This window comes from Pleurodeles waltl, chromosome 4_2, assembly GCF_031143425.1.
Source record: "Pleurodeles waltl isolate 20211129_DDA chromosome 4_2, aPleWal1.hap1.20221129, whole genome shotgun sequence".
NCBI classification, from domain to species: Eukaryota; Metazoa; Chordata; class Amphibia; order Caudata; family Salamandridae; genus Pleurodeles; species Pleurodeles waltl.
Window position 1 is genome coordinate 274,004,937 of NC_090443.1, and position 72,089 is coordinate 274,077,025.

Genomic DNA, 72,089 nt, shown 5'->3' on the forward strand with positions numbered 1-72,089 from the left:
GCCATATTGCATAGATGTGGTGCCCTGCCCTTTCCTTTTGACGCAGGGCAGCGCAGCAAGGTGACTTGCTGCAGTGCCCTGTGTCAAAAGCCCATAAATACGAGCCTAGGTATTGTAAGCAACCTTGAGTTATTAGACAGAATTGCCTAAGCATGACAATTTCTACTTAACATGGAAGTCTGTGTGCACCAGATACTAATCTATGTACATGTGCTTGGTTTGCTTCAGAAGATCGGCTATCTGTAAAGTTTTTACCACAGCATGAAGGCTGTAGGTAGTATGATCTTTAGCACCTTTAGACCTTGGTTATTTTAAGGAAATTGTGGTATGTTTCACAATTGTTACCTAGCATGTATATTTTTCTTAGTAGATACTTTTTTAACACTCTCTGGTGTATTTCTCATAAGAGTTTCACTGTTTACAAATAGTGTGGTATAGAGTAAACTCTCTCTGTATACCCACTTCTCTACTCATATCAACTTAATTTCTCAATGTAGGTTTAGTGAGTGTCAGGGGTTTGATATAGATAAATAAAATCTATCCATGGTAGGGCATTTCTTTTGGTAAAGACATTCAGGCCCATATTTACAAGGAGCTTTCGCAGTCACTGCGTCATTTTGTTTATGCAGCGGCAGCACATTCTTTGTTCCTTATTTACAAAGTGATGCATTCAGTGAAATGCATCACCTTTCTCTCCCATGCATAATTTTTTACCGTGCTACAACCGGCAGCTTCAGATGCATACATATTTATACATTTTCACGAAACGGACGGATTTTTGGCAAATGTCCAAAATGCATCATGTTTAACCCCGGCATAAAAATGATGCATTGACTTTCCAATAATGATCTGACCAGCTGAAGTCACTTGAGACACTGGAATAAGTCCGTATTTCACTTCCCCTCCACTAGTACTGGGTCCACACATGTGCCACTCATGGTATAGGACTCCTCGACCGAACTGGGACCATGGCACCTAGGTTCTGTCATCCTCTGCAGCAAGACTTTGTGATACTGTGTATTGGTTTCAAGGGACAGGCCAGGATTGTCACTTATCCATGAAGGAAGGGGTCCTCAAGTCCAGGTCTGCGTACTGCGAAATGACAACAGGTAGGTACACACATAAGTTAAATAATACATGTATTTCCACTGCGCATTCCATGTCACACATACTCAGGTCTGCACATACACATATGTACACTATGCCAACTGTAATGTGACACGTAGGCATACTGCATGCTTACCCTCTTACATCCAGGATCAATGTAAAAGTGTAGGTGGTGATATTCCCCAGTTTTACAGTCTTTTACATTAGTCCTATAACATTAGGGGCCAGATGTAGGAAGCAGTTTGCACGTCGCAAACAGTGAATTTTGCTGTTTGCGACGTGTAAACTGCACTTTGCAATGGAAAAAAAAACATTTTGCGATTCGGTAACCTGGTTACCGAATCGCAAAACGGGTTTGCGAGTCGCATTTAGGAAGGGGTGTCCCCTTCCTAATTGCGAGTCGCAGTTTAATTCAGGATTGCTATGTGACCGCGAACGCGGTCGCAAACCAATCCAGTTAGCACCCATTTAAATGTGAATTTGTGAATGGCATTACAAATATTTTTCCAGAGCGGGCAGTGGTCCTGCTCTGAAAAAATGAAACAAAAACATTTCATTTTTTTAAGTTTTGTAATGCATCTCGTTTTCCTTTAAGAAAAACGGGCTGCATTACAAAAAAAAAAATACTGCTTTATTTAAAAGCAGTGACAGACATGGTGGTCTGCTGTATCCAGCAGTCCACCAGCCCTGTGAGTGCCGCGAGTCTCAACGGGGTCGCAAACAGTGTCAGGGACACTGTTGTGCATAAGGTTTTGCGAGTTGCAAATTGCAAGTCGCTCTGGCTCGCAATTTGCGAGTCGCAAAACCCAACATACCTACATCTGGCCCCAGGCTACTTACATCATTTAAAATTGATGCACCACATTCTAAATTTTGATACATCGCTGAGGTTACATCAGTTATGAGGCCAACTTCAGCGATGCACCACTTATTGGGCAGAATCGCTATCTTAAAGTTCACACATATGCATCCGAATTTCTGACGCACCTTGGGTCCTTGCGCCATGGTGCCCCATATTCTAGATATGGCACATCCATAGTGTCATAACAGATCCCTGCACATCGCTGTCGTTTAGCCATTGCTGGCGCAACGCAGCAATACGTAATTTCTTGTAAATATGGCCCTCAGTATTTTTAGGAAATTGACTTTCTCTGAACAGCTGTATACAGATTGAACACCACACTCCATGATGATTTCCCATATATTTTTGATTGATGGTTAATGTGAACTATGCTACCTCTAAAATGTATGCAATAGGGTCAGTGTTGCACATTATGCATGCTTTCTACCACTAAGAGAGGTGTATCTGTGAAGGCACTAATAATGCCTCTTATTCTTCTGAGCTATTTTGTACCTATGCTCAGGCCTCTAAAGCATTACCAATTTATAGAGCAATATGTGAAAAAGCAAAGCCTGGATGATGCCATCAGTGATGTCATAAATGAGGTCATAGAACATGTCATGTGTGATTTAATATGTGAAGTTATAAGCAGTGCATGGCTGTGGCACAACTTATAGTCAATGCAGGTGAATTTCTGTGTTTTTTAAGTTCAAAACGTTACTGTTGTCATTGACATATTCACCTAACTATAATGTTGCTTGTAAGGGGTATTTTAAACAAAAGTGTTTAATATATAATTACTTTAACCTTTGTTTTTTCAGTGGAAATGTATATTTATGTATGTATATTTGTGTGTGGGTGTGTGTACATATATATATATATATATAACTTACAACACAAACATAAATACAAAGCAACAGAGTGCATAATTTGATGGTAATATTACATAGCAGTATGGGCATGCAGGTGAGCGCAGGGCACACAGGGAAGGAAGAAATGGGATGGTATTTTGGTAATGGTTAGTGAGGGGTTCAGGGGATTAACTGTAAGCCAGGGTGGTATGTTAAAGGATACAATGGGCTTTGATAGAGTGGAATGGGGAATGGAATGAGTAAAAGAGGTAAAGAAAAATTAAGCACTGCTGGATTTGATCTGGGATTGAGTTTCAAACCTTTTGCAGGTCACTGTTTCCTACTGCTTCCAACTTTCACTGTTTTCTACTAGCCTATTTGTATTTCCATCCTAACAGTGTGTGACTTGGACAGTAAATAGACCCCGAACTATAGAAGTGACCCTTTTTCATTATTGCGCTAGAAAAAAGTGTCCCTAAGTATCAAATCATGACAACTCTGTACCTATTGTGCCATGCTGGCTTGGTGGTCTTTGAGAGTTGGCCGAGCTGCAAACATTTATGCCTCCTTAAAGGTATGCAGTCTTTTTCTTAATACTGGAGGAAGTCCAATGGGAAATTGATTATATTCTATCACTTAAAAAAAATGGTTAAAAATTACATATCCTTGGTCCTCTATCCACTTTTATGCGACTACTCTATTGATGTTGCTTTTGGTAAGATACTAGAACCATAAGGCACCTTCCTTAATCCCTCATACTTGTCCTGCTAACTTTACTGTCTACTGGCCATTCTATTTCTCCTCTCTATTTCTCCCTCCACGATTTGAGTCAACCAAGCCTAAAGTTGGTGTACAGAGATGCACAGACATATTGCATAACATTTGTGATGGGTAACTTAAAGAATGAAAGACCAGACATACATGCAAAATATATTAAATTTTGGACTTGCCAATAATCACAAATAAATGAAGAGGTGCATGATAACTAATTGTTTGGCTGTGTTTAAAGACATTGATACAGTGAGTATACAGCTCCTGTTTAATCTCATTGGAGGGGAATATTTATTTCTGATGGAAATGTTACTTGTTATCCTAGTTCTGCATGATAGGAATCTTCATTGACGTCATGAACGCAGAATTTTCCTATCTGTGTACAGCAACCCAGAAAACTTGATATAAAAACAAGACATATGTATTTATAGTTTATATATAGTAGTCATTTTCACTATACAGGCAATAAAAGCTGTAAGAAATTGGATTATTGTTTGAGGGGGTGGAAGCCCCACTCAGACAAGGTGAACACTCCTTATGTAGGGGAACTACAAAAGTCACTGAATTAACCTGTGCTAAACCCTTTGGTTCTGTGGCACATAAGCAGTCAGGCATAACTTACAGGCAATGTCTAAAGTATTTATGCAGCACACAGACAGTAATAAGGTGAAAATGCAACACAAGAAAACCCCCAAACCAATTTAGAAAAATAATACATTTTAATAAATAAACTGTTACCAGAACAACAGAAATCCAATTAGTAGAACTGGAGATACACAAATGTAAAAATGTTACTGAAAATAGCACCTAAAAGCATAAAACACCCCTCCCGTTCAAATGTTTCTACTAGACTGGGGTGAAAGGCACAAGTTGAAGACCACTGTGACAGAGTGCCTGTCTGATACAGGAACCTGGTTAGTCCTGCTGGAAAAGTTACCTTCACAAGGTCTGGAGCAAAGAGTTTAGTTTTCAATGGAGGAGTCTGCGAGGAGCAGGGATAGCATTGTGGATGGTTGTCGCTGTAGCATGAAGAGCAGGCCAGGTGGCGTGACCTGTCATTGCTGTAGCGGAAAGAGCAAGAGGTCATTGAGGACGGTTGTTGCTGGAGCACAAGGTGGCAGATTTCCCATGCTGTTGCTGCTGTAGTGTGAAGAGCAGGTCTTCACTTGAGCTTTGCTTTAGCAGTCCTCAAGGATGGCAGGGCCTTGGTACAAAGAGGCCCGTTTGCGATCGTGAACATCTTAAACTTCAGGATTTCACCTTTTCATCTAGGGAGGAGCTCAGACTGTGCCAGACAAGAATTCAGGATCTGTGGGCACCTCTCGGGGATCAGGGAGTCACTTCAGCAGAAACCAGCAGTTTTCAGTGAGGTCCAATTGCAGCCGGTAGACAGTTGCAGAGGCCTCTGGAATTTTAAATCCCTATTGTTCAAACAGGAGGTCTGCCAACTGACTCTTGGAGTTACTCAGGTTAGCCTGGGATGAAGATAAACAAGCCCAGTCTTCCTTCTCAGGCATCAAGGCATTCCACAAGCAGTTGGGCAGTCTTCTGTCAGCAAGGCAGTCCTTTTCTGTAATGTCCTCAGAAAGGCACACATGCTGGAGGCAAGGCCTTTGAAGAGCAACTGGGGTAGGACACAGCTCCGCTTCCATCCATCCTGGCAGGATGGCCCATCCTGCCCACTTTTAGTCCCCTTTGTGTCACTGTATGGGAAGAACACACAAACCCTAACAGCAGAGCCATTCACAGGACACTGGCAGAAGGTAAATATGATTAGGACAACAAAAAGCCAACTTTCTAAAAGTGGTATTTTCAGAACTGTGACTTAAAATCTTACTGTACCCTTAAAGAGGATACTATTCACTTGTAAACAACATATCTCTATCTACTCTGAATCTAAAGTTATAAATTAATAAATGTAATAAGGTAACGCAGTGTTAGTCAATGGGAGAGATAGACCTTACAGTATTGAAAATGAAATTGGTAAAATTTAACCCCATATTTCCCACACAAGGTACCCTGCCCTACAGGCCTCTAGAGCCTACTTACGTGTAATAAAGAGAAAGGTTTAGGACTAGCAAAGCTTAATTTTGTTGGGTCAAAATGGCAGTTCAAAACTACAATACAGGCTGTGGTTGCCAGTGACATGATTTAAGGAGCTACTTCGGTGGTTGTCACAATGAGTGCTGACGGCCCACTAGTAACAATTAATTTACAGGCCTTGCGTACATGTAGTACCATATACCAGGGACCCATAAGTAAAATAAATGTGCCAATGAGGTATAGGCTAATTTTGTTATATTTTAGACGGACAGCACAAACTCTTTAGCACTGGTTAGCAGTGGTAAAATGCACAGAGTAAAAAAAAAGCCAACAAAAACCAATTCAGCAAAACAAGAGGGACAAAGAAAAATTTTATGGGGAATACCATGCCAAGGACGTCAGGTCTAACAACAGCCATACACTAAACAGGCAAAACATGTTACCAAATTCTTTTGTTTTTATAGTTTGTGACAAAGCATCAGTGCTGCCTGAGAACTCCAGCTTGGTGCAACAAAGGAAAGCCTCAAACCCCTAGTTAGAAGTATGTACATGGAGGAAAAAAATAACCTGATAGCTGACTGTGATTCTGGGTCCTGAATATCAAGTGGAGAATATTGTTACACCATAAAAATGTCATAGCCGGAAATTGAGGTCCAAAAGGTCAGATTGCAACCCTGATTGAGCAGAGAACTGAAATCATGCACTGTTCATTTGACAGCCAGCAGCCTCCATAGCTAGGACACATTGTACTGGCAGCTGCCTCACAGGCTCAGTTCTTTCTGAGGAAGCAATGCATATTTTTTCATTTAAAAGAGTAAATACCAGTTATTTACAAACTGAGAAGATGGGAAGGTGGGAGGGCTGTTTATGACTTCATGGAAGATTCCTATTATCTTCGGAGATAGTCATAAACGTAGAGCAGAAAAGCAAATTCATCCCTAAAAACAATAATTAAGAAGACTTAAATGATAAGAAAAATCCTCAACCTATGCTATCCCTAGGGTAGCTTGTCCAACTACAGTATTTGCTCTAAAATCTTTGCCTTGACAGTACCGTTTGTGGTAGGTAGGAACAGACTTGTCTGATATGTTCTTCATGCTGACATTGCTCAACCAAGCAGTGGTAGGTGATTTCCCTCAACTAGAATGAGCTTTAGGTTGTCATAGGTCTCCTGTTGTTAGAATAAGACTTCTGGATTAGGGGTGGAAGAATCACCGTTTATGGGTGACTGAGCCAATCCCACATCGAATTGGCAGCTGCCGGCCCAACCCTTTCATCTAGCTAGCAGCACCCCACCAAATCCTGGAAGAAAAGGTGATTTGTGGCAGCCTGAATCATGACACTCTGTGGCTTCTCAGGGGAAGTCATGGTTGACAAGTCTCACCCCTTTCTCTTGTTGGCAAAAGGTCTCATACACACACATAGGCCAAAGAAAGAGATGTAGGATGATTTTCAATACATTTACTGAAAAGACTGCAATCTAGTATAAACTATGGGCCATTTTTCTACTTGTTGACGCAAAACTGCGCCGGCACAGTTTTGCGCTAAAAATATTACCGCCGGCTAACGCCATTTTGGTGCGCTGTGCGGCGTTAAATTTATACTTTGACGCACAGCGGCCCAAACCACAGGTGGGAGTCATTATTTTTGACACACACCGCAGCGTCAAATCGTAAAGCAAAAGGACGTTAACGCAGAGGAAATGACTGTGGGTTGATTTACGACCCGCAAACCGGATATGCGCCATTTTTTGATGCAATATCGTCAAAAAACCCCGCGAACACTGCCATTTCACCAGAGGAGAGCCAAAATGGATCCCAGATGCCACTACATACCCCAGGAAGATGACAACAGACCAGGAACCAGCCCGGAGGACCCACACAAGAACCAGGACACTTATAAGAAGAAAAGAAAGTGTCGCTTCAGTGCAGAGGAGCAGGACATTCTGGTTAAAGAGGTGACAGAACACCAGCACCAACTGTTTGTCACCTCAAAGTTGCCAATCAGTAGGAGAGAGGCTATATGGCAACAAATTGTTGACAAGATTAACAGTGTGGCTGAAGTACGCAGAACAGGCATGCGCAGGACCAAGGAAAAGATGGCCAGGAACAGGAAGGCGTCACTGCAGACTGGAGGTGGGAGTCCAGCACACCAGGAGGCCCTGGACCACATGGAGGAGATGGTCGCAGCCGTCATCCCTGAGGAGATCGTCACAGGGATTCAAGGACAGGACAGCGCAGCCTACCAGGAGACAACACACATGCAAGTCGCATGGGGAATTAAAATGCACTAATGTTAACCGTAAGCAGGGGGGGATACCGACCACAAAATGCACAGAAGTCACGTTATATAAGGAGTGGCATGGGTAAAGGGGTACGGCATGGGGGCATGGCCTGCACAAACAGAAGCTGGGGCACACCATTACACTACACCAACAACAGTCCCATGGGGGCATGCTGCCATGCCAACGATGGAGCAAAGGGAAATCCACGCCACAAGGGAAGGCCACAACATCAAACTGACATCCCGGCACACGTCAGCCACCATACCCCCTACATTAACTAGGGCCCAATTAACAACCTCTAGCCATACCGACAACTGAAATTTAACTGCGACAACAGTTGCCACTACCACTTCCGCTCTGTGTGCAGCTCAAGTAGCCAATGGCAGTAACTTCCCCATGGATCATACACACCTAAATTTAAGGTTTGAGGATGACAACTTCAACAATCCCCTGAAAAAGACAAAGGCCCCAGTACTGTCAAATGTCAATGCCCATAGCTGTTGCAAACATCAGCCAATGTAAACAACAATAGGAGCTACACAGCACTAAGGACATGCCCATGCTGCATATGTCAGGGTCCATCCTGTGCCTGGGTCACAATGTAACATCCCAAATGTCATACTGCTCAGACAACAGCATTGAGGGGGGGGCACATGTAACTGGTCACTGAAATACACCTGCACAGTCAGAGGAGGAAATAGGACACTGCTACGACAATCAGGGCAATCCAATGTACCACACATTCCCCAACATCAGTAGTACACATTACCAATGCCAACATCCATATCGTGTCATAACATTGCTATGCATAGGATATGCCGCATGTCAAATACATTTAAGCGGATGTGAAAGATCAGAGATCGGAGCAGGTCCAGATTGTTAAGTGTGCTGCCAGTGCCATCAGAGCACCCACAGCCAGTGAAAGGTCTCACCATGAGAATGGATGTAGACGGAGGCTTGAGTAGGACACGAAGGTGGCAATTCTCTATTTGGCCAAAGCCAACACCTAGAAGAGATGATGCCGACAAGTCTAATAACTCAATAACATACATGTGACATGCAGGTGGGCCATAGGCCTAGGAGAATGCCCATCTGAAGGACTGGAGCAATGAACACGAAACAAGATCACAATGTGAATTCATCACAAGGCAGGCATGTCACATCACTCATGCCACAACACAGATACACTAATTGTACCCTGTTTCTTTGCAGAGGAAGATGGATCTCCTGCGGATATGCCTGTCCCAGATTACCCTGATGACATGGATGACGAGCCGATAAACATTCCCCAGGAGACTATCCAAAAGGTCCTTGAAACCCTCCAGACCCCACCTTCAGTCACAAGGAGGAGCACAGAACAAGCAGCCATCGCAGAGGATCCACCCACCACCCCAATTGTAAGATCTGCCAGCTCCAATACAGCTGAGGACTCAGACGACACTGGCACCAGCTTTGAGAGAACTGTAGTCGGAGTACAGCGGGAGCTGGCCAAGGAGGTGCGGGTGGGGATGCAAACTATGGCAGCCAGCCTGGAGGCGGTGCGTTCCTGCATGATGTCATCGGCAGATCAGGCAGCAGCTATGCAAGCCCAAACATCTACCCTTGCAGGAACAGCAAAAAACCCAGAAGGAAATCAGCACAGCTGTAATACAGTTGACCCAACACCTACAACAGCAATCCTGTCAACGCGTGCACGAATGCAACATTGAACCCCTCAGGGCCGACCTGGTTGCCTACCATCATGATGTGGCTGCTATTCTCAAAAACCAGCATAACCTCCTTGCTGCAGTACTGCCCTTAAGACCTTCACAGGGAGCAGCGAACGGGATGTCTGACTCCACGTCTTCTAACACTGAGGTGTGTGTTGCCCCTTCACAACCACCAACAACAAGGACAGAGGAGGCAACACACACATCAGAAGAAGAAGACATGGAACAGATCACATTCACAAGGAAAAGTACCCGGAAGCACTAGTCCCTGCCACATGGCCAACTATTACCAAGGTCCTGTGCTTTGTAACATGCCAGTCTTGCAACAACTCTACTTAATGACTGTTCTGCTTACCACTGTATATCTTGTCAGCCAGCCCAGTGATTGTCTCTCTCCTACTCATTGGCAAATCCTGTCCCTCTGCACTGTCTGAAACATCAACCCCAGCATGTCAAAAGTATTTCCGTAACCCCTTGTGTAGGATCACAATGTAAGATGTGACTATAATGGACTCACAATCATGGACAATGTACATATAGCACTATAGCACTTTTCAATAAATAGCACTTACACAACAAATCTGTCTCTGGGTAATGTGACATATCAACTGTGCAGTAGATAACTGAAATGTGCCTACTGTCAAATTACGTAGCTTGTCAATACAACTGTCCTGATATTATATAGTCAGATAAATCTGCACAGTGCCCATGATTGCATCATACTCTGCCGATCCTGAGGGACATATCTGATGAAGTGAGAACCATACACCATCATGCTGTGTTGGACAGAAGAATGCTTCCTCAAGGGATATCTAAGTCATCAAATAGTGGCCGCAAAATGTTGTCACCATGCAATACTAACACATATAACACTGCACACTAATCTAAGCAAACACTACAAACACTGCATAAATGAAGGTGTTTGAGTTTACATACAAATAGGTAATCATGCTGAACTGTGTCACAAAAGACGTATGAGAGTCATGAAGACAAGAATACAAGAGTGCCTTCGAGAACTCATCTTATAAGGGTGTCCTTGATCATCACACTGCAGTCAGACCTAAAACTGTTCCCCCAATACCAAGTCTGGAAGCACTGTTTGTGACGTAGAAAACACACTTCTCAACAGAAGCATTTTGTCATCCATATTAACTGTGATTGGTGGTTGCAACGAAGGGTGGAAACTTTGCAAGGTAGCTCTGGGGTAGCTGCCAATTGTACAGCTCAGTTGGGATTTGTTTGTAGCATAGGGCACAAATGTAATAGTACAAAATTAATGTACACTGATTCCAAAACCAGGATCAAGTACCATTTAACACATACTGTTAAGGGTTAACCAAATATTTATTAAATGCTAAACCCAGAAGAGGAAACTGAGGGAAAAATCGTACCTACCCTAATCTACCCTGACTACTCATTACCCACAACTGTCCCTAACTAACCTAAGCTACACTTACTTATTACATGTAACGAAACGTTCTAAACATCCACCCCCACCCCCCTTATGAGATGGGACACATGGAGGACAACACATACTAACCTAAACACATACTATACTATCCTAAACAAATATATATATATATATATTTTTTTTTTCTTTGTTTTTTATTAAACACACAAGAACCCCAACATAGCCTGCCAACCCACCCACCCACCCACACATGTAATAAAAAAAAAGAGAAACAATCAGAACCCCCCACCCACTAACACTAACTAAACTAACAGCCTATACTAACCTAACACTAAGCCCCCTAAGCCCACTAACTATAAGAACAAGGAAAGAGGAGGGAGGGGAGGGAATCATGTCCATATCAAAAACAGTCTAGAGGTTGGCCCTGCGGAGGGTCCTCTTGATTGACTTCACACGCCGGTTAATGTGGCGCACACCCCGGCTTAACTTGCGCAGCACACGGTCCATCTTCCGTTCCATGTTGTGGAAGGCTGGTCAACAGATGGAGCTGGGGCAGTCTGGGTACCGGTGGAGGAGGTCTGTGTGTGTGTGTGGAGCCAAGGCCAGTGGGCTGTCCTGCACCTGTAGCAATGCTGGGGCATGGAAGTCCTGCAGATGTAGGCACAACAGTCCCAGCTGTGGGTGGGGCCACCTGGCTTAAAGTGGTGGTTGTGCTGGTGGTGGCTGTGGTGGGCAAAGTAGGGCCACTCTGTGGGAAGGCCCTCCATGCCCCAGAGGCCCGTTCATGGCGATATCGATGGGCCATCCTCCTGAACCCCGACTCCACCAGCAGGATGTGCTGGTATCTCATGGCCCGCCACTGGAATTCACAGACCTGGTCTGGAATCATGTTTGCAGCTGTGAAGACAAATGCAAATATTCTAAATTAGTAACTGCATTGAGTGAAATGGCACAAGAGGTTAATAAGAAAATACATCTACTGTACTTGTAACAGCTCATATCACAATACAGATCCTTGAATGTCCCAGAGGAAGTACATGGCAGGCCAGCCTACAAAGGTCACATCACACATAGCACATCCATAACCTACAAGATGGGTAACAACTGGCTTTGACTTGCCATTTGAGTTCTGCCTGTTATGAGCTAACAATCATGCTGCATATCCTCCGCCAAGACTTGGGCTACAGATGTCAGTGTACGGAATGCAAAACTAAAGACACATGGTCTGCAAGTTGTAACTGGACTTGCCAGTATAGTACCAAGTGCCAAACCTGAGTGTGTATACTAGGTTCCAACCAAAAAGTCACTTATTCACATGTATGTGTAACATACTGGTAGCATCAGTAATAGGTACCCCATTCACAAACCCATGCCTGTGTTTGAGGGTGGGGGGGTGGATAAACAACTATCAATTTCCAACAACATGTACACCGAGGAGTGTATAGAAAACTCCACACGTGTTTGGCTGTACACACACACCACAGGTAAGGTCTATCAACAATTAGGAGTCAGCAAACCCCAGACCAATTATAGGGCCACACATGGCAGGAAATGCAGAACTTGGTACACAACATATACTTCCAGTAAGGCCTGACTTACATCAGACACAGAGTTGCAAGAACACCCATGATCATGATTAGCATGCACACCTAGGCCATTGCACTCAAGTTCCACATACTTGTAGCACTACACGTGGAAGTACATGCTGCTAGGAGGTTCTACCTACAGTTTAATAAGTACCTTGGTAAATAGGGAAGCAGAAGTCTATTGGAAAGCAATTTTCTGTACCAATCTTGGGGAATGTGGGTCTGACAGGCTGACTAAATCTGAGCTGACTTCCAGTGCGACTCTTGTTGATACAGGTGTCACCCACATGACTCCCCCCAGTACTCACTGTGGGGCCTACAGGAATGGCCTACAATCCCTAGATAATGCCATAGGATATGCATTGGCCAACTCAAAACATTTGAGAAACTGAAATCCCACTCATGGAACAAGAGAAATGATTGCCCAACGCATCACACCTTGCTATGCATTCAACACACACGAGTCCATAACCAGCAAACACAACACATAACAGACATATCAACACTTACTGGGGTGGTCGGGGTCCTCAAATGTCGCCACCTCTCCCACAGTGTAGGGTACCGGTCCACCTGTAAGACATGGAAGGAAGAAATGTGCTCAAAATCTGTGCACAGAGCAACAATTTCATTAACATATACAATGTGTAGGCTGAATAAGGAAATCGCAGCCATTCAGACATGATGATACTGCATCTGATATATCACGGCCAACTTGTACATAGCATGGGTCTCCTGTGACAGGTACACACATATCTGCACACATGCATTGGCCCTAACTATCATGTGGTGGCAAACATGCCCCGTCATTGGTGACCAGAAACAAATATGGAGTGTAATCGTCTCATCATGTGCATCCAAGCCTGGTTACTTGAGGACTGCATTACCAGTCAAACATGCTATGTGGCCATGACACATTTATGACACATAGGTACAATGTACAGAGGGAGGGGCAGGGACTTTTGTAAGCCCTCCTGTTGTTACAGTTTATTCAATTGATGTGGCTCAGCTATGGTGATTTGCACCAACCATGGAGATGTGAACCCATGTGCATACCTTTGGACTGCCACCCCTAATTGGAATGTGGCACAACTAACTCCAACAAACATTCTAAGATGTTAGCTGAGGGCACCTTGCACCTTTTCACGATGTTTCCAAATCCAGATCTGCCATGTATCCAAAAAGATAAAGGACCACATTAATCCCAAACATTCATAGTACTTCCGTGAATGCTTTCCTTCCACACTCACCAGACTCACATGAGACATATGTCTGAGCCACTTTGCTATGATCAATTGACGTGAAGCCAGCACTCATTTTCTGCATCATGTAGTGATTCTAAATTCAGTCTAGCTATTGCGTCAACAGAGTTAGCCAATATGTTGGTACATCTTTACTTCTCTGGCAAAAGTGCCCTATATAGACATGATTGGCTCCTATTTTGTTTGGCTGTCTGACACAAAGGCCGCACCAATTTACTTCATGGAAAAGTATCCTGTAAGTTTGCTGAGCACGTGCTATTTGACAGCCAGCAATTGTGATCCTTACCATAGTGCATTAATTATCCCTGTATGTTTCCACAGCATTACACACAGTTAGCAAGTTAGCTGGCAGACATAGTACAAATCATCTGATGTCACTACAGAGCATTTAATCGTGCACATTTACACGATTAGTACTCACCAACAGGGCCACCAATCACGATTCCCAGGTGGTTCAAGAGATCCTGCTCCCTGGTGATGAGCTCAGCCCACCGGTGCTTCAGCTGATGGTCACTCCTCTGGCTGGCATACACACGCTGCAGGTGATGCAGCACCTTTCCACCCCGGATTCTGCACGCCTCAGTGTGATACCACTGTATCATCCTGCCCACTGCCTCAATCATCAGTGGCAAGAAATGGCACACAAGCCATATGAAGGCCCCCAACTCCTCTTCACCCATCCTGCCAAGACATGCCCTACCAGACATTGTGGAAATGTGAAAGGGAATAGGGGTTAAATAAATAGAAAGGGGAAAAGGGGAAAAGTAGGGGTACAAATACAGAAGAAAAGTAAACTTAATCACTAAAAGAGCCCAACTATTCCCAAACTACCACTACCCACAACAGACTCCCACAAACAACAAAAACACTAGGTAAATGGACAAATGGACACAAAACACAGTAGGACAGTATACATCAACAATATTTATTTCACAAATTGGCAATAGAGACAGCACACAGGACAAAAAAGCACAAAATCTTAGGACACCACTCTCTACACAGCCACAGAGTCTAGAAGAATCATAGACTGCAAAGTGAAAGTGAAAGTACCCCCACTGTACATGATCTGTAAAGAGGATATCCTATTACCTCACTTCCTGTATGAAATGTCTGCCCTTTTTTGAGTTATGCGTCATTTTTTGCCCACCAATACTGTATTTGCATCATTTTTTTGACGCACAGGAGTGAAAATTAGCCCGCATCCAAATAATAGTACATGGCCTGTACAAATATCTGGATGTGGCCTAATGTTCATTCCTGTGCGTAAAAAAAAATTACGCAAATACAGTATTGGTGGGCAAAAAATGACACATAACGCTAGGAACGTCAAAATTTCAGTGCATGAACTGGTTTTGGGCATTTTTTCTGTTTTTATGTTATGTTACATTTGGGACACATCAGAGATAGGCTGATTGCACCCACTATGGTGTTGATGGTGTATGTTCACATGTGTGACATCATATTGCAGTGGGCCATGATCCGCTACTTCCTTCACAGTATTTTTACGGTTGGCTGACGCACTTGATGGCCACATGTGTGGCCTACATAAATGTGTTGCACAAATTGGGCATGTTTGGCATAAGGAGAGGATAGCAATGTGACATACATATGTACAATACCTAAATGCCTTTGGCTCAATGTGTGTGCTTTGGCAACTAATGTATTTATTGACCAAGTGTGTGTGTATCACATGAAGCATTATTGCACATATGCTTGTATGAATGTGACGTTCATATGTCCAATCCTTAGATGCAACTCATTGTGGAAATGAGAGAGGACATGTGTTAGTCATACATGTAGCAACATCCGTAATGTGGACTTCCAAGATTTAGGGTAACGTAGACACCACATGTGACAAAGCATGCACCAGATAGATGGCAAACGCTTGTTCATGTCAATGGTCCACATTTTCATCATCCTATGTCCTAGAGTTTTGGTAACAGCATCCTAGGCACTAGTTGGTGAATCCCACAGTGAGTCATACACATGCATTGAGGAAGTGGGTACCATGTTGTTTGCCCAGACAGACAAAGGTGAATCACAAATGTATGATGACACCACAGTTGAGGTCATAGAAATGAGCCACAACTCTCAAGTGGCTGTGATGGACCAGCAGACGAGGCAGCACGTGTCCACATATTTCCAGTGATCAATTGCACATAGGTGTCTTGTTCATGTGTGTGGTCCAATGATGATCCTGTATATCTTTTGGGGTGTAATTTGTCACAGTTCAGTCCAGGACTCATCATGAGTCAGTGGCAGCTATTCCTATATCTACTGAGTATCCTTGGTTGATCAATGTGAGTAAAGTGGATGTGGACATGTGAACCTACATGGGGATGGTCCCACCCTGTCACTAAAGACGTGTAATGAGAGAGTCAACAGGGCAACCTTTGAGTGCTGAGTGAGATAATGTCTCAGTTGTCATGTTCCGGCAGGCGTCATTACAACATTTGTACACAGGTTAGCCTCTGCAATTCCCACTGCATCTGGGAACATCACAGCCTCTGTGCTGATTATTCTGGCAGCTATTAACCACACACGGCCCATCAATATGTTGTGAGCACTGTGATTCTGTGTGTGAACTGTCAGGGTCCTGATGTGTGGATTTTTCATGGACATTATCAGAGGTTGCTGGTTCTGCTGAAGGCCCCGTACCCAATCCCTGCATACAGCCCTGGGACACTGTCACACTTTGTCATTCATGCATAAATGAGACCCAGACAAGGGATGGGCCATGAATTTTGCTTTTCACAGAGGATTTAACTGAAATGGTACAGTTAAAAGGCAGATGATGCTATACAATGTATTTCGGTATGCATTGAAGAAACCCATGCCCAATACCCCCTGATGAATGAGAGGTTTGCTAACGCAAGTGTGGTACATATGTAGACACAGGGATACTTTAGTGTGATGCACAGACAGATGCCAGTCAGGCTGACAGAATGCAGGGTGATTCAGGATCCAGCAATTTGACAAATTACATAATCAGTGGTCTGACTCAGACTGTTTGGAGGACGAACTAGACAGTTAACATGTCAAACTGTGTATGTCCTGTGTTTTTGAAGGAGACAAATGAACCCAAGGGCTGTGTTACACAGCTTAATTAGTATCAATGCTTAACGGTGTATTTGACATAATGGCAACTCCTATGCTGTTCCAGGCATCAGCAGGGGCAGTGCTTGTTGAAATGGGTGGTGTGCATGGAGGTGATTACAGGTGTGGGCTACATCTGTTTCTCACAAGTCCTGTAGGTGAGATTTGCATTCTAATGGCCAACAGACTTTTTCACACAGGAAGCAATCTACAGGTGCTAACAGGGCTTAGAAACTAGAAGCCAGTGTATTAATTGACCTGAAGTCCATGCAGTCAGATGTTCTCTGACAATGGCATACCATAGGAAAGGGTGTAGCACACTGGATTGCTATTGTTAGTCTGTGTGTGTAGAGGAGGGAATATCAGGGTACACATCTTAGTATTCCCGGGACCTCTTCAGACAGGTGGTTTGTGATCAGGTGCATGGGTGTGTCAGGAGTTAGGAAATGGGCTGACATTTACATGGAATGTCATGTGCGCAATGCTGCTCATATGAGTGGCACTTGCGCTGTCTATGTTCTGCTTCTATGGAACTCTGGTCACAGATAGTCCTTGCAAATATTGGATGCAGTGGGACTTACTGCTGTCAAGGGTCTGGTCAGACATTCATGTTACTGATGCAAAAGCACATTGACTGCCTCATGTATGAGGCTTGTTTTCCCCTTATTGAGTGATGGTGTCTTAGTTGTGTGCCATATGCTGCGTTGGACCTTGATTTCAACATGTATGTGTGAAATAGGTGTGGTCCTCTGCTATTGGCCTTCAAAGGAGAAATGTACATGATATATGTCATTCACGGTGTGTGTGTATGTGACCATTTGTTCTGCATTCCTACTTATCTCGTATCAGAGCTTACAGAACCTCTCTGGAATGCACTTCTGAGTTCAAAGAAGACCTTTATTGTTGTTAATTCTTTCCCACCCACAAGTTCTTGAGAGACGAATTAATAGACTTCAAGCACACGTTCAAATGTGTAAAAGTAGTCGCAGCAATGAAAACAAAATATATCACAGTACTTCTCAGTTGCAATGTACACAGCATATAGATAAGATATTCAATGCAAAGCATAAAAATCAAATTCATCACCGTTTGAGCAAGGCGGCAGGGCCTAACTCAGCTTCATCTTTCTGGGGTCTGCAAGTTGATGACTCCTGTCAACTGCGAGAAAGAGATTATCTACCCAAACGGGCGACTGGCAACTGGTGCCTAGTTCCAGCCTGAAGTCAAGCAGGTTCAAATCTAACTCACTGTAGCCCAGAGTCATCCTTACAAAAGCGTGCCCCCTCCTCTCAGACTCAGGAAAACTACACAAGCCTTTGGAGACTGGCCAGATCTCCTAGACTTCTCCTCTTCCCAAGCCTGAGCAGAAAGGAAAACACCAAATGTACTCTCTCTTATCAGGTCTAGTCTGGTGTGAAGAAAACAGCTTGGTTAATCTTGTGGAAAAACACAGCTTGGAAGAATACAGACATCTGCGATGTTTCAACTGCAATGCCTAACTCCACGTTAAAGCCAACAGGCAGCTAACCTAAATATCAAATGTAATGTCTAATGTCATGTCAAAGCCAATAGGCAGCTAACCTAAATATCAAATTTAATGTCTAATGTCATGTCAAAGCCAATAGGCAGCTGAGCTGAATACAAAATGCAATGTCTAATATCATGTCAAAGACAATAGGCAGCTAGACAGAATACAGCATGTCAAAGCCAATAGTCGGAATACAGAATGTTATGGTTAATGCAATGTCAAAGCCAATAGGCGGCTAAACTGAATACAGAAAGTAATGGCTAATGCCATGTCAAAGCCAATAGGCGGCTAACCTAAATACAGCATGTCAAAGCCAAGAGGCGGCTGAACTGAATACAAAGCCAATAAGCGGCTAAGCTGAACAAAACATATAATGTGCTACTGGTGAACATTGAGCAACTAATCTGCGCAGTGGTGTAACACAAAGTCATTGGTCAAACACAATTAATAGCATCACATTCCACCCTATGACCAATGAATTTTTGTTTCACATATCTCTTGTTTCAAACAAAAACAAAAAAAACATCAGCACAAAAAAAACATTATCAGCAAATCAGATTTGAATGATAAAAGCAATCACTGTAAAGCAATGGAAGTGGATTAACATATAGATCTCATAACCTTTCACATCAGATACATCTACACAGAAAAGACTGAAACTTTTATACGCTGAATGAGATTATAGTGTCTCTAAAATAGCAATTGATGTAACACGAGTTCTATTCATGTAAAGGTGCACGGTCCACCTAAAATGTTTGCTGGAAGGTAAGTGAAAGTCAGAGTTCCACACGAAAAAACGACGACAGTTAACTGTTAAGGTTGCTTAGTTCCAGTGGAAGAATGCAATCAAACAAGTTGAACTTGAACTGAAGGCGCCATTTTGCGCAAAGTGGATCCATGGTGCTTGCACTTTACTCAGTCGGGTTCAGGTTGGGGGTTCAGTCCCTTCCCCGACCCCACACACCCGAAGGGAGACCACACAGCACACTCAGGGACAGGGTCGAAACGTGGTAGGATCTGCAAAAGAAAAAAGTATGACTTTTCTTGCAAATAACATTTGTCATTTGAAATGTACCCTTCCTCTCCCTGTTTTATAATCAGCAGGACGTTTTTGGGGCCCTTCGTTATGATTTCTGCAGGTTCTGGAGGATCACTTGGGGCTTTAACCCACACCTCAGCACTGAGGTTTTTATCTGCTGCACCACAGCTTCCCTTTTCTTGCACTGTCAGAAGGGCTGGGGCAGACTCTTTCTTTACCAAACCTCCATTCACTGCACTTTTGACAAGTTGGGCCATTCTGTCTCCAATTTGTATGAATGAATCAGATTATTTTCTAGTTGCCAGCATAATTTGAATTTCTCCTTGGTAATCTGCAGCAATCACTCCCCCTAAAACCTGATCAATTTGCCATATCTGTCCTGGTAACTTTCCTCTCCCCAACTGCTCTGTGACTGCTTGTGGGACAGATTGCTCTTGTGCGTGCTGCACAGTTTTTTTCAAATCTAGGGGAATCTGCATCTCTTTCATCTCTGCCCACCTGTAAGTGGCTTTTTCTCCCAGCTGTTCACATTTCTGGTGCAACCACTTAGCCATCCCCACTAAGTCAGAATTCTGGGTGAACACTTCAGACTCTGAATTTTTCTCTTTAACATCTGCAAGGGAATTGAACCAGTTAGGTACAAGCCATGTGGAAAGCCAAACGGCTAAACCATTGGCAATGAACCACGAATCATTGTAAAAATGACACATCTCACGCAGCTCTTGCTTTAAAATCTGACACACATTGTACAACGCTGTTCCTTCTACTGTGCTAGAAAACAACATTTCAGTCAATGAATCATTAGTCAAACAAACATGCTTTTTATCCTCAGTGGACACAAATTCAAATGGTGCACTCAATTTCACTGGTGACTCTTTTACCTGTGGTACTCTAGCCCTGTCTTGCAGGTACCAGATCCAGTGTATGATCCTAGCTAGGGGCACTCTTTTCTTCCCCTGTTCCTGATTTACATGTAAATCAGTGTTTCCCTCTTGCACTGCGCAGAAACCTAAAGTCTGCATTATTTCATTTGCCAAATCACAAGCGCGCAGCTGCATATAATTTTTCCTAGTGACCATATACCAAAGTGTTAGGATTTCACTCAGATGAGGGCTATTCTGTTTCCAAAAATCAAACAAGCAAAGGAAACTCAGGCCCATATTTATACTTTTTTTAGCGCCGCATTTGCGCTGCTTTTTGACGCAAAACGGCGCAAACCTACAAAATACAATGGCATTTTGCAAGTTTGCGCCGTTTTTGCGTCAAAAAACGACGCAAATGCGGCGCAAAAAAAGTATAAATACGGGCCTCAGTGTCTCTTGCTTAGTGCAAACAGTAAGAAACTCTAAAATCTTTCGTATTACTTGTGCATTTTGCCATGGTAACTCGTAAATCACATTCTGAGCTCTGTTCTCGTGTTATCAGTTATGGAATGCACTTCGACTGCCAAAAAACCTGGCTCACACGGAGGCTCAGACTGGCTCACAGCTGTCTTAAACCCCTCATTACTGGAATGGGAAAAGACAGATTCTTCTAAAACAGCATTTTTATACATTTCAGCATTATCTTGCATTAATGTGTTCTGGCTAATTTGCTCACGTAAATTCTTATTTTCATGTTCTAACTGCCTACATCTCTCCTGCATTTTTCTGTAAGCAGATAAAAGTATCCAAACCCTTCTGTCAAAAACGAAAGGAACATCATTGCTTCCAAAAGGCACATTTTCTAAATATGCTTTATCACAGGAAAACATGTTTCTCACAGCACCATCAGGCAGTTTAACTACACATGCATTGTCAAACATGTTCTGCCGTGCTTCTGTAATTCTCTAAACAACAAAAAACAATTACACTTTTAAATTGTGCACGTAGAAATCTATAATTCGACCCCACTTCTGGTACCAAAATGTTCTGCGTTCCTACTTATCTCGTATCAGAGCTTAGAGAACCTCTCTGGAATGCACTTCTGAGTTCAAAGAAGGCCTTTATTGTTGTTAATTCTTCCCCACCCACAAGTTCTTGAGAGATGAATGAATAGACTTCAAGCAAACGTTCAAATGAGTAAAAGTAGTCGCTCTTCTGCTCCTCCTCTTCTTTACCGTCTTCTTGGCTCTTCTCTCTGCTGCTCGTCGCTCCTCTTCTTCTTTACCTTCTTCTGCGATCTTCTCTCTTCTGCTCTTCTCTCTTCTGCTCCTCTTCTTCTTTTACCTTCTTCTTGGATCTTCCCACGTCTGCACTCCTGCTCCTAACTCGTCTCTCTGACCTCCCTCACTTACCACCCCCTCTGTAACGCCCCTATCTACCTATCTTTCTATCTTTCTCCCTCACTCGCCACCTCCTCTGCAACCCCCTCATCTTCCGATCCTTTTACCCTTCTATCTCTCACCCTCACTCACCTCCATCTCTGTAACCCCCTATCTTCTATCTCTCACCCTCACTCACCTCCACCTCTGTAACCCCCCTCCCCTATCTTCCTAACTTTCCTCCTAACTTTCCTCCTAAATTCCCCGCCACCCTTATCCCCCCTCCCCCATCTTTTCTCCCCTCTACCTGTCCCCCCTCCCTCCGCTTTCCCGCCGCCACCTCCTGCATGCCCCCACCCCCCAGCTCCCATTCGTCGCCCCACCCCCGTCCCCGCCCTCTGCTGACCCCTCCCTCTTATGGCGGCCGCTGCGCGACAGAGTTAGCGACCCTTGTCCCAAGGGTAGGTCGCTCCCCCTGCCGCTGCAGCTCCACCAGCCCAGGCTCCAGCGACCTCCTAGCAAAGCCAGCGAATTCACAGTAAGTACCCCCCCCCCACCACCCAGCCCCTCGCCCTGCCCCGCGCTACTCACCTCCTCTCCTGCTTCTTTTCTTCATCTCTGATCTTCCTCTGTGCACTTCTGTATTCTTCATCTGTACTCTTCTTTCTTCCCTGCTCCCCGTCTTCTGTCTTCATCTGTGTTCTTCTTCTGTGTGCTTCTTTCTCTCTCCTCTGCACCACGACCTGGGTGTGCTTTCTTCTTCTGTGTCCCTCTTCTTGGCTCTTCTCTCTGCTGCTCGTCGCTCCTCTTCTTCTTTACCTTCTTCTGTGATCTTCTCTCTTCTGATCTTCCGCTCCTCTTCTTCTTTACCTTCTTCTGTGATCTTCTCTCTTCTGCTCTTCTGCTCCTCCTCTTCTTTACCGTCTTCGTGGCTCTTCTCTCTACTGCTCGTCGCTCCTCTTCTTCTTTACCTTCTTCTGTGATCTTCTCTCTTCTGCTCTTCTCTCTTCTGCTCCTCTTCTTCTTTTACCTTCTTCTTGGATCTTCCCGTGTCTGCCCTCCTGCTCCTGACTCGTCTCTCTGACCTCCCTCACTCGCCACCCCCTCTGTAACGCCCCTATCTACCTATCTTTCTATCTTTCTTCCTCACTCACCACCTCCTCTGTAACCCCCCTAACTTCCTATCCTTTTACCCTTCTATCTCTCACCCTCACTCACCTCCACCTCTGTAACCCCCTATCTTCATCTCTCACCCTCACTCACCTCCACCTCTGTAACCCCCCTCCCCTATCTTCCTAACTTTCCTCCTAACTTTCTTCCTAAACTCCCCGCCACCCTTAACCCCCCTCCCCCATCGTTTCTCCCCTCTACCTGTCCCCCCTCCCTCCGCTTTCCCGCCGCCACCTCCTGCACGCCCCCACCCCCCCAGCTTCCATTCGTCGCCCCACTCCCGTCCCCCGCCCCCTGCTGACCCCTCCTCCCTCTTATGGCGGCCGCTGCGCGTCAGAGTTAGCGACCCTTGACCCAAGGGTAGGCCGCTCCCCCTGCCGCTGCAGCTCCACCAGCCCAGGCTCCTGAGACCTCCTAGCAAACCCAGCAAATTCACAGTAAGCACCCCCCACCGCCCAACCCCTCGCCCTGCCCCGCGCTACTCACCTCCTCTCCTGCTTCTTTTCTTCATCTCTGATCTTTCTCTGTGCTCTTCTGTATTCTTCATCTGTACTCTTCTTTCTTCCCTGCTCCCCGTCTTCTGTCTTCATCTGTGTTCTTCTTCTGTGTGCTTCTTTCTCTCTCCTCTGCACCACGACCTGGGTGTGCTTTCTTCTTCTGTGTCCCTCTTCTTGGCTCTTCTCTCTGCTGCTCGTCGCTCCTCTTCTTCTTTACCTTCTTCTGTGATCTTCTCTCTTCTGATCTTCCGCTCCTCTTCTTCTTTACCTTCTTCTGTGATCTTCTCTCTTCTGCTCTTCTGCTCCTCCTCTTCTTTACCGTCTTCATGGCTCTTCTCTCTACTGCTCGTCGCTCCTCTTCTTCTTTACCTTCTTCTGTGATCTTCTCTCTTCTGCTCTTCTCTCTTCTGCTCCTCTTCTTCTTTTACCTTCTTCTTGGATCTTCCCGCGTCTGCCCTCCTGCTCCTGACTCGTCTCTCTGACCTCCCTCACTTGCCACCCCCTCTGTAACGCCCCTATCTACCTATCTTTCTATCTTTCTCCCTCACTCACCACCTCCTCTGTAACCCCCCTAACTTCCTATCCTTTTACCCTTCTATCTCTCACCCTCACTCACCTCCACCTCTGTAACCCCCTATCTTCATCTCTCACCCTCACTCACCTCCACCTCTGTAACCCCCCTCCCCTATCTTCCTAACTTTCCTTCTAACTTTCTTCCTAAACTCCCCGCCACCCTTAACCCCCCTCCCCCATCGTTTCTCCCCTCTACCTGTCCCCCCTCCCTCCGCTTTCCCGCCGCCACCTCCTGCACGGCCCCACCCCCCCCGGCTTCCATTCGTCGCCCCACTCCCGTCCCCCGCCCCCTGCTGACCCCTCCTCCCTCTTATGGCGGCCGCTGTGCGTCAGAGTTAGCGACCCTTGACCCAAGGGTAGGCCGCTCCCCCTGCCGCTGCAGCTCCACCAGCCCAGGCTCCTGAGACCTCCTAGCAAACCCAGCAAATTCACAGTAAGTACCCCCCACCGCCCAACCCCTCGCCCTGCCCCGCGCTACTCACCTCCTCTCCTGCTTCTTTTCTTCATCTGTGATCTTTCTCTGTGCTCTTCTGTATTCTTCATCTGTACTCTTCTTTCTTCCCTGCTCCCCATCTTCTGTCTTCATCTGTGTTCTTCTTCTGTGTGCTTCTTTCTCTCTCCTCTGCACCACGACCTGCGTGTGCTTTCTTCTTCTGTGTCCCTCTTCTTGGCTCTTCTCTCTGCTGCTCGTCGCTCCTCTTCTTTTTTACCTTCTTCTGTGATCTTCTCTCTTCTGATCTTCCGCTCCTCTTCTTCTTTACCTTCTTCTGTGATCTTCTCTCTTCTGCTCTTCTGCTCCTCCTCTTCTTTACCGTCTTTTTGGCTCTTCTCTCTGCTGCTCGTCGCTCCTCTTCTTCTTTACCTTCTACTGTGTTCTTCCCTCTTCTGCTATTCTCTCTTCTGCTCCTCTTCTTCTTTTACCTTCTTCTTGGATCTTCCTGCGTCTGTCCTCCTGCTCCTGACTAGTCTCTCTGACCTCCCTCACTCGCCACCCCCTCTGTAACGCCCCTATCTACCTATCTTTCTATCTTTCTCCCTCACTCGCCACCTCCTCTGTAAACCCCCCCTATCTTCCTATCCTTTTACCCTTCTATCTCTCACCCTCACTCACCTCCACCTCTGTAACCCCCTATCTTCTATCTCTCACCCTCACTCACCTCCACCTCTGTAACCCCCCCTCCCCTATCTTCCTAACTTTCCTCCTAACTTTCTTCCTAAACTCCCCGCCACCCTTAACCCCCCCTCCCCCATCTTTTCTCCCCTCTACCTGTGCCCCCTCCCTCCGCTTTCCCGCCGCCACCTCCTGCACGCCCCCCCCAGCTCCCATTCGTCGCCCCACTCCCGTCCCCGCCCCCTGCTGACCCCTCCCCCCTCCCTCTTATGGCGCCCGCTGTGCGACAGAGTTAGCGACCCTTGACCCAAGGGTAGGTCGCTCCCCCTGCCGCTGCAGCTCCACCAGCCCAGGCTCCTGAGATGTCCTAGCAAAGGTAAGCCCGTCTGCGCCCGTCTGTGCCTGGCCCAGCGCCACGACCCCTGGCCCTCAGCACTCCCAAACCCCGCTGCACCGCTACAACCCCATCACCCTCCACGCCCTCAACCCAGGGCGTTCCAGCACCTGCTTCCAAGCCAACCCGAAACGTACCCACGGACCCTTCGCATGTCACACCTGCAAACTTACCTTCCACCAGGAAACCACCACGACCACCAGCCCACGAGCCATCAACCACCTCAAATGCATCCTGATCAACGCACGATCCGTCCACAAGCACGCCGTTGAACTCTGGGATCTCCTGGACTCCACCACACCAGACGTCGCCTTCATCACTGAGACCTGGATGAACGCCTCCTCGGCCCCCGACATCGCCATAGCCATCCCCAAAGGCTACAAGATTTCCAGGAAAGACCCCACCAACCAAGTAGGAGGAGGAATCGCCATCGTCTTCAAAGACTCCATCAACGTCACCACCTCCACCGAAGACACCCCCCTCGCCGCGAAACACCTGCACTTCCAGATCCGCACAGACCCCAGGACCACCCTCAGAAGATCCCTCATCTACCGTCCCCCTGGACCGCGCGCCCTCTTCAGCGACTCCATCACCGACTTCATCTCCCCGCACGCCCTCGCCGCGCCGGACTACATCCTCCTCGGCGACCTCAACTTCCATCTGGAACAGAACAACGACCCCAACACCACCACCCTGCTCGACAACCTCGCCAACCTCGGCCTCAAGCAACTGGTGAACACCCCCACCCACATCGCCGGACACACGCTCGACCCCATCTTCTCCGCCAGCAAACACGTATCCTTCAACCACACCTCCGCTCTACACTGGACCGACCACAGGTGTGTCCACTTCACCTTCTGACGCGAGACTCACCACCTCCGCACACAACCCATCCCACGTCGACAGTGGAACAAAATCCCCGAAGAACAGCTTCTCTCCACTCTCATGGACAACCAACCCACCTTCTCCGCCGACCCCAACGACGCAGCCCTCAGCCTCACGAACTGGATCACCAACTGCGCAGACAACCTCGCTCCCCTCAGACGCCTTCCAAGACAGTCCAACACCAAAAAACCTCTCTGTTTCTCTGACACCCTTAAGGAATCAAAGAAAACTTGTTGCACCCTCGAGAAAGCCTGGCGTAAGGACCACATCGCAGACAACATGACTGCCCTCAAGAACGCTACCCGCGAACACCATCACCTGATCCGCGCAGCCAAAAGGAATTTCTTCACAGACAGACTGGACAAAAACAGCCACAACAGCAGAGAACTCTTCAACATCGTAAAAGAGCTCTCCAACCCCAACGCCAACGCCATCACGCCCTCACAAGACCTTTGCAACTCCCTCGCCACCTTCTTCCATCGTAAGATTACCGACCTACATGACAGCTTCGGACACCAGACCCAGCCGACCACCACAGAACCCACACCCCCACCCATCACCCTCAACGCCTGGACCCACATCAACACAGAAGAGACCAAAGCCACCATGAACTCCATCTACTCCGGTGCCCCCTCGGACCCCTGCCCACACTTCATCTTCAATAAAGCCGACAACATCATCGCCCGCACCTCCAGACCATCATCAACACCTCGTTTTCGTCTGCTACCTTCCCCGAGAGCTGGAAACACGCTGTAGTCAACGCCCTACTGAAGAAACCTACGGCTGACCCAAGCAACCCGAAGAACTTCCGCCCCATCTCGCTCCTCCCCTTCCCTGCCAAAGTCATAGAGAAGACCGTCAACAAGCATCTTACCAACTTCCTTGAAGACAACAACCTTCTTGACCCCTCTCAGTCCGGATTCCGAGCCAACCACAGCACAGAAACCGCCCTCATCTCAGTCACAGACGACATCAGAACCCTGATGGACAACGGAGAAACAGTCGCCCTCATCCTCCTCGACCTCTCGGCTGCCTTTGACACCGTCTGTCACCGCACCCTAATAACCCGCCTCTGCTCCACCGGGATCGCCTCCTTCCTCTCCAACCGCTCCCAAAGAGTCTACCTCCCACCTTTTTGCTCAGACCCCACCGAGATCATTTGCGGCGTCCCACAAGGCTCCTCGCTCAGCCCGACACTCTTCAATGTCTACATGATCCCCCTCGCCGACATCGTACGCAAACACAGCATCATCATCACCTCATACGCCGATGACACTCAACTGATACTTTCCCTCACCAAGGACCCCACCAGCGCCAAGACCAACCTGCAAGATGGAATGAAGGACGTTGCAGATTGGATGAAACTCAGCCGTCTGAAACTGAACTCAGACAAAACGGAAGTCCTCATCCTCGGTAACACCCTGACCTCCTGGGACGACTCCTGGTGGCCCACAGCCCTTGGCACTGCACCGACCCCCTCAGACCACGCACGCAACCTCGGCTTCATCTTGGACCCACTTCTCACCATGACCAAACAAGTCAACGCCCTATCATCCTCCTGCTTCCTCACCCTCCGCATGCTCCGAAAGATCTTCCGCTGGATCCCCACCGACACCAGAAAGACCGTGACCCACGCCCTCGTCACGAGCCGCCTGGACTATGGCAACACCCTTTACGCTGGAACCACTGATAAACTCCAGAAATGTCTGCAACGAATTCAAAACGCCTCCACCCGCCTCATCCTCAACATACCCCGCAACAGCCACATCTCAGCACACCTGAGACACCTGCACTGGCTTCCCGTCAGCAAAAGGATCACCTTCCGTCTCCTCACCCACGCACACAAAGCCCTCCACAACAAGGGACCAGAATACCTCAACCGTCGCCTCAACTTCTACGTTCCCACCCGTCTTCTCCGCTCCATCAGCCTCGCTCTCGCCGCCGTCCCTCGCATCCGCCGCTCCACGGCGGGTGGGAGGTCCTTCTCCTACCTGGCGGCCAAGACTTGGAACACCCTCCCCACCATCCTCAGGACCACCCAGGACCACACCGCATTCCGGAGACTTCTCAAGACCTGGCTCTTCGAGCAGTAACCCCTTCCCCCTAGCGCCTTGAGACCCGCACGGGTGAGTAGCGCGCTTTATAAATATTAATGATTTGATTTGATTTGATACAGCCCATCTCTGGGGAATATAGGAGACTACCACCAGTGATGTTGAGGCACCGGAACCTTGACTTGAGGATGTCGAAGGTCCTCTCGACTATGGTGCGTGTCCTCCTATGTGCATCGTTGTAGGCACGCCCTGCTACAGTACTCGGGTTGCCAATGGGTGTCATTATCCATGGCTGGATGTCATACCCCTGATCAGCTGCAAGAGAAAATGAATGGGATCATGTTGATGTAGGTGGCCCTATTGAAATGACCTGTCATGGCAGCAATTGTCTTGTGTTGTCTGTGACTCTTTTGTGTTATAATGTCGCATCCTAGGCTTCTAGGATGTACCATCTGCATTGTGTTGTTTCCTTGGCTGAATGAGTGTTTGTCTGCTGACCGTTTGTCAGCAGTATGTTTTGGGATTTGCAGTACAGTATGCCCTCCCTAGCATTGTGACTTGTGATACAGGTGTCCCCGTGTCTTCAATGGGGGTGAGATGATAGTTCCATACACAGGTTAAATTTGACAGTGTTGTTAACACGTTCATATCAATGTACCCTGGACATCCCATACCTTTAAGACTTATGCAATGGATTAATGTAAACGTCATTGGGACACTTACAATTTGCAAGGTGACATTTAGGCAACCCACTCCACACGTCTTAACATTAGACTGTACACTAATTTCAGATGTGTGACAGGTTCACTGCAGACCTATGAAACATGGCTGGTGATGTCACGACCTCAGTGTGTTCCTGTTCACATGTTGTTGTTGTGGTGTAGGTGTTGTGTGTCCTAGAGGGTTGCTGTGCAGTGTATATATAAGTAGGTTTTTGAACTTACCAACAAGTAGCACATTGCCATACCATCCATCCTGGAAGTGTTCATTGATGGTGCAGTGACGGAAGATGATGGAGTCATTGACATTCCCAGGAAATTTTGCCACGATGTTGGTGATCAATCCCTGGTGATCGACAATGGCCTGCACATTGATGAAATGTGTGTGCTTCCTGTTGCGGCAGAGGTGTTCAGTTGCAGCAGCTGGCACAAGGCGTACGTGTGTGCAGTCGATTGCACCAAGGACGTGTGGGAAGCCACTAATGAGGTAGAACCACTGTTTTGTTTCCTGCTGCTTCTGCAGTGTGTTAGTGAAGCAGATGTGGCAGGGTGTAAGTCCAATGATGGCATCCAGTACTTTGGGCAAAAGGCAGAAAATGATGGTTGTGATATTCCGGCAACCAGGGCACCAGTTGTTTGAAAAGAGCCACTTGCCAGCATGTGAAGTACGGCAAGCAGCTTGGTTTCTGTTGGGATGGTGCGGGGTCAGCAAAGAGGGTGCCAACTGCGGTTCAATGTTTTGCAGCAGCTGCTGAATGGCCTGCCAGTTGAACCTGTACCTCTGGATGATGTTGTGTTCCCTGAGGCCATGAAGGGTTGTTCTGGGGTGGAATATCCTCTCCTACCTTCTGTGCTGCCTTTGGGGTCCCTGCTGGTGTTGTTGTAGCTACTGTTGTAGCTGCTGGGCTCTGCGTCTGTGTGCACGCTGGATAAGAATCACCTCCATGTCTCCCTTTTGCTGCTCTGCTTCTCTGCTGTGTCTTCTGTGTGTTCTGATTAAATACAGGTGTGTTTGCCCCATTTCACTGCCTGCCCTGACCCAGGCATTAAATGTTGATGCAAATTGGTCTGTGCGTCATTTTCTGGCTCCTTCTCCCGGCCGTGCGTAATTTTTGCCTGAAAGCATAAATACGACGCACAGACGTTTAAGTCATTTTTTGGCTGGGAACGCCTACCTTGCATATGATTAACGCAAGGCAGGTTGCTGCATCCAAAAAATGACGCACACAGCGGAATTTTGTCGTTCGCGGGCACAGGCTTCAAAGTTTAAATACGGGGTAATGTTTGCGCTGAATGTGCATCAAAATTTTTGACGCACATTTGGCGCAGACGGAGTATAAATATGCCCCTATATGAGTTGCAATTATAGAGCAAAGAGGCATAACAGTATTAGAAAGGTGGTGACCAACGAGAGGAAAATTAACAGTCCAACATATTAAAATAACATACATAGATTAATTCTACCTAACTCCTAAGCGAGAGCATAGTGGTGATATCCCAATCTGCCCGTACCATGAGAGGAGCATCCAACTCCATTACCAGAAGGATAGGGGTTTGCTCACTGTATCCAGGGGTTGCCTGTAGACACAGTGTCAAGGTAAGCAATGAAATGGCATGCAGCATGGATGGAATCCTGACTGGAATGACTTCCCTGTTGTCCAAAGGACTGTACAGTGTTTTCATAAGAAACATATTTTCATTGGCAAGTGCCTAAGTGTCAGACTGTTTAAAAACTCTTAGGGAGACAATGGCTAGCTGGATTATCATGTACTCTGACTTGTAAGCCATGGACAGGGGTACATGATGAAATGTTGTGCACAGAATAACAATAACGCTGCTTTCACAGAATCACAAAGTTACAGCTAATTAGAAAATAAAAACATCTCATCTGAAAGCAGGCTAAATAAAAAGGAATAAAACTGTACAAATGAACTCAGCACAATATGCCAAAGATGGCAGCCGCGCAGAAAATGAGCTCCGGCACAGCCCGCAGTGATCCTGCCTTAACGGCGCTGCAGCCTGGAGCCAGGGGTGAGGAAATGTGACCCCCAGCTGCATGAGCGGTGCAGTGCTCTGAAGAAGTGAGCAGCGACCCGCCACCAGCATTGCTTGGCCCGTAGAATACAGGTAAAAAGGCCTGCGCTGGCGGGAGAGCAAGATGGAGGCTGCTTGGCTGTGAAGATGGCGAGCACGCCGCAGGGGAAGAGGTAGGCAAGGCTGCGACGCTTGGGCCTCACTGCCGGCGGTGGCTGTGGACGAGGAAAGCCTGACTCTGGACGACACCGGGTGGCACAGCCGACGAGGTGAGTAGAGTAGGGACGGGTGCAGTCCAGCGGTCTGCCGCACTCGTACCAAGGGGCCAAGAGGCCAAGGAGTTCTGCATGCCGAGACCTGAACGGCCCCATCCCTGACAGGTGAGGAGTAAAGTACTGGTCAGGGGGGCGCACCGGGTTTCCGGAGAACACAACACCGGAAGTTCCTGAGGCAGTGATAACATGGGCAAAAAAGGCCACTGGGAGATGCGACGCTGCCCTGCAGCAGATTGGAGGAGCTCCTGCTGGGGCTGGTGCCTGGGGTCAGACGGAGAGAGGAGGCCAGCAAGAGTGGCGTGGATGAAATCGGGAGTGGAGGGGACTGAGCCCCTGAAAAGCCTGGCCAATAGGGGGGACTAGCAAGTGTCACCCTGCTCCCCCCAAGGGGCATATGAAGGAGACAGGGGGGCCCCTAAAAACCCCGTGAGCATAGGTGGAGGGAGTGAGGGTCTGTGAACATGCTGAGGGGAGGCGAGCAAGGTGGCTCCCAGGGATGCCCTGGGCCTGGAGAGGTGGGGCCCCACCGGGAGCACACCGGCTGCGCACAGCTACACTTTGGGGGAAGAGCAGAGACCCACCAGCAGAGGAAGCCTGTGGGAGAAATGGGTGCTGGGACCAGCAAAACACTGGGGAGTTTCCAGGCTGAGGGGGAGGGGACTAAAATTGGTGGCAAGGGGCCCCCTCTCCGGTCATCTCCCGCTGTGGCCAGCCAGACGAGTGAGGGAACAACCACAGAGCCCATCAATTGGGAAATAATGCCTTAAATCCCAGGAGCAGAGACCACTTAGCCCTGACAGTGGACAGGGTGCGGGGGAGCCGATCCTACACCAGCCTACCCACCCCCCCATGCAAGCTACCTTACAAAAGATACTGGAAGTGATTGAGGAATCGAAAAATACCCTTAGGCAAGCGATTAGGAGGTGCTGACGGAGGTGATCCACCTACGGGCAGACCACTGGAAGCTCTCTGACAGAGTAAAAACCACTGAGGAAGAATTGACAAGTCTTGGAATCCAGCAGTGGTCATACGACACCCCCACAGTAAGGAATACTCACACTACTGGCCCACCACCAAGTACACACAAGGATTGATCACATGTTCTGCTGCACAATACTCATGAGTGTCGCTCTACATAGGGAATACCTGTGTAGGACGGTCTCTGACCACAGCCCATTGCTGCTGACACTACAGACACTGAGCAGGTACCCACTGATTCCGATATGGCAACCTTACCCTAGGGCCCTTGAGGACGAGGTCTTCTGCACTGCACTAGCCCCTAAACTGACAGACTATCTCTCCCTGAACAAGGGGACCGCCTCCTCTAGAGAGACAGAATAGGAAGCCCTGAAAGTGATTATAAGGGAGCACTGCATTGGACAAATAGTGGGGATTAAGAAGGATCTAGGACTGGAACTAACCCACCTAGAGACAGAGTTGCGCTGGTGGGAGTTGTAGTGAATCTTAGTTTGTTTTAATGGGATAATAGGAGTTAACTTAGCCTCTGGCTTGCAGACTCGAGCCCCCGTCACCAAGTGACTTTTAACCTACTTAGCTTGCTCTGTCTTAGCCATTTAATGATTGAATTCATCTAAGATGGCTGCCTTGTTTATAGTTAGGCCACTTGTTATGTTTTGCATTATCAGTGCAACTGGGCTAAGGAGTCACGATCAGGCAATAAAGACAAACAAACAGTAGGTGTTCACACTTAGGGATTTTCCCTCTCTATACTTTCGAGGGATTGTTTATAATAATTGCTGTCCCAAGCATGTCTGTTATCTATTGTTTGGGACCACACCTACGTCAGGGGTCCTGTGAGATCTGTATAAATACATCGCACTTTAGACAGATAATCAGAGGGATTCCGACCAGAGGGCATCACCACCATCGCTGATATCGATGCTGCATGTCGTCTTGACGCTGACCCAGTCTTCGTGTCCCTGCAGAGTCTCAGATAGAGACCTCATTCCAAGGTAACGAGGGTTGGGGGCTCCTCTCATGGACATGACATTGGCAGATTAGATTTAGCAAACCCAGCTCTCCTTTAGGTAGGAGGTTAGGCCTATCACATGAGGGTATTAGGGAATATTACATCTCGTATGTCTTCTACATGCATTGCAAGATGGTGGGGGTCTTTGTAATAATGACTCTCGTCTTCACAAATCTGTTCCTTGCATTATTCATTATCCTAATCATTGCAGCCCATGCAACTTATCACAAATTGCAGGTGTGATAAATAAAAACTATTGAAACTTTACTGCATCTTTGTCATTGCCTGTGTTTGTATGAGACATGATATATCTGTGAGAAAGGGGTAATCTCCGTTTAACCACAACACTCCCTGAGAAGTCTTATTTTCGAGTCCATGCATAAAGGCTGCCACAAATCACCTTTTTACTATTGTGTTTCTGGTGAGGTGCTGCTAGTGAGCCTGTAAGGTTGGGGCAGCAGTTGCGATTTGTTGTAGGATAGGCATAGTCGCCTACAAACAAAAGTACTATCATCCTTTAGCCAGCAGTCTTGCCTAGAGCAAGAGTCCAAACTACGACATGGCGCCACCAACGATGGGGCTTAGGCACTAATTTACGGATACCCCGACTATCACTTTCTCACAGACAAAAGCTACCCTAAGTACCATTATACGGAGACGTCCGTGGTCTTTGGGAAATTCCTCCTCAGCTGAAAAGGTGTCACCTGATTAAGCTGTAGGTTGTTCGAGCTTGAACTCATAAAAGGACTTACACTCCCCATCTTTGAGTTCCGTTTTCTAAAATAAAAATGTCTGATGCCATTGACATTCCTGAAAATGCTAGACAGGCACTAACGCAACATTTATTAACGCATGGCCTTACAGATGAGAGCGGGGATGTTACTCTTATAATAGAGGCTAATGAAGCATACCAAACAGAAATATCTTATTATTGGGTCACCTTTCCTGAGGTGGACCAGAGAACACATACATTTCGCACATATGAAATTGCAAACGTGCCTCCACGGTACCGGGCATACCAGTATCATGAAATATCGCTCACATACCAAGAGCCCCAGAACTGGTTTGAAGGCACCCTACCACATGTACTACAAAGAGGGAGGCTAGGTCCCTTAAGTAATGATGGACCAACGTGGCTATGTTTGCCACATACCCACCTCACCCAGGCACACAGAATATGTCGAAAGCAGATCTGTGAGATTTATATAATGAATTAGTGACATTATATAGACGATTAGTTCAGTTCGTAATGCGAACATTGAACACCACACCAGCACATCTAGCACCGCCAGTACCTTGTGGTTACCAATTGGCTACTGGGATTAATCCACAAACAGTGCATACTATCATAGGTAAGGTACCCACAGAACGGGAAAAAATACATTCTGGATTGCCCAGAAAACAAATCAGCTGGAAGCTGTGTTTCCCCATACGCGACCACAGGAAAAACATAGACTGCTCACTATGTGCTTGCCCTTTGGGATGGTTCCCTCAGTGGATGACTGCGCCACATGGGGTACAGTCTTCGCTGACACATATACTACCAGACATGGCACCCCAACACTTTCCAATTTACCGGAAGTGTTAAAACAAATACAGAATGAACACAGGGCTGCACCAGCCTTGGATTTGGGGATGGAATAAATGCATACCTTTGACGCCGTTTCCTCAATAATACTCAGTAATATTAAAGGGGAAGCCATAGCACTGGCAATACGCCAGTGTCTCCGGGAAACTCCACACCTGGAACAAGAGAGACTGCTGCAGAAAATTATTTCCGACACCTATACTAGTATAGGCCGGGATATTTTGGGAGACAAGCCAAAGAAATTGGAATTACAAGGTACCGCCCATAAGGAAGGTACAAAGCTGGCAAAAGAGGACTCTAAGAAAGGCTGGGAAAAACAAAAAGATTTCAAAGATAGAAGAAATAAGAGAGCTTTTTCTCCACACCCGGAGAACTCCGAAATCAGATACAATCTCAGAAATAGGGAGAACATTAAAACTCCAGACAGATATACTGATTCACGTCCCTCTCGTTCCTTTCAGGACGCACCGGGTAGACATATCGAGAGAGGGGGTCGTCCAGACCAACGTCCTAAATATGTGAAACAAAAGAAAGACTTGCCGCAGTCTACCATTAAAAAAGAAGAAAAGACTCCTCAGCAAAAGACACAGTTTAAATAGAAAAGGTGGCAGCACTGACAGCTATAAATGCCAGTATACTTGAGAACACTGTTGAGGAACAAGACGTGGGCAGTGACTCTGTTAGACAGTGCAGCAGAGGTCACGATATGGCATCAGAGTCTGAAAGATCATCTGGATGCAACAGCAACAAGCGATTTTATCGCAGTTGAAACTGTGGACGGCTACATTCTCCCACCCAACAGGGTTTTTGACTTGAAAATTCAGATAGAAGGAGACGTGGAGCGCATCATTAGTGTGATATTTTGGGATGAACTTACTAGTGATATCCTATTGGCCGTAAGAGACTGGCCACCTGAGCACGTCCGTAAGCTCCCGCATGGGGAAGATGTCATTTTGCCTTCTTTCTCAGATCTTGTTCCGTAAGCAGAAAAAGAAGCCTATGCTGCTGAATGGGCTTTAGCGAAGGCACCTGAATTATATAGCAATCATGTAGGTTGGGACAAAGAGTCACCTTGTCATGTTATTCCCGTTAGGTCTACACCATCCTGTATCACAATATCCTGGTAAACATGAAGCGAAAGCTCCGGTGAGGGAGTTCCTCACCCAGCTTGAGTACCAGGGAGTAATTGAGCCCTGTACATCTGCAATGAATAACCCGTTTTTCCCTGTTGCAAAGCCGGACCATTCATACAGTATAGTCATTGATTATAGACATTTAAATAGTCATACAGGTACCCTATACTATGCAAAATTCACATAGTAGAGGACTAATAAACAATATAGTGCATAAAAAATATAAAACAACATTTGACATATCTAATGGCTTTTCCTGCCAGAACTTAGCACATTAAAGTCGGGACCTGACTGCCTTCTCATTTGGCTCTCAGAAACGCTTTTGTTGTTTACCTCAAGGCTATAAAAACAGCCAAGGGCTATTTTCAGCCCGTGTAACATCAATATTGCATGATATTGATTCCGAGGCGTTATCATATGTGGATGACATATATCTCACAGACGACGACCCCGACATTCATCTTGCAAAGGTCGATCGGATCTTTTGGGGACTTGCAGACCTCGGTTACAAATTCAACTTTAAAAAAAAGTAAGATCGCCTTTCTCAGTGTACTGTTCCTGGGATATGAGCTATAAAACGAGGGATAGAGCCTGGCCCCGCACTTTCTAGAGAATTGTGCTCAACTGCACCCTCCTAACACACTTAAGAAACTGCAGTCATTACTAGGTTTCTTTAATTTTGGCAGAACATACATTCCAGATTATGCACAACATATCAAGCCACTTTATGACTTGGTTCAGCCCAATTTTTCGAGCAGACACTGAACGGTTGAACACATACGCATCCTTAAGGAAATGCAACAGGATATGATAGAAGCTAAACACTTACACACACTTGACAATAAAACAAATTTGGTCTTGATTTACTTATGTCACCTTCAACGAGGGTGACACAGTACCCATAGCATATAAATTACATTTATACTCTAATGCAGAACAGCGTTTTGCACATACAGAAAAGATTCTGACGGCAGTTCAGATGGCTGTCATAAAAGAGGGGCCACTTGCCCAGGGGAAACGTATTATTGTTGTCTCCCCGGTGCCAGCCTTAGAGGCTGTCAGCAAAGCAAGCATTCCAAATGCTAAAGCATTACATCCACGCTGGATTCAATAGGCAAATTCTCAGACCGCCACTGATGTCGATTACATTTTTGATCCAAAACTTCAGACACAAGAGTTTCTCCAGTACGAACAAAAGTACCTGCTCCTCTAAATATCTTGCCACTAGACAGATACCATACTGTCATATACACTGATGGTTCAGCACAACCGGCTGTACGTACTAAACATCAATACTCTGCAGCTTGCACAGCCGTGAGTGGAGTGATGGACGATGGAGTCTTCTACCCTCACAATACCTATACGCAGAGCTTAGGGGACTGCACAGTTGGCTGAACTTAAAGCTCTTATACTAGCGCTCAAACATACTGAGCCAGGAAGGCTGACCTTAATAGTCTGTGACTCATACTACTGCGTTCAGTCATACAATGATTATCTCAGTCATTGGAAGCTGAACGAGTTTAGAGATTCTAAAGAGAACACCATTAAACAAAAAATATTGTGGGGGAGGGTGGCTGATCTTGAAGATAAGCTATTGTGTGTCCATGTAGTACATACATTGGGCCACCAATGTGTAGGAGTACACGTTACCGGCAATACATTGGCTGATGAAGCGGCCAAAGCAGCAGTAGCTATGGCTTCTGTGGCTGCAGTAACTCGTTCACAAACAAGATTGGATAATGAAATACTAACTGCTGTGAAAGGTTCGGCTGCAGGCAAGCCCCTTCCAAAGGGATACCCTGCAAACTATACTTACCATATCAGTGCACAGAATGTTGCCTAAGCAACAATTCCTGGGGTTGGAGATCGAGTGATCCCCAATGAAGACCAGAGATTAGATCTAGTAAAATCAGCGCATGAGGGTGTCGCTTCTGCACATGCTGGTATATCGGCCACAATAACACTCTTACAGAAACGCTTCTGGTGGCCTGGTCTACGCAGATGAACAAAGCAGTATGTCCTTTGCTGTGACATTTTCCAGCAGATAAAGGGCTCCAATATCAAACGCACACCACAGACATCCCTCTTAGTCTCCAACAGGCCACTCCAATGTGTGTGTGTACCTGGACCATTGTGATCCCTTACAGCCTGATGGTGCATACAAATATATTCTGGTCGCAGTAGATTCTTGTTATAGATTCCTGTGGGTATGGCCACAGTGGTCAGCTGATGCCCGGACTGTTATAAAAGACTTGCTGATCTTTATCGGCACATTTGCGGTTGCAGTGTTCCATTTGGACCAGGGCCTTGTATTTGCATCTAAGGCATTCGGGGACACCATGGGGACGATGGGTGCTGAACTCCATTACTCCTCACCATACCATCCCAAGGGAAATTCGGTCTTGGGGAGGTGGAATCGTGATCTAAAGCAGTCCTTAACAGCTTGAGTATTAGGTTCAGGCCGCAGTTGGTTACATTACCTATATGGGGTCCAGAGAGCACTGAATAATCTGCCAAAACGGGCCTTGAGGGACACACACTCCTTACGAGGTTTTCTTTTGGATACCTATGTATTAACCAGATCTTGATGCCTCTGATATGGTGGCAGCAGAAACACCATTTGATATAAATGAATGTCTCACTGTCTTACAGGAGCTTCAGCAATTTTGTGATGATAAATCATCTACCAGTGCTGCCACCTTAGGAATAAGGGATTTAGCGAAAACTTCGACTGGCTGGATTCCTAAAGTTGGGGATCTGGTTTGTGAGAAGATCGCAGTGAAGAAAGAATTTGGTCCATCATACAGAGCACCTGTACCGGTCTTGGGAATTCAAGGTACCAGGACTGTCATCTTACCACCACCGTCTGGTTCTCGAATGAACAGATTCATTTCCATTGATGACATCAAACTACACCATGTACCCGATCCTTCACAGTAGACCAGGAGGTCCCTTGGGTGGTTCCCGATCCCCTCTCACTACCCAACAGGACATACATCTACATAGCAGGATGAACAACACTACTACGGACTATGCAACAATGTCCAATGCTGCTCCAGACACCTCCTCGATCATGGGGAGGGTGGAAAAAGAACTTTTGCTAGTTCCAGTCACCACTTTGATGACCACTCCTGTCCAAGATTTGGCTGTTTTTTACACAAACACCTCACAGACTAATGACACTGTCTACCAAGAGCCTCCACGCGAAGTGGACCAAAGTACAAGTAATGCACTGGCTCCCGTGTTTGCAGAGACTGCCTCTGGCTATTTCATTGACATTGATGACTTTTCTTTAGACTCATCAACTACTGTGATTGGCAATGTTTCAACAAGAAGTAAGCTGTTTCAATGGCTTAAAAAGAACTATTTGATATACCCGTCAAACTATTTATGGTTCTGTCTGACATTTTCAGCATTATTTTTATGGATTGGTCTTGTGACTGTTTTCTTTTTGCTCATAAATGGTCACTATATTCCTGATCGCTCCTCTGTTGAGCCTGTTGATGAAGTTTTAACTCCATATCATTCCTCACATAAGGCCCGAAGAGACTTGTCCCTGTAAATCTTACAGCAATACCGATTTCTGATGGGATTGTGTTGGCCAAAGTTCCCTTCAATATATACGGGCCTACAGAGATTATTCAAATACCATACGTGTTCAAAATTTCTATGACAGAGGTAATTACACCTGATGTTGTCTCCGATGATTGGAATGTCCAAACAGTTGATTCCATGCTAACTGAGATGAAGGACTATTCCGTATTTGAAAGTGATGATGTATTTGAACATACAATGAATTATGGGGAAATGTTCTGCTATAACAATTGGGGACATTACTACCTAAACCGTGCCACTAGATATAGGCCAGTATTAAACTACACACAGTGGGAACATTGTTCTACACCACCGGTGGGGAGCCCAAAATACTATACTGATAAATGTACATATTTTTCTGGGCATGACACAAAAAAAAGCAGAGTCGTATTATTTTAAAGTACCTCCAGCACAAATTAGGAAAATTTTGCTAACTGACACAAAACTGATTTATTCAGATCCGTTTGTTTCCCGGCTCGCAGTTGAAGGTTACAAATACTGGAAGAGCACTATTGACTTGAAAAGTGTGTGGGGAACACAAGATTGTCAGATACAGGGTAGGGAGGCTTTATTTCGAGCATGCCTGATTCCTGTGCAAATGATTATTTTTAAATGACACTATTCAGCAGACATCCTGCCTAGGGTTAGCAAACATTAAAGACATGAACACGCCCAGTATCCCCACTCTGGCAAGGTTTAAAGATTGGCAATACTTCCTTAATGTCACTGAGGAAAGGCTAGATGCAATGGTTAAGGCTGGTACATATAATTCTTCACTTTCCAGTCCAGGCGGGTGGTTAATATGGCCCACTGACACTAATGAGTATCAAGCGCGTTTCTTGAACTCTTCAGGGTTTTTTTCAATTAACAAGCCAGACCCTCGCTTTATATCGGGTCAACATACAGGTATAATTACGACATACAGTGTGGGTAAACTGTACCAACAATGGGTGCAGACCAACACATTAGCCACAGTTAAGAAACACCTGAACACTCTTTCTGAATGTGTAGACTTACAGGATTTTCTGCTGGGTCCTATAAAAAAGCGCTCGAAAAGGTTTATATATGATATGTACAATGAAATTTTGAAACTTTCACAGAATGAGGCCGCTGTGAGTTTAAGGCAATTGGATAAGGAAAATTTAGAGAAGGCTTTAGCGGCTGTCGACAACGGCATGAATACTTTGTCCAACAGGATTTATCGCTATCAAACATAGGGGGTCATTCCGACCCCGGCGGTCAAGGACCGCCGGGGCCGGGGATGTGGGAGCACCGCCAACAGGCTGGCGGTGCCCCGCCGGGCATTCTGACCGTGGCGGTTTGGCCGCGGTCAGACAAGGAAAACCGGCGGTCTCCCGCCGGTTTTCCGCTGCCCTTGGAATCCCCCATGGCGGCGCAGCTTGCTGCGCCGCCATGGGGGATTCTGACACCCCCTACCGCCATCCTGTTCCTGGCGGTTCGCCCGCCAGGAACAGGATGGCGGTAGGGGGTGCCGCGGGGCCCCCGTAAGAGGGCCCCACTGTGTATTTCAGTATCTGCAATGCAGACACTGAAATACGCGACGGGTGCAAACTGCACCCGTCGCACATACCCACTCCGCCGGCTCCATTCGGAGCCGGCTTCCTCGTGGGGAGGGGTTTCCCGCTGGGCTGGCGGGCGGCCTCCTGGCGGTCGCCCGCCAGCCCAGCGGGAAAGCCTGAATGGCCTCCGCGGTCTTTCGACCGCGGAGCGGCCATATGGCGGCTCCCTCCACGCGGGCGGCGACCACCGCCCGCGGGGGTCAGAATGACCCCCACAGTGTCATCAGCTATTGATATCACTCAGACAGACTTGTCTCGGTTATATCATGGACAAACACAGCTACATTCCATCATGCAGCTGGGTTGGACTATTCCATGGAAGTACATTAATGGGAGTGAATTCTTCACTGCTTTTAATTTTTCCAGAGAACAACAGACAGTGGCTAAAAGGGAGGCTAAAAGGGAGGCTAGTTTCACCATGCTTCACGTAGAAAAACAAGATAAGTTGCCCTTCACGGTAGCAAAGAGTCCTTCAACTATCTGGCTCTTACATGGCAAAATTAATTTACCCATTTCGACCTTTCATTTCTCAAGCTGCATGAAACATCTTGCAGTGGGAGGGTACGAGCAACTAGGAGATAGCTATATTAAGGAAGAGTGGGAGTTGCCCTTTGATTATAAATGTCTGAATGGCGAAACAGAGTTCTTTCTTAGCGGAAGCGAATGTGAGACTGCTGTTAGTCATTCAATGATATGCAAGCAGGTGTCCCTTCACGGTCTTTGCAATGCAGGGTCCGAACTAAACCTGTTTTCTGAAGGGTACTCCCGTCCCTTTGATTCGCCCATTATTTCATGTACTTTCCAAAGGAAGTTATGTGGTACTGAACGATCAAAGTTGTTGCGGCATGCAACCAGGAATTGCCTATGCAATATTGGGCTCGAAGGTTGTTACGTGCTGCGGACATGTTTTATCCCCCCCCCACACGAGAGATAAAAGTATCTGACATGTGGCCCCACATAGATGCTATTATTGTGAACTATGACAAGCTGAGCAGGCTAAAGGCGCTATTGTTTAAAAAACAGGTCGCCTTAACATCCGCAAAGGAGACGTATGATCTCCAGATTGCGAGATCATCACCCGAGATACAATCCCTATTAAATACCAACTTCCCCAAGCACTTTGGAGAACTGGTATCCAGAATATTCAATGCTTCGAGCACTACTGGAATTGTCCATTTCTTTAAGGCTGTCGGGTCTGGTTTCGTGTCCATCTTCCAGACTGTCTTCGGAGTCATCCCATTGGCCATCCATTAGCTCTTTTCAAGTGTGTTTGGTGGCTTTCCAATTATTTTGGCTTTAATTGGCTGACTACTACTGCTATTTCTTCTGATTCGCAGTGGTTGTTTCTTTCCAGCTATGCAGAGCAATGGAGCCGCTCCCACCAACACCACTGTGCCATGAACGCATGGTTCGGATCTTCGGTGCACCCTTGCTGGTGGAACTGGAGCATGACTGGTCGTTGTCATTTCGGCTCCTTCTCTGGTGCGTACAACCAGTTTTCTGCTGCATATGGTGCCTCTTTGAACATCTGCCTATGGTCTGTCTTGCTGTTGCACCGACATCTCCTGTGGACCACGAACTGCTGATGTCCCCGATGAGGGTTCATACACGGTCAAGCCCCTTGAGACTGAGGTTGCTCCGCGAGGACGCCTATGAGCCTTCCGTTTTGAGATCTACCATGGACAGCGGCACTGCAATGGATGACTTTACACCAGGAAGTACTGCTCTGTGGATCCGTTTGTCCGCTCAGCACTCGATTTAACATCAGATGATGTTGACTCATTTTTGAGGTCCTTGGTTGGTGACTTCGATGACACTCTTCGAGATCATGCGTACAGCAAATAATTTGATGAATTGGCTTGCCATTCCTGATTAAAATGATGCATGTAAATTAACTTGCTTTGGCACGCTGTGCTTGTCATGGTTGACATTAAAATCTCTGTATGTATTTTAGCTGAACTGTTTTTATGAACTTTATAAAACATTTTAAAGTTTTTTTTGGCTAGTTTTTATGCTTTTAGCTTTTTAGTTCAGAGCAATTTTTTAATTTGGGTTCCTGTACCTTTGTCATACCTGTTATGGCAATGGGGAGGGTGTAGTGAATCCTAGTTTGTTTTAATGGGATAACAGGAGTTAGCTTAGCCTCTAGCTTGCAGACTCGTGCCCCCGTCACCTAGTGACTTTTAACCTACTTAGCTTGCTCTGTCTTAGAAATTTAATGATTTAATTCATCTATGTTTTGCATTATCAGTGCCACCGCGCTAAGGTGTTAAGATCAAGCAATAAAGACAAGCAAACAGTAGGTGTTCACACTTAGGGATTTTCCCTCTCTATACTTTTGAGGGATTGTTTATAATAATTGCTGTCCCAAGCAGGTCTGTTATTTATTGTTTGGGAACACACCTACCTCAGGGGTCCTGGAAGATCTGTATAAATACATCACACTTTAGACAGATAATCAGAGGGATTCCGACCAGAGGGCATCGCCACCATCGCTGATATCGATGCTGCACGTCGTCTTGACGCTAACCCAGTCTTCGTGTCCCTGCAGGGTCTGAGATGGAGACCTCATTCCAAGGCAATGAGGGTTGGGGGCTCCTCTCATGGACATGGCATTCGCAGATTAGATTTAGCAAACCCAGCTCTCCTTAAAGTAGGAGTTTAGGCCTATCACATTCGGGTATTATGGCATATTACATCTCATATGTCCTTTACATGCATTGCAAGGTGCTGGGGGTCTTTGTAATAATGACTCTCGTCTTCACAACTCTGTTCCTTGCATTATTCATTATCCTAATCATTGCAGCCCATGCAACTTATCGCAAATTGCAGGTGTGTTAAATAAAAACTATTGAAACTTTACTGTATCTTTGTCATTGCCTGTGTTTGTATGAGACATGATATATCTGTGAGAAAGGGGTAATCTCCGTTTAACCACAACACTCCCTGATAAATCTCATTGTCGAGTCCTTGCATAAAGGCTGCCACAAATCACCTTTTTACTATTGTGTTGCTGGTTAGGTGTTGCTAGTGAACCGGTAAGGTTGGGACAACAGTTGCGATTTGTTGTAGGATAGGCATAGTCACCTACAAACGAAAGTACTGTCATCCTTTAAACCAACAGTCTTGCCTAGACCAAGAGTCCAGACTACGATAGAGTCAAGGTTGGGGATGGACCCGGCCGGCGCTCGACAGCTAGCAGAAATGCACGAAGCCCACACTGAAGCATTGAGCGCCTTAGATGTCATGACTAAAAGGGATATTTGAGCAGGATACACAAAGAAGAGGGAACGGCAGAGAGATTATTAGCCGGGCTAATCAAACCGGAGAGCAGGGACACACCAATTACCCGCTTGACATCTAGAACCGGGACTCCGCTCTATTCCCTGATGGACATCAATGATGAGTTTAGAGCCTATTACACATATATGTATAGCGCACCAAGGGGGACTGACTTGGACTCTCTCTAAACCTACCTGGTGGGTCCAGAGTTGGTGACATTAGCAGAGCAAGACGGCGTGGCACTGGGGGCACAGATGCCATCAAAGCTCTGTCGACGGGGAAAACCCCAAGAACAGATGGCCACCGCCAGAATTCTATCACAGATTTGCAGGAACTCTGGCGCTCTGACCGGCAGGGTGCATTCAGAGACCTATGAGATTGGTAAACTGCTGCCATCCACTAGAGAGGCCATGGTGATACCTCTCCCCAAAAGTAAACAGACTGACATGAAGGTGGCACACCTTGGATGAGCTCTAACAAGAGTTGATGTGGGACATGGGACACCAACGAGTAGCCCTGACGACGCTCCACTTGCCACCGAGAGTGGGGGGCTTGGGGTACCCGACTTTGAACTGTTCCATTTGGCATCTCAGCTTCAGTGGCAGGTGAGATGGCTCAATCGGCTGGACTCCTCAATGGTCTACTTAGATGACGCATTACCCATGGGGTGGGACTCTGGCTTGCCTACTTCCAGTTAAACGTCCCCTTCCTGGATCAAATATACTGGTGACTGCGGCATTGGCATGCTGGTGCAGGGCCCATAGATGAACACCCACGAAAACCCCCTACGCCGAGCCATCCCACCGGTCGACCTCCCACATGGTAAACCTTGCTCCTCCTTTACTCCACGACAGCTACAACAATGGACGGAGGTGGGGACGGCAACAGTGGGGGGCCTGTTACAGGGAGGGATGTTGATCCCCTTCAGTGATTTGATGGACCAAATGGGCTTGGTCGCCAGCCAGTTCTTAAATGATGAGGCCATCATACGAGCCCTGAAAGCCATGTGGAGGAACACACTGCAACTGCGCTTCTAGGAGGTGGATTCCACCTGTTAACATGGTTCTACAGAGCCCTGAATGGGATGATAGACCAATCACTGGAGGGACTGAGATGCAAGTGGGACACAGATCTAGGGGGACAGATGACGGACGCTGAATGAACTTGAACCCTGGCATACCCACAAAAAATCTCCCGAAACACATCCTTGAAGTATAACCAGTATACCTACGTCCATAGGACCTATCCTAGCCCGCATAAAATTAATCGGATATATGGAGCAACGTCAGGTGTATGCCCAAGATGCCAGCTGAGTGATGCCGACTTCTGCCATATGACCTGGGGATGCCCAGTGTTGCAGCACTTCTGGGGGGAGGTTATTGCTAGACTCAACAGCACCCTGGACATACAAATGAATAATGGCCCAGCTGTCTGCTTATTGGGACTTTTTAATAGCCCCTCTAAAAAAGGGGGGAACAGATTTATTGACCTGGCACGGGGACTGGCACGTAGGAGGGTAGCAATGGCCTGGAAGAACAGCAATGTACCTAGGTTCAGCACATGGGTGGCAGACGTTACCTGCTGGGCCAGGGCGGAAGAACGTGCCCTTCAGAGGGAAGAAATGAGAGGGATGAGGATCAGACAGATAGTCCCCCTGTGGGAGGAGATGGTGGGAATATGGAACACCCCCAAGGTGGCTAGGGACGAGGTCACAGATGGGCCACTCAACCAACAGAGTTAGGACCACAACAGCAACAGACCCTTAGGATCTCCCTGAATGATCATGCACGGCCCTCGCCTCCCCGGCCAGACCCCATGCAGTCGCAGACACACCAACAAGCCAAGTAGCTTGGTTCATATTACTGGGTAAGTTGTATGTTTTTTTTGTTAATTATTGTATTCAGAGAGGATGGGTACCTGAGAGCCCAGGGCTGAAAGTGGTGGTGCACAACCACCCTGCTTCATGGGCACTCACTGGAGAACCACCAGCAACCCCCACTGCAACTCTTTCACTTGCACGCAGAGCTATACGAGGAACAACCCTCCGAGTGCGGATAATATAAAACAATAACAGTGCTGGTTAACTGTTTAAAAGTTGTCATGAAACTGTGACTAGTACAGCCATGTAAGATGTTTTGATCCTGTGACTATGAGGATGTACCTACTAAAATACCAATGAAGACATATGTTAAAAAATTTAAAGAGCACAGGTGGCAGGCCTAAGCTAAGCTAAAATGCATGTCCCTAAGCAGAGTGTAGAATGAACCCACAACAAGGTTTACTAGGCACAGGCTTGCAGACTAGCTAACAGCTTAAAGAAGTACAAGAGAGTACCCACATAAAAAATGGCAGCTTGGATGTAACCAAGCCAAATTACAGGTGATCAGAGTTGATAAATAGTTGGTTGGATTTCCTTATATAAGCAAAAAGAACAGATGATGGGCGGAATGCTGAACAATGCAAACATTCATCCTCAATCACAGAGATATGGGTTTAATCCAATCTGTTTTTGCCCACCACACTACCCTACAATGGACCCAGCCATATGCAAATCAGTCTTGACCCTGCTCTCCATGGGAACAATCCAGCCCAATCTGCCAAGCCAGGTCCTCCCTGAACTGGAAACAAGCAACCTGGGACCAGTTTTGGGGTATCACCCCTCATCAGCCAGGATAGCTTGAATCGAGGGGCACAGTGAGCACAGGACCCACATCTGGGCAGACCCTTCCCACTTAGGATGACAAAAAAACAAACAGATGATGGACAAAGTGTTGAACAATGCAAACAATCACCCCCAGTCACAGAGATCTTGGGTCGTTATATGATGGAACCACGCATGTCAGAACAACGAATGCCTTAACAACGCGGTCAGAACCACAACCGTGTTGTTTCCATGCATGCCTTTACAACACATGCCTTTACAATGAATTTCATTGTAAAAGCATGCCTAGTAAAGGCATGTGTGGAAATGAATGCGAAAGGGCATGAGTAATTCTGTCATGCATCCTCCCCACCCGTCCGGAGGTCCAAAACTACCCCAAACACTAAGATCTAACCTACCCAAACACCCCACCCATCCTGAGCCCCCAAAAAAATACTTTTCTAACCCCCCCACCCTGCCCCTATAAACTAAAGTGCCCCGACCTCCCACCCACCCTGAAACCTAAATAAAACGACCCCAACCGCCTACCCCTGCGCCATAAAACGAAGCTACCCGACACCCCCGCCCGCCCTGAGTACTAAAAAAAATCCTACCCCGACCCCACTCCTAAAAACTAAACTACCCCAACACCCCCACCCTCCTTGAGCCATAAACAAAACTACCTCAACCCTCTACTACCCCTAAAAAGTAAAATACTCTGATCCGCCTACCCACCCTGACCCAACAAAATACACCCTGACTCCTCACCCCTAAAAACCCCCACCCGCCCTGAGTCCTAAAACCTTACCCCGACCCCCCACCCACCCTGAGCCATAAAAAAATGCCTTGACCACCCCACCCCAGCCCGAACTGCCTGGATGGGAAACAAGCACCCTGGGACTGGTTTTGGGTTATCACCCCTCATCAGCCAGGATAGCTTAAATCCAGTGGTGCAGTGAGCACAAGACCCACATCTGGGGGTGAGTGTGAAAAGCTTCAGCACTCCGTCCATCATATTGTTGTGTTGATATAATCATCGTAAGTGGCCAGGGCATGCCCAAACGTTTGTCCCTTGCACACTGTGCCACTGGATTCAAGCTGGACATATTCTCACTGCAACCACAGACCATGGTCCATGAAGTATTGTTGACAGGCTCTCCAACTCATCGAAGAGGCTTCTATCACTATGGTTTATGATTGTGGTAGTCTGATAAACTAGATTTATTTCAGATTTTCCATTTTACCTCACCATGGAAGAGATTGTTTTGCTGGTAGAAATTAGATCAGTTTGTCTCCCCACATACCTCTCCACTAAGACCAAAGATCCCCCAAGCATTGCTGTAGAGCTCTCATATGCAGCCTTAATTTCAGACAATCAAGAGGACATCATCCTTGTAAGGGAATATATCTGAATAGCAGCTTAAGCAGTGCTTTCTGAATTTGACATTTTTGAAAATTGGTAAATGCCCTCTTACGAAGGATACCCCTCTTGTTACTTTTGTTTATTTTGGCTCATGGTTGAAAATCTGTATAGGAACATGTTTGGAAGTTGTCTTGATCACCCAGATGATGACGCTGAGCAACAGTTGAATTGGAATCATAGGCCCATATTTATACTTTTTTAGCGCCACAAGTGCGTCATTTTTTTGACACGAAAGCGGAGCAAACGTACAAAATACAACTATATTTTATAAGTTTGCGCCGCTTTTGCATCAAAATATGGCACAAATGAGGCACTAAAAAAGTATAAATATGGGCCTTAGAGTTTTTATCAGCTGTGTCAACCATGATCAATCTTTTATTAAGATAGGTGTTTTGTCTGTGGAGGTAAGGTAAGTTACCTCTACAGCCCTGCACTTGAAAAATCTGAAGTGTCAATCTCAGACCAAATGGTAGAATTGTATACTGGCAGTGCAAGTGCCTATTTTGAAATGTATTACATTTTTCAGCTTCTTTGCCAATGGGACTTAAAAGAATACATCCTAGATGTCCACTGTTTAAAGCCAGTCTATTTTTCTGAGTTGGGGAAAAACTGATGCAGATCCACGCAACGTTTTCTTCTTAATCTATTTGTTGGTCAACTTCAGGTCCAAGATGTATCCAAATTCTTGCCAGGGGACTGTTTTACAAATTGAAATATATCCTGAATAGATGCCTTTTCCTCTTCCAGGGGGAGGATAGGTTCTGCGTGCTTCTGTAGTAGCTTTGCAGCTTCCTTCCACATTCGGAGAAGCTGATGTTTTGACACAGGCTTCAGAAAATGAGATGGTGGAGAAGTCTTGGATTGGATAATGTAACTGCTCTGAATTAGCCACAAATCCACTTGATATTTGTAATATTCTTCCACTTGTTTGTTTGATTTGATTATTTCAGACACCCCCTCCCACTGACGTAGTGCACAGAGGAGAGGAAGTGAGGCACAAACGCCCTCATTTGAGGCTATGCCTTCTGAGAGTAGGAAGAGTTACACTGTTGCTCCTGTGCTCTACTCCTAGACGATATCCTATTAACAAATTCCTGACAGATACCATGTTGTTGTTGGTCTTGAATTTAGGCCTTTATAAATCAAGTTGGAGGATTCAATCCTCCCCTTTAGGTTGTAATAAATTGTGCTTTGCAGATTTTTCTTCTTTTCCTCAAAACCTACAGCCATGAGTTTTTCGGTCTCACTCCTCAGTTGTTGAATCTCATTATCTGCAATATTACAGGACATCCCTGTTAACCTGCCTATTAGGCAGCCCATGTTACCAGGTTCCACACTATTGAAAAAACACAAACATGTACGGTCCATGTCTGGGAGATGTCAGTTCCCTCCAGAGCTCAGACATTCGTTGGGACAGAAAACAAATATTCTGGAGATATACCATTGTCAATTGAGATTTCTTACACCTACAAATAGGTCCAAGTGGTGGTAACCCCTTACAAAATACAATTGATTCATGTTCCCCCTCCTCTTATCCAATGTAAGTGTCACACAAAGGAAAACCAGTGTTCCTGACACATTTCTGGTCTACAACAATACAGGGAATGCTAACTTTTGGTTTGTTTATTCTTATTTGATTGACTCTCTGGTTAGAGGTCAGAGTGAAACAATTCCTAAAATGAGCCTTTGTTTGAACGATGAGTTAAAGGAAGCCCAATATGCTTTGAATTAAGTAACAAAACAAGTGTCTGCAAAAACAGTTAATAGAGATTATAGCGATTATCCCATTGATGTCACTTCATGGCATATAGGGGGTCATTACAACATTGGCGGAAAAAGCCACTTACCGCCGTGCAGAAGATCGCCAATACACCGCCGCGGCCGCGGAATCCCGCCACAGCTATTATGACCCACATCGCGGAATCCGCTGAAATTCAGACACCCACACAAGTCCGCCACACCAAAGGTCAGTGATAAACTGGCGAAAACAATTCCTCCACCGTCACGCCAACAGAAACACGCCCATGCTATCACGTCCCACGAATCCACGCAGCGGTCTTTCAACAGTGGTATTCCATTGGCGGTACACACCGCCGCGCTCAAAATACACACACATCTCCAAAACACCGCCACATTGGACAATTCAAAATACACACACCTGATACACATACAAACACCACTCCCACACACCCAACACAATATAAAACACACACCCACATCACCCACAAACCCCTACAACCAGAAATTTTGAGGAAGCCGAGAGACAGAGAGCACAGCAATTGAGAACCCCACCACACAGAGGCACACAACAACATCACCCATACAACATTCCACGCACAAAACACCACACACCACTACACATCACCACACACATCAACACATACACCACCCCACACATCACCCACACCGCCCCATGTCACGCCAAAGACACCCCAGGTTTTCCGAAGAGGAGCTCAGGGTCATGGTGGAGGAAATCCTCCGGGTAGAGCCACAGCTATTTGGCTCACAGGTGCAGCACACCTCCATAGCCAGAAAGATGGAGCTATGGCGCAGAATCGTGGACAGGGTCAACGCTGTGGGACAGCATCCAAGAAATCGGGAGGACATCAGGAAGAGGTGGAACGATCTACGGGGGAAGGTGCGTTCTGTGGTCTCCAGGCACAAGATCGCGGTACAGCGGAATGGCAGCGGACCCACACCTCCTCCCCCACAACTAAAAACATGGGAGGAGCAAGTCTTGACCGTCATGCATCCAGAGGGCCTCGGAGGAGTCGGTGGAGGAATGGACACTGGTAAGTCAAATCTTAACTATCATATCCCCCACTCTACCTCCATGCTATCACACCCCCCCCAGACTCACCCCCTCCCCTATCACTCCAAATCCTCCCTAATGTACTAATAACACAAACCACCCATCCCAACACCAAGCCCTGCATGACACAACTAAGCATGGTCACCCCTCACTAAAGCATGCTCACTGCACATACCCATAACAACCCCCTAACCATCATCACACAAACCCCCACACAGGAATGCTTGCACTGGGGTACACGCACACCCACCCATTGCACACCATGACACACACACATGCAATAATCATGCTCTTATACCCCTGCAGGACCACTACGGAACATCACCACACAGGAGGGTCCAGACATCTCCACTCCACCCAGAGAAGAGGCCCACAGTGACGTCAGTAGCTCTGGCCAACTGGATCCAGATGACCAGCCCGGACCATCGTGAGCTTCGGGACAGTCGGTTCCCCTCGCACAGGCACACCCCAACACTGACCTTCCACACTCTGGTAACACCAGCACAGCACCCACCCAGCGGGCCCATACCTCCGTACTAAGGAAACGTCAATCAGCGGTGTGTCCACCACTTCAGGGAACCCAGGATAACCTACCACCCCAACAACAACAGAGATCTGGGGGCAGTGGTAGTGGGCACACAGTCCAGGGGACGGAGGCACAGGAACACAGGGGAATTGGGAGGGCTGCTGTGCGACAGGGGGCGGACAGGCCAAGGGAATCCACTCTCCACAAGGCCCTCTCCTCCATCATGGAAGCATACCACCACTCCCAGGAGACGATGGCGACGGTCCTGGCCAAGTTTCAGGAGACCCAGCACCTGCAGGAGGAGCAGTATTTGGGGTTTAGGGAGGAGCTCAGAACTGTCATCTCCGCCCTGGGCACCATCGTAGGGGTGCTGAAGGACATACAAAAGACCATGAGGGACACCGTGGCACTCTAAGGGGCCCCAGACACTAGCATGAACGATGAACTGCCCACCACCTCCGCCGGCGCTAGTGGACAGGACCCCCACCACAGGACCACCACACCAGCACCCCACCCCCTGCAGAGTGAAAACCACCCCGCAAATGGTCCCTGAGATCCAGGACAAATGCAGAGCACGATGCCAAGACCCCCGCCAGGAAATGAGACCACCCTGATTGTCCTCCCACTGTCCCACTTTGTTACCCTGTCCAGATTGGAACTGCCCCAGCTCCACTTCCTATGCCCAGACGAATAGACTGGACTCTGCCATGGACATTCCTCCACCATCCCCCATCACCATTTTACAACCCTCCTCCATTTTTGAACACTTAAATAAACACCCTTGAAGCACAAAACAATCTGGAGTCAGTCTGTGATTTGGTAAATTTGTATTATCAATGACAGTGTCAAAATGCGTTTTCTATTGTAATGCCAACATACCTATGTCACACATCACAAGTCCATGAAGGATGCAAGCAGATGACACACATTGGTAACCACACCTATGAAACCGTAATGGAAAGGTACAACTCAGTTACCAAATACTGCTACTAAATGACAGACAGGATAGAGTTAGAAGTGTGAAAGTGAAAGTGAATGTAATAGTAAAAAAAAAATTTTCTCACCTTTGTGTCACTGGAAATATTGCTGTATGACTGACTCCCTGTTGTATATGTCTTCTTCCTCAGCTTCCTCCTCATCACTGTCCACAGGCTCCACAGCTGCCACAACACCGCCACCTGGACCATCCTCCTGCAGAAAAGGCACCTGGCGTCGTAAAGCAAGATTGTGAAGCATCGAGCAGGCGATGATGATCTGGCACACCTTCTTTGGTGAGTAGAATAGGGAACCACATGTCATATGGAGGCACCTGAACCTGGCCTTCAGGAGGCCGAAGGTGCGTTCGATCACCCTCCTAGTCCGCCCATGGGCCTCATTGTAGCGTTCCTCTGCCCTGGTCCTGGGATTCCTCTCTGGGGTCAGTAGCCATGACAGGTTGGGGTAACCAGAGTCCCCTAATAGCGACACCCGGTGCCTCTGGAGTTGACCCATCACATAAGGGATGCTGCTATTCCGCAGGATGTAGGCACCATGCACTGAGTCAGGGAACATAGCATTTACCTGGGAGATGTACTGGTCTGCCAAACATACCATCTGTACATTCATGGAATGATAACTCTTACGGTTCCTGTACACCTGTTCACTCCTGCAGGGGGGGACCAGAGCTACATGGGTCCCATCAATAGCACCTATGATGTTGGGGATATGTCCAAGGGCATAGAAGTCACTTTTCACTGTAGCCAAATCCTCCACCTGAGGGAAAACGATGTAGCTCCTTACGTGTTTCAGCAGGGCAGACAACACTCTGGACAACAAGTTGGAAAACATAGGCTGGGACATCCATGATGCCATGGCCACTGTTGTCTGAAAAGACCCACTTGCAAGGAAATGGAGCACTGATAGCACCTGCACTTGAGGGGGGATTCCTGTGGGATGGCGGATTGGTGAGATCAGGTCTGGCTCCAACTGGGTACACAGTTCCTGGATTGTGGCACGGTCAAACCTGTAGGTGATGATTAAATGTCGCTCCTCCATTGTCAACAGGTCCACCAGCGGTCGGTACACCGGAGGATTCCGCCATCTCCTCACATGTCCCAGCAGACGGTGCCTAGGAAGGACAACAGCGACCACAGAGTCAACAAATTCCCAGGTATGTACCCACAGCTACACAGAACACAACACCAAATACAAAACTCTTCCTGCATGTGTGTTGAGTGTAGGCCTAGGTATGTGTGACGCAGTAGTAAATGAAGCCATGTGGGCCCCTGAAATGGCGGCTTCCTGAGCTCTAAAGTGGGACAATGGGATGTGAGGTATCTGCGCTGGCGTTGTACACCGTCACAGTAGGCGGTCGTAGACCGCGGCGCAATGCTGCATTGGTTAACATTGGACCCTATGGGTCCCAGGAGCCAATGATGAAGTGCGCCAGCAGTGATGAGACGCACCGCCGCGGACGTCACCGCCGCGGATGTGACCGCCATTTTCTATCTGTTCAATCACTCGATACCTGATCTTCGACAGGAGAGGACCTACACTGCAAGTGCTGCTGTGACCACGGTCTGGAAGAGACAATGGCTTCTGCGTCTGGGGAAAGGGCCCCTGCCTTCACTGCTCAGGGGTTGGAGAAGCTCGTGGACGGGGTCCTCCCCCAGTACTCGCTACTCTACGGTCCTCCAGACCAACAGGTAAGTCCACAGGGAGCACGTTGTATGGGCTAGCCTGGGTGGAGAGGGCTGGATGTCAGTAGGAAGGGGGCAGAGGTCAGGGAACATGAAGGACTGTGAATGCATGTGCCACATGGCAAGGGTAGGGATGGGGGCCACCCACTTCGACGGTGCTGTTGTCAATGACTTCTCTTCTTCCCCTGTACATGTCATGTAGGTCAGCGCCCACCAGAAGAAGGACATTTGGCATACCATTGCCAAAGATGTTTGGACCCTGGGGGTCCACCAGAGACGGGGCACCCACTGCCGGAAAAGATGGGAGGACATTCGCCGCTGGAGCAAGAAGACGGCGGAGGCTCAGCTGGGGATGGCCTCCCAACGTGGGAGGGGTGCCCATCAAACCATGAACCCCCTGATGTTCCGGATCCAGGCGGTGGCCTACCCTGAGTTGGATGGGCGCTTGAGGGCATCACAGCAGACACAAGGGGGTGGGTACACTCTCATTCAGCGGACTTTGCGTGCACTGGAGGGGTCTGGGTGGGGGAGGAGGGCTGTGGGTTTTCCTAGGCCAGAGCGAGTTCCGTAGGCTAGGCCCCTCCGTAATGCAGGCCATGTGGCACTCCACCCTACCTCTGTAGAGTGCCAAGTACAGGTATACATGCCCCTGTGTCATCTATGTGTGCAGATGACCACCATAGCCATGTAGGGCAGATCCCAGGAATTGCATCTGTAGAGGCCAAGAGCACGGCGTAGTGCAGGGGGCTGATGTGTCTGTATTGTCTGCCAACGGTAGCGGTAAGCCATGCACTCAACCTGTCTTTCCTCTGTTGTCCCCCCCCTTTTTGTGCTCTCCCTGTTCTTGTGTGCATCAGCATCATCAGGCGGAAGTACAGTGGCACCGGAGCACGAGGGAGCTGCATCCCACATGGCCATGGAGGGCCACACCACAGACTCTGAATACACCAGCGGGACGGGGGCGAGTGGAGCTTCACATCGGTCACTGGATCACCAAACAGCGACACTGACTCGTCCGCCGATGGGAGCTCCCTTGTGGTGGCTCCATCTGTGCCCCCTACTTCTACAGGTACAGCCGCCACCTCCCCTACCAGCACCGCCCTCCCAGCAGCCCCTCAGTCTTCTCCCTGTGCCTGCTCACACAGGACGGTGGGCATCACCTTCGCCCCAGGCACCTCAGCCCCTGCCACTGTCACTCCTGCTGCCCTCAGTGAGGAGGCCATTGACCTCCTCAGGTAACGCACTGTTGGGCAGTCTACCTTTGTGAATGCCATCCAGGGTGTAGAAAGGGAGTTGCAACACGGTAATGCATTCCTGGAGTGCATTCATTCTGGTCAGGCTGCCCTTAATCGAACCCTTCAATTTCTGGCCTCAGCACTGATGGCAGACATTGTCCCTGTGTCTAGCCTCCCCCCTTCAACCTTCTCCACCCAGACCCAGTCCCCTGTACCCCAGCCTATCCCAAGCACACCATCAGACAAGCATGCATACACCTCAACACACAAAAGTAGCTCAGGCAAACATAAGCACCACACAACCCACAGGCACTCAAACAAGCATCACCCACATACAGACACAACAACATCCACTGCCTCCACTGTGTCCCCCTCCTCGTCATCTCCCCCCTCCCTCCTAATGTCGTCTACACTCTCACCTGCATGCACAACATCTACAGGCACTAGGACTCACACCAGAACAGCCAGCACCACACCCCGCTCACCTGCACTCACCACCTCCACTGCCATTTACACGTCCCCTGTGTCCTCTCCCAGTGTGTCTGTGACGCCCCCTCCCAAAGTACACAAACGCGGGCACCCACACACCCAACATCCATCCACCTCATGACAGCCTCCAGTACCTGCACCTGCACTCAAATCACCTAAAGTTACACCTCCTACAACCACCTCCTCTTCCTCCACTCCCAGACCCCCTCCAGCTACCCATCCCAGTCTTCGACAGCAACTCATACTCAGCAACGTTGACCTCTTTGCCACCTCCCGCACCCCTCCAATTCATAGGTCCCGTAGTAGCACCTCAGCCAAAAAAAGTCCAGTACCAGTGGTGCGTGTTAAAGGTGTGTGGAGTGCACCGGCCACCAGGGCAGCCAGTGTGACACGTAGCCAAAGCACTGCCAGTCCACCCCCTGTAAAGCACCTTAAGTTGGAAAGTGGCTGACGGGACAGGGTGAAGACTCCTGGCGGCAAAACTGCTCACAAGGGTCCCAGGGGGAGAGCCGAGTCAGCTGTGACTCCTTCAAAGGTGGTGAAAGGCCAGAAGAAGTCTGCACAGTCTGGGAAGAGGAGCACGGCGGAGATGGGCGCCATCCTCCCCGGCGGCCGGGACACCACCACCAGCACTGTCGTCACTGGTCCGGAGACCACCACCAGAGTCATTGCCCAGGAGGGCAGCACAATCGTCACTGGTTCGGAGACCACCGCCAGAGTCATTGCCCAGGAGGGCAGCACAATCGTCACTGGTCCGGAGAGCACCGCCAGCGTCAGTGCCCTGGAGGGCCCCAGCAGCCACCGCCCCGCTGGGCAATGAGGGACCGTCATGCCACACACCAATGCACAGGTCAGACAGCAAAGGCAAGCACCGCTGAACAGGTCAGAGACCGCCATGGTGAAGACCGCTGAACAGGGCAAAGCACCGCTGAACAGGTCAGAAACTGCAAAGTCAAGCACCGCTGAACAGGGCACAGACCGCCCTGGCAAAGCACAGCTGAACAGGGAAAAGACCGCCATGGTGAAAACCGCTGAACAGGGCAAAGCACCGCTGAACAGGTCAGAAACTGCAAAGTCAAGCGCCGCTGAACAGGGCACAGACCGCCATGGAAAAGCACCGCTGAACAGGGAAAAGACCGCCATGGTGAAAACCGCTGAACAGGGCAAAGCACCGCTGAACAGGTCAGAAACTGCAAAGTTAAGCACAGCTGAACAGGGCACAGACCGCAATGGCAAAGCACCGCTGAACAGGGAAAAGACCGCCATGGTGAAGACCGCTGAACAGGGCAAAGCACCACTGAACAGGGCAAAGACCGACATGGCAAAACACTGCTGAACAGGGAAAAGACCGCCAAATCAAGCATCGTTAGCCCATGTGCAGCTGGGACAGTGACGAAACAGGAACCGTCACGGGGAGCCTGATGCAGTCTGGGCACCAGTCCCCTTCCAGAACCAGTGGAGACTGTTATCCACTTGAGAGACTGTGGCTTTGCACTCCCCAGGATGGTACAGTGGGCAACCCACCCACTGTAGAGACTTGAGAGATTGTGGCTTTGCACTCCCCAGGATCATGCGGTGGGCAACCCACCCACTGTAGAGACTTGAGAGGCTGTGGCTTTGCACTCCCCAGGATGGTACAGTGGGCAACCTACCCACTGTAGAGACTCGAGAGACTGTGGCTTTGCACTCCCCACGATGGTACAGTGGGCAACCCACCCACTGTAGAGACTTGAGACTGTGGCTTTGCACTCCCCAAAATGGTACAGTGGGCAACCCACCCACTGTAGAGACTTGAGAGACTGTGGCTTTGCACTCCCCAGGATCGTACAGTGGGCAACCCACCCACTGTAGAGACTTGAGAGACTGTGGCTTTGCACTCCCCAGTATGGTACAGTGGGCAACCCACCCACTGTAGAGACTTGAGAGACTGTGGCTTTGCACTCCCCAGGATGGAACAGTGGGCAACCCACCCCTGCAGTGTTCTCTCCGTTTGTGGACAGGTATCTAGTGTGGGCCTCGCCCATGCATTTTGGGCCCAGTGGTGCATGGACATTGATATGTGCATACCTGTACTACTAATCGTAATGTATCAATTCTGGAATGTGTATATATATATGTATATATTTGGTTACTGTATTTTGATACATTACAATGCTTGAACTGATTTCCTTTTGTCTTTGCATTCTTCCGGGGGGGGGGGTGGGTTGTTACTGTGCTGTTTGGACATGCATTGGTGTGTGTGTTGTAGTGGGTGAGGGTCGGGTTGGGGTGGGGGTGTTGCGTGTGTGTCCCCTGACTTTTGCTTCCCCCCTCCCCTCTGTCATAGGTGCAGTACTCACCGTTGTCTTTGGCGCCTACGTAGATGGTGATAGTAGAGGAGCAGAAAGACAAGCGCAGGGATTATTTGTAGTTCGGGCTCCATGGTGCCCTCCTTCCTCGTGGAGTGTGTTAAGGTGAGCATTTTCCCATTGCAAAAGCTGTTTGCGCCGTGTTTTTATCCAGGGTGAATCCGCCCCGGAAAAGGTGGTGGATTGGCGGGTTGTGATACTGTGGGCGGTACATTGTCTTCCGCCTGTCTGTTGGCGATAACCACCGCGCTGCTTGTCTGTACCGCCGTGGCAGTCAGAGTGTTAAAGTGGCTGTCTATGTTGGCGGTTTCCGCCACGGTCATAATTCCCTTTTTTGGTCCGCCGGACTGTTTGCGGTATTACCGCAGCTTTAACACCGTCCGCCAGGGTTGTAATGACCACCATAGTGTACTATGAACCTACTAAGAAGTCAAAGGGTGATTATTTAGATGGACCCACCACATTTACCAATGACTCTAAACAATGCATTCCATATCATGCATATTACTGACTCTGAGTGTGCATCCAAAAATATCACATTCCAGTTATAATATATTCAATAGAATGGTTCATCTGGCTCACTTAGGAAAAATGTGTATCCACTTTAATTCAGTGAATAGTGTACAATAGCTACAATATTTAATATTTACCATATCTTGTAACCTGTATTTTGAGGTTCTCATCACTTCCATGGTCCTAATGAGAAAGATTTTCATGTATCTATGTCATTCACAGTCTCCAGACAATCTGATCAAGTTTTACTAAGAAGTAGTGCAGACACTGAATAATTTCAGCTTCCTTCTGAATTACAAAAATGTGTGTTAATTCGATCACAGAAACTTGTGTGCATGAACAGAGATGGAGATATGGTATTTTCCCCGGGACAGAAAAGCCAAAGTGGTTCAGAGACTGTCAGCTTTACTAAAGCAAAGCTAAGCCTTAGCAAGACAATTCCTACAAGTTTTAGGGGGCTATTGCAGGCATTGTTGATATTTCAGATGAAGAAGTGGTTGAATGCAATCAATTCCTGAAATATTCTTTAACTGAGATCAATTTCTATAAAGGGGAAACAATTAGATGGCTGTATGCATGAGCAGAGTGTTTTCTTTGCCCAGAAGCTCAGACTCTTGAACCACAATTTTCAGGAGATTTGGCAAAGGGTTGGCAGCACATAGGTAGACTCACGCCTTCTCATGATTCTAATCATCTGGCTTGGTGGTAGATATATTTTGTCAGTGATAAAAGAGCTTTATGCGTTCCTACTATTCCTCTAATTCCTCATCTACTGGTAAAGCTCAGGAGGCAAAAGTAATATTTAGTTGCCAATATTAGCCCAGAAGGCATTTGTTTCCAATCCAAAAAAAGACTTTGCTGGACCAATGTGTTTTTTTCTCTGCATCCTTATCCCCTGATCCCTCCGTGTCTTTTATTTTGTCCACTTTTTCAGCAGTTACAAACGGTGGTGTGATAGTTGAAAAGGAAGAGCTTAGAAGGTTACGTCTCTCTTTTCTGATATAATTTTATACAAGCTTCTAGAAGAGCATCAATTAAATGATCGTGCAACCATCATTGGGGTTCGCTCTTGAAGTGGTTTGTTGATACTGGTTTTTCTCTTGATATGTGTTGCGTACCCCAGATGACATTCTCCAATTATTATGGGATGTATTTTTCTCCAATTTAAATTTGAGATTACAGCGGGTATCCTTTAAGGATTTTTATGCTGATTAGGGTTCTGTTATGGAAATTGAGAGCTAGGTTTCATGGCTTTTTAAAGGTTTTGATATCTGAGGCCTGAAGTTAGGAAAACATTTTCAGCTTGGTCCTGCTTTTGGTGTTAGAAATCTTACAGGATGCTCCACTTGAGCCCTTGGAGGAGATTTCCTAAACTTTTTTGACCTTGAAGGTGGTGTTTTGTGGGGCTTCAGTTACAGGTAGGTGAATAGGTGGATAAGAAAATTAACACAATTACAGTGTGGCCTCCTTATCTTAGGAGTTTTGAGGAATGTATAGTGTTATCACAAAGCTGAATTCTCTGTTTCATAAATCACAGGAAATAGTTCTTCAAGTCCTACCTTCCAGCATTAATCCAGATCTATTCACCTAAAAATAACACAGTATCAAAAACTACAGGTTTATGAAACATATAAAAATAAAATCACATTTTAAAATAAATGCAACATTACAACAGTTACCCAATAATTGATAAATTAGGTAATATGCATAACAACAATTCACATTAAATAAAAAAAAACTAGTTTAATTCAACTACTCACCATATTCTCCTACAAACAAAGCAACCCAGAACCAAATTATGCCTTAAATACATCAGTATTAAATTATTTAGATAATTAACAATCTATTTATTAACAATTCAAAACTAAATAATGTTATCTAATAATATAATAATATAATAATAACTATTGTTTTAAAATAAGAGAATTCCCACCCTATAAGCCTACACATCTAACATCCACTACTAAAGTCTAATACCATACATGCGCGCATTGGACAACACAAGATGAAATACGTACAATACCAATCAAAACACAGTGCCATCACACCACAATTGCACTTTCGCCCACATATCCATACAGTCAACATATACCCTTGTCCTAGGGAACACCAGCACTGCCCATAAAGTCAGATACTGCAAATAACAGCAAATGAATCAGCAAGCAGGCTGAAGCATTCACAACTGTAGGCAGACAACACAAGTTTCTCAGGAACAACATAAAGGTAGAAAAGTAATTGTAGGACAACTGTATACCAAAAAAACAACAGTTTGGGTTTATTTTCAAAATAATTTGAAAAGTCCAAGGCCATTGACCAGTCCATATGGCATTGTCCAGGGTCATCATTGTGCTCTCACTTGACTCCTTTACTGCCAGGGAACATCCAAAGGAAGGGGCATCAAATGGGCAGGCAGGCACCTCAGGGATTATTCTTTGGGGGGGGTCGGATTTTGGATGGGTGGGCTTGGGAGGAGTGGACTGCTTATTAGGTGGGATGAGCTTCTTCGGGGGAGGAGTATGGGTACTTCCAGGGGGGGCAGGTGTGACAGGGGAGGACTTGGATGTGGAGGTGGATGGGATGGGTTGGGAGTGGGTGGTTTCCTCTTGGGTTTGAGACAGGGTGGAGAGAACAGGGCAAAGGGTAAGCTCAAACAAAAAATCAGACTTAGGAACATAGGGACGGTCATCAAAAGGGGTGGGGTTTTGGAGGTCGAAGGAGTGGTTGTCTGTTGTGTAGGTGTGGATGTCTTGGGTGTGTGTGTGTGCAGGAGATATGTTTGTGCCTGGGTGGTGTCTGTTGTATGTGTAGGCATTTGCATGTTTTAGAGGGCTAGGAGGTGGAAGAGCTAGGTGATGTGTGAGTGTTGGATGTGTGTATGTCTGCTGGAGTCGAGTCTGCAGGTATGGTAGATATGGTGGATGTGTGTGTGTCTGTTGGGGTGGTCTGTGCAGGTATGGTGGATTTAGTGGATGTCTGTGTGTCTGTTGTGGTGGTATCTGCAGGTATTGTGGGTGTGGTGGATGTTTTCACTGACTGTTGTGGTGGTGCTTATGGGTATGCTTGATGTTGGGTGTGGTATGGTGGGGTGTCTGGGAAAGTGGAGACTGATGTTTTGTGTTTGGGTATCTGTTGAGTGTTTGCATGCCAATGTGTTTTGTGGTGTTTGTGTTTATGTGTGCTGCTCTTGTGTGTTGGGGTGGGTGCGTGCAGATCGGTCTGTGTGCTTGGGGTAGGTAAGAGAATGGGGAATTTGGTTTGGGAAGAGGGAGCGTAGGGGGACAGAAGGTGGGGATTGACTGACTGCTATTAGTGTGGAGACTAGAGTCTGAAAAGATCTATGTAGGCCCGACATTGCACCATGAATGCCTTCCACGAATGCATTTGTCTTCAGCAGTTGGCTTGCCAATCCCAGGATGGCATTCACAATGGTAGTCGGACCCACAGAGATACTCCTCAAGAGGTCAATAGCCTCCTCACTGAGGGCCGCATGGGGATTAGGGGCTGGGACAGAGGTTCCTGCGGCAAAGGAGATTCCCACCCTCTTGGGTGAGCAGGCATGGCCATCTGGGTGGAGAGCAACAGGGAGGGTGGTGATAGAACTGGGGGTGGTGGACAAAGACGGTACAAGGGGAACTACCAATGGGTCACCACCACTAGGGAGTGTCCACTGGAGGAAGAATCCGACGATGAAGAGGATGTTGATCCGGTCTCCCCCAGGACACTCCCCTCTGTGTCAGTGGTGTCTTAACCCGAGGTAACGTGGCCAGGTGCTTCCCCACTCAGCTGTGCCCTATCTTCTTTGCTTCCCTGTTCTGATGCTGCAAATACAAAGAGAAATGGGGTCACCACATGTCCATGATTACGCTAGAACAGCAGCTCTGATAAGCAAACATTACTATGATGGCAAGTAGGCCACAACAGCAAACTCTACTTATGTGACTCATACATGTACCATACCACATGCATGCATGCCAGATGAACTGTCAACACTTGTTCACAGGAAAATCAGGATATCAGACAACTACAATTGCATGGCTGAAGTTGTGCAATCACAGTAACCACTGAACAAGTAGGAGACTTCACCTTAAAAGCTTGGTCCCATGGAGCATACCCTGGTTACCTGTTGTCATGCAATAGTAGGCAAATGCCAAGTCCATCCCCACAGATCCCACACAAGGCCATGCACACATTTATTTGTCACATACCTAATAATCCAAGAATAAGAAATGACGCTTCAAACTCCTGCCATGTTGCTGAAATCAGTACAATAAGCTGGAGTAGGTGACATGGAAATACTCATGTCACACTGGAAGCAGTTCCACAATGCACACTTCACCAAGTGCTATCTGTTCCAATGGAGTCATGGAGGTGGTATTAATATTGCTCAGAAAGGTCACACATTTGGCATGGAAATGGCCACTGTAAATATCATGTGCAAAATTTCAGGGAGATATGTCGCTAAACTCCACAACAATATATATTAGCAAGCACTAGGGAAATGATCATTAATTTCTGGCATCCCTTACAATGACATAATCTGAGTGCATCAGTAGACACCATTAGTCCCTTGGATGTTGGAGAGGCCCAGAGATTTGCAAGTACTTGTAGAAGGGCCTCAACATGTTACCCAGTTGGAAGCTACATCATTGTCTCCATTTTGGTCATGCAAACCCAGATGTCTGGGGATGAATGCTAGTACCCAAACACATGTGATTTAAACATAACTGCAAGCCACTCTATGATGCATGCCAACAGTCAGGTTAAAAATCTTCCCCGTTTCACATGTGCCAAGTGCTTTGCTTCATGATTCTACATCAATGGCATGGAAATGCACATTGTGGCTAAAAACTCGAGGCCTACCTGTCATGTCCCTCATTGCTACTGCAGTTGTACATGCCAAATGACATGCTATAATGTGTGAGGGTATGTGTCAGCCAATAATCAATGGTGACACACACCTGTATGTGGCACAACATGAAATGTACCCCAATTGTAAATGTCTTATTCCACACACAGGTTGGAATAAACATACATGTGAGGGAATACAGAAATCATCCCATCAACACAGGTAGACCATGCATGAAACAGCAGCTTACAAATCTTTTGCTAAAGAGAAATGGACACATGTAGGCACAAGGAATATTGGTAACAGTGATGGTACATACATCATGTCAATGGACATTCCCCACTTACCAAAGGAAATTATTGATCTGTAGCTGCACCCAAAGAACAATGTATGCTCTGTCACATGTATGATGGCCATCTTCCCATTACAGACAGCACTGAGGTACCAGCATTCATCATACACTGAAGACAGTTAGCCTTTGGGTGGCAGATGCCAAAATGCTCATTTAATCAGACACATGGCTGAGGACAATGATCCATCACTTCCTTACCTTTGGCCTGTAACACTGAGGTGTGGTGGTCTATTGCATAGAATTTACACCCACTACAACAACAAACCGTACTTGATTGATCAATGTACATAGTTATATGTTGTCCCTGGAGAGCATATTGGTAATGGATTGTGCACAGTTGTGTCCTAGGTCCCTGGGCCAATAGGCAAGGCACATCAGTATACAACACATGACATGTCTACACAAACAATCACTAATCTACTGTGTTACACATGGCTGATCCCTAATCATCAGGGGGAGATGTCAGAACATAACACATTCACTTGGCAATGTGGCAGGTAAGAATATAACCCACTTGTGACTGATGTGCTGTCCTCAAACTCCCATCAAGGTTTGGGTAGGCCACTTCCAGAATATGGGCCACTAGAGGGGACATGGTCCGACAGACACCCCGCCCGCGTTGGGATGACATCTCCAGCTGGACCTCTGCGTTCTTCCGGTTCCAGTGTCTCAGGTCCTCCTACATCTTCCGACAGTGGGTGCTCCACCGGCTGTGGATCCCCCAGGATCTGCACCTTTTTGGCGATGGCTCTCCATAGCTCCTTTGTCTGATGGGCGTTGACTTGCATGGAGGTAAAAGACAAATCAAGAAATTACAATCAATGGTTGAATCACAATACATGTCAGAAACACCAAGCTAGAACTTTTCCATTTGTTAACATTTCCCAAGTGTGAAACCCACAAGCCAATAAGTACAGGGACCTGTCTACAGACATATGTATTTGCATCAGCAGGCTAACTCACTACCCTGGTCATGGCCTACAATGACTAAGCAAGCTCACTGACATCCGGTAGCCTATGCTCTAGCAACTTGTACTGTGATGTGAGCTACAATGAAAGACTACACACCTAAGTGGCTTCTGAAGGGCAAACTCCTTAGGTATTAATGGATCAACACATTCACACTCTATGAGAGTGTTTCACTGCATACAGTCCCTACAGGTAACTGCCAGAGTACAAACTTCAACATTACACATGAGTAACAGTGAAGGGGGTGGCAAAGTGTCTTCCTTCTCCATGTGTGGAAATGTGGCCTACCAAATGCAGATTCATGCTACTTCAAGGGGTGGGTTCCGTGGCATGTACCTGTACCGCCAAACACTCCTTTGGACATATGTGTCTATCCTATAGAGATGGCACCTAACCAACAAAGGCATGCATTGCACAGTTTCTGCTATGTGATCAACCTACTGAGTCACATTTCATGGCCTCCCAAGAATCAACACACTGTATACACTGTGGGATTGTAATTTGTGCAATAAGCCTGTACAGGACAAATGTGACATGTGTGAAGATGACAACAGAACTGTGGGAGTAAGGGATGTGCCATGAGTCTAATACACACATTGACAATTGTGCTAAATGCAGACATGGACTAGATTAATGATTTACCTCTGTTTCCATTCCTAATCTAGTCAAAGAAATGAGACATCCAGGACAGGTTTTGCTTCTAGAGAATCATCGTGGCCACATGACAGGATCTGTTGGTGTAAAGGGAGTTGGCACAGTGCCACCAGAGTAACTCTCCCACATCCTATACTAGATCCCATACTTGGGGATACATTGAATAGGCTATGATCTCTACACGATCTCTACATGACACTCCATTCCCATCACTTCGATGCATGACAGTGCATCATGTGGCCAACAGGAATTTGACATGTGGTGTGTGTGGCAACCTGAAGGGCAGAGTGAGTCAGGATATGCCTTCCACACAACAGTTTATTAAGGCCAGGTGTGTTTTCAAAGATCTGTGGCACTATATACATTGCTCACATGATTCTCAAATGAATCATAAAACATGCATAAACAGCTCATGCTGTCATGCATGTACATGTTGTCTGACATTTACAACAATCAAGAGGAAAGAGATGATAGGGATGGCAGTAATGTCTCACTACCTAGTTATGTGCATCAACACAAAGATAGCCTAGGACCCCAAAAACCTCACACAACACAATATAGCTGAAGTTAACATATGGCAGTGGCCACCAATATCTGCACATTGTCCATCCCAATGATGCCACACAGACTGCAACAACAGGCACACAAGAAGTCTAACTGGAACACCTGGGCGCAGTCTAGCCTATGAGAAGAAAAATGATGGTGAAGTACAGAGAAAATTGTGCACATGAGCTACTTTCCTGCTCCTCTGGTGAGCCACATAGCTGTCCATACAGGTGTAGGACCTCTTTAAGTAGCATTTACAGCTCCTTTGGAGAAAAGGCAGGGGACCTATCATCTGCTAGACATGGCTTGATTGCTCCCAGAAGTGGCACCCATTAGCCCAGGTTGTGGAGGTGTTGCTGGCAACAGTGTCAAGAGTCAAGTGAGTGAATTTGCAGAACATGGCGGTCATGTCCATCACATACGCTGTTGTCACCGCCAGAGAACACAGCCATTGGGCCGCGACAGCCACTGGCAACAATATTAGCCTATGCTGTGTCCGCCGTGATTGCAACCGCCTATCGACATGACGACTTCCGCAGACGGTCGCAGGCAGTTCCTAATGTCCAGTGGAGTAGGTCAGGTATTCGCCATTTTGGCAGCCTGAAATGCTGTAGTGCGTTTTATAAACTGCATCACACTTATAAAAAAGGTTTTTGTACCTTACAAACATCCTTATCCTGTCTTGTCGTATAGGTCCTGCTACTCGTCCCCATTGTAGTATGTTGTATGGCACATATGGCATTTAACAGTGGGGCACAATCCACTACCGCTGATGGTCCTTTTGGCGATTGGGATATACAGTCACATTTTGAGGGGCAATTGGGTTGCACATCTTTGTTTTTGGTCCAAATCCATGTTGTGGCCACATGTGTTGAAAACCATTGGAGTCACATGTGACCCTTGTGTTATTTGCACATGTGATGTGTACAGGGTGCCTTCTCTATCTAGTCAGAAATGCTTTGTCCCATGATATCATTGACATGTATCATGTATGTTGCTGCGGACACACTGACCAATGTTAGAAATAATGTCTTGTCATACATAGGGACCCAGGGAGAAGGAGGATGTGCCAACCTCCTGTCTACCATCCACTGCCAGACCTTCAGACCATGGAACAATACCACATAATAATGTTTTACAGCCAGGATAGGCAAACAATGGTGGACTTCTGTAGTCAGTTGGTGCCAGATCTGATGCCAGATATTAGTTGTCCAACCAGTATACCACCCATTGTACAAGCCATGTTAGTATTGCACTTCCTAGCCACAGGGTCCTTCTAACATACAGTGCTGGTATGTCCCAACCTATTTTCAACCTGGTGTTGAAGGATTTCCTCTTAGCAATGTTAATACACCTTGACAGCGATATCCGGCTTCCCCGACATGAGGATTTAGCCCATTTGAAGGCTGACTTTTATGGTTTTGCACACATTCCACATGTGGTGGGGGCCATTGATGGCATAGTCCCACCGCAGGCCAATGAACAGGTTCATCATAACAGAAAAAAACTTCCATTCCATCAATGTGCAAGTTGTCTCTTTGACTGACCTCTACATTTGACATGTGTGTGCCTATTATCCACGTTCAGCCCATGATTCCTTCATAATTAAGAACAGCGCCATACCCCAGCTGATATCACAACTGTACCCAAAGAGGGCCTGGCTGGTTTGTAAGTCACATCTGTCCTGACTGTGTGTGTGCAGCATAAGGTACTACAATCATGAACTGAGTGACTCATTGTTGCCCATATGTCCCATTCCTTAAGAGGAGACTCTGCATATCCGAACCGTCCTTGGTTGATGAGGCTAATAAGGAATCCAACTACGCCAGGGAAAGTCAGCTTCAATGAGGCCCATGGAAGAACACAGAGGGTAGTGGAGCAGGCTTTTTGGCTACTGAAGGCCAGATTTATGTGTCTGGACAGAACTGGTGGCGCCCTCCTCTACTCACCCAGAAAAGTGTGTTAGATCACTGTGGCACGCTGCATACTCCACAACATCGCCCTGCGGAGGAATATCCCATACAACCCATAGGAGGAGGAGCCTATAGTGCCAACGGGGTGAGATTCCTGAAATGCCAAGTGAGGATGACAGTGGTGAAGAGGAAGCAGCTGATTTGCAGGAAGATCTCATCCACAGCTACTTTTCATGAGTGTTTGTCATGTGATGTCATGACTGTGATTGTACAATGAACTATAGTTGTGAGAATGTGTGAAGTTGAGTGTTTTAGAACACTCTGTTAGGGAGATGATACTGTGCAAAAATGAGACAAAGGCTGTTTGATAAGATAGCTTTTGACACATCCCCACCTTGATGATGTTGCTTTGTTTGTGTCAGTTTCCTTGCAATGTAAATACATTTCCAGTTGTTTGCTATGTATTTTGTGTGATAGGTATTTTTTAAAGCCTATTTGTGTTTGTACATGTACCTTCACCATGACATCTTCATGTGGGCATTTCAAAGTTGTGACATTGGCAAGTATAAGATGCTATTCTGACATACAAACAGGACATGGATTGTTCTAGGTAATATAGGTCACAGATTTGGGGTGTATGAGACCTGTACCAAGACAGCTTGCGCATTGTTTGGGTGGAAGGGCAGAAGTGCACATTGGACTGTGTACATTGGACTTGTTTCATGTGCTGTCTTGGGCCGACTGCAACATGTGTGTCATCATGTGGGCATAAAATATGTAGTCATAGATTGAGGCCAAGGGCCAGATGTATCAAGCTCCGGTGTGCATTTCTTAAAAAGCTAATTTTAAGAAATCGCTATTTAAGAAATGCAAAATGGGATGTATCAAACTTGCGAGTTGGTAATAGCGATTTCTTAAAATTCGCAAAGGCAATTTGCGAGTTGCAAATACCGAATTGCAAAATAATTGCGAAATGGTATTTGAAAATCGCAAATTGCAAAAACAGCAAACCGGAAGAGGCTGATGCCAAAACAACCTGGAAGTGAATCACCCAATGCTGTTTCCAGGAGGCATACCCACAGGAGCAGACACAGCCCAGCACCAGAGAGGCAGCCTTGTGATCCATCCAGGACCAAACAGCAACATGGCCACTCATGGGAATGTGAAGGAGAAAGGAGACAGGAAGCGCAAGCTCAAATTCAGTTAGTAGGAATTGGAGGTGCTCACTGAGGAAGTGGTCAGGAACCACGACAAACTTTTTGGGAAGAACTCACTACAGGTTCCTGAAAGTGAGAAAAGGAAACTGAGGTCCGACATCCAGATCAAAATGTGCGCAGTGGGTGTTGCGCAGCGCTCTGTCGAGGAGATACACAAGCAATGGTATGACTTACGTTCCTGTGCCAAAGAGAGGGTAGCCAGCAGGCTAAAGGAGGTAAGGAGGACTGGAGGAGGGCCACCCACCGAGACACCGTCCACACCAATGGAAGACATGGTGGAGTCCACACTGCTTCCTGAAGCTGTCAGTGGTGTAATTGACATTGGCACCTCAGGGACCCCCATCACCAGCAAAGGTAAGGGCAGTGATAATATGTTTCCCCATATGTGCATGTACAAATACCCCCTAGAAAATAGCTATTAGCACGATGCAGTGTGATAAGTAGTCCCTGCCACATCTTACATACAAAACAACAATGCCTTTTTGGAGTGGTATTCCACACCCCTACAGTGCAACTACCACATAAATACAAAATAGTGTCCAGCCACATAGCGAAACAACACATACAACTCATAGTGATTCGATGTTAGTGTACATTTAATACTATCATGCAACATTTTGTGAAATATTCAAAAATTACATGCTGCACATTGTTGTTGTAGATGTCCCGGGCCCTGACACAGCAGAAGGTGGAAATGTGGGGGATAGCGAAAAACAGCCACAGTCCAAATCAAACACCAGTGAGTCCTTCATTATTGCACCAACTAGACGCAGGGCAAGAGTGTTACCTCTCCCAGAGTATAACCTGGACTCAGATGAAATGCTGGATGAAGTACCCACACAACCCCCAGAGGCTAGATTCACAGGACGGCAGCAGTCCATGCCCCAGCGTCAGTCCACTCTCCTCAGGAGGCATCACGATGCAGGCAGACAGTGCACTGATGAAGGAGAGGGCCCATCACTCTTTGGCAGCCTTGAAGCTTCCATGCTGAAAGTGAAGCGCCTGCAATGTAAACACAAGAGGTCAATGCACAGGCAGTTTGTGTCTCACAATGACATCATGGGAGTACTGCACAAGTGGTTGGAGTCTCTGAATGAAAACGTGCTCAAGCTGCATGAGGGACAGCAAGCAGCAGCAGAAAACACAAAGGAGATGACAAATGCCATTAGGGAACTCTGCACTGTGATTCAGCAGGAGCGTGTCAGCCACCGTAGGCACCATCACCAACTTATGGGCAGGTTGGATGGGTTCTGCAGATAGGTCAATCGTCTCGCTACCTCAACTGCCTTGATATCACGACATGCTGTGGGCCTACAGGCAGAACAGCTTAGGCTGAACTAGGAGACATGTCAAGCTCCTGCAATACCACTTATAGTTACACAGTACTCATACACAAGTAAAGACAATAATCAGTGTTGCCACAAATAAAGGTAGTTTATTTGGGTGACACAAGGCCAAAAATATCTTAGAGGCAATACTCCTTCTAGAGGTAGGTGTTATACAAAATATATACACTAGGCACCAAAATAAGGTAAATAATTATACATAGAATAGTGCAAACAATAGGAAATGCTATAGTATGCAATGGGAGAAAATAGGTCTAGGGCCAAAACAAAACATATACTAAGAAAGTGTAATGCGAATCATGAATTCCCCCCTAGACAAGGGTAGTGTGTAGAGAATCGCTGGGAGAGTAAGAATACCACAAAGGTGAATAAAATACCTCACCCCAGAGGCCAGGAAAGTAGGAGTAAAGTACTGCAAGTTTCCTTATGACACACTACAAGTCGTGATTATAGTAATTGCAAGAATCAAGCAAGACTGCAAACAACAAATGGTGGATTCCTGGACCTGAAGACCTGCAAAGGAGACCAAGTACAGAAGTTGGAAGAAGTTCCAGGAAGGACAGGAGCCCCTGCCAACCTAGAAGAGGGTGCAAAAGAAGAGTCCCTGGTTGGACGAAGACTGCAGAAATGCACACAAGGAAGATGTCAGTGGGTTCCTGTATGATTCAATGGATGTCCCACGAAGAGAGGCTGGATGCAGGTGAGTTTCTGTGCTGGATTCGTCAAACAAGCCTTGCTTCCGGTAAAGTTAAGTTTTGCATCAAAGTGGTGGTGTCTGGACCCAGAAGGGACCTGAGGGCCTCAATTCATCATGAGGAGGAAGAGGGGGCTTTCAGCACTTCAGAGAGCCCTCAGTTGACCAGACAGCACCCACAAGAGCAGGGAAGTGACTCCCTCACTCCATGGGGAATTTCTTTGGTCCTTCTGGTGCAGGG